We start from the raw sequence: 72,089 nt of genomic DNA, 5'->3' as shown, positions 1-72,089 counted from the left end.
TACATGATGTACTTGATGAGGAAAGGGCTGAAAATGAGCAGGCTAGAGGTATGCCAAAATGGCCGGTGTACACTTTGCGTTTTAGGCCGCAAAATGATCATACTTCTCTTGAATGTAGTAGCTGAAATTTCTCCATCCAAAATCAGCTCTACCTTTCCCTCAACCATTAGTGCCCTGATATCTCCCTCTTCCTAGCCCAGTACCGGTATGGATTCATCAATGCATCGAAGATAGATCTTTTCCCTTCTTGAAATGATGTATCCATATTTTGCAATTATTCTAGACATAGTCAAATGCCTTACAATATGGACATTGAGAGCACTCATTAGACCTATGATCTTTGAATATATATTTTTAACACAAGGTCTCTACCTTCTTGATTGAAGGTCTAATCTTGGACATTTTTGCGATATGCTTTGAATTCCCACAATTTTTCTTGCCCAAGACCCTTTCTTCTTCCCTTTGACCTAACCATTTGTAAGTGTCAAAATGGACTAGAGCTAGAGCTAGACTTTGAATCCTCAATTGACGTCTCACTCTCATTAAAGCCTCTTCATCACTTATGGCCCCTTTCTTTCTTTGACTAGTTCTCTAGCTTCAATGCTCTTTGGACCAGGTTGTTGAACTTCTTCATTGGTGCTAGAACCTCTCCTTCCCTAATTTTTTCACTTTTAAAACCACTAAGATCGTTGCTTTTGGTAATTGTGTTCATCTCATGCTTCTTTTCAATTTTTTGTGTGTTGATCTATGACTCCATCTGCTCCTATCACTTTCCTCATTATGATCCTTATCTTTTCCCTTATCTATCCTCTAAAATCCTATGAGACTGGCAGCCTCTCTTTGCTTGCTGTGAATTCCATCTCCTTGATTGCATTGAATGTTGGAACCCCACAAGTTCCTCAGACTGCCTTTGGTCAATGTGCACATTCGTGTCATTTTTTAGGTCAAGTTCGCTCCCAAAAACTTGCTCTAACTCCTCAACAATTGTGTTAACATGATCTTGCTTCTCCATGAACTTTGTACGTGATCTCTTCTATGTCAGACTCTTCTGGGTGGCGTTATTGAACTGCGCATAACCCCAAACTGCAGCTAGGAGATAGTTTCTTTTTCAAGAGTATTAGCTCACCATCATGATCACCAAAATGGAAGGAGGTGGTCACTTTTGGCATCTATTCTAGGTTAGATATTTGGAGTTAGTCGAATCAAGTTAGATGTTTAGACTTCAGGTTTAGACTTCAGATAGAAAACAAACCAATCAAAGATTAAAATAGAAATATGAAGACAAGAGACTAGAACTTATATATATTCAGATACTGAAAAGTGTACAAATGGCACTAGATAAAGCTATGAAAGAGCTAATTCATGCTTTAAGCAAATGCTTACAAGAGTAACCTTAGACTCTGGAATGACTAGCCCATAAAATCAAGTAATGGGTCCTATTTATAAGTACTCGAACTAGGCTCAAACTGATTGTACATTGTAAAATCACGATGGTAAATCTATCTAGAAATGATCGGTTCCAAATGACTATAGTGGCATCCAACTAAGGCATGTTCCCACCATCTACAAAGGCACATCCCTTGAGGGGTGCTAGTGACATCCCTTGGGGGGTGCTAGTGGTAGACACAACAAGTGATCTTACACCACGTCCTCAAGTTTGTGTCATTTTTGCTTTCTTGTGCTCCACTGCTTGTACTTTTGTCAAACCACAACAAAAACTACGATCCATGAAAATCATAATTGATGATAAACTTTATGTACTTCACATCCAAGACTCGAGCTTCAACAATTGTTGCTCTCATTATAGGGCTATTGCCAGATCAAAATTCAGACAGAACCCAATCTCGTTCAGCTTGACTCTTATCATCATGGATTGATAAAGCTCCATCCATCACTTGCTTCAACAAATCTATCAATTCTGATTATTTCTCATTCTCAAAAACAACTTCAACAATATTTAGAATTGAATGATTGGATTTCAAATCATGTGAGCCAATGACAACTTTGTAAGGATTTTGTAAAAATTGTATGGCTAAATCTTCAACTTCTTTAGGCCAAGTTGCACTTCATTACAAAGTCTATTTGTCATGCCGAATCTGTGGGAGATATTTTTTTCTAATTTGAGGTTCAAAACTCATGTCCAACATTCAATTCACTTTATCAAGGACAAGATATGTAGCCCTACGAAGGTTGGTTTGTCTACCACTTGTGTTTGATTTTCTTTGTTGGTGACTCCTTTGCTCCTGAATCAAGGTGATCAAGACATAGTTTGTTTTAAACATCTGACATAGTTTGGTTCTCTGGTTGAGAATCTTCTTCTTGCATTTCCTCTTGGTTGTAAATAGGCTTTGACCTTGCTAAGCCTCTATTCACAATGAACTGCTATGTCCTTTTTTCCATCTCATACCTTCTTTCTTCATGTCAAAATGCAGGAGGTGGATGTTGTAGAGGCTTCACCACTCCATGTGTTTCTCTCATCGTCCATCGCTTCGAAGGGCCGTACCCACTTTGGTTGTTATAACACATTGTAGTTGGTACTAGTGCTTGTTTGTTAGATTCTTCCATCATCAACGTGTATCTCATGTCTATAGGCATTCTATCACCTAGCAGTAGAGGTTGTTGTCCTAAGACAAACTATGGTCTTGAAACTCCTACTGGTCCTGGCGCATTCCCCGTATCTAGGTGGAGGAGGTGCTACTAGAATAGATTGTACTACATACCTCTCCTTAGCATATTACATGCCATAGTAACACTCTTCTTTCGTATGTTTTGTCCATTTTCCCTCAATTTTGCACCACTTAGGCTCCCTCGGATCATCATTTACAAGAGGAGTTAACCTCTTGACCATTTCGTCGATAAAATTTTCTTGATCGATAGGTTCCGTTGGGTTTGCAATGGACTCACTCGCCTTTGAATCACTATGTTGATGTGTCATCCTCTTGACTCTTACAATCCTTTTCTCTATATTCCTCAAAGTTATCCACCAGATAAAGAGCTTTTTTTATCAATTCAAACAGTGTCAGACTCCTTATCATATGCAGATCCTTTTGAAGACCCGCATGTCTCAGTACCTAGATAAAGATCAGCATTAATTGTGCTTGTGTAGGTAGTTCAGCTCTTGGATTGAACTTGACATATCTCTTGAGCAACAATGCCGCTTTGCGTGCTGATTTTTCCTCTTTTTGTTTGAATTTGTGGATTTGCAAGGCCATATTGTGAGCTATGCTTTTTTGTGAGGATTCTTCGATGAAATCTTCAAACAACTCATCTAGAGTCTCCAAATCCTGTCTTTACACTGAGTCGAACCATGTAGCCGCGTCATCTTCCGAAGTCATTCATGTTAGGAAATAAGACGTAGCTAAATAGATAATTGAGTAGATTACTTGATGGAGAGAGACAGATTTACATACACGAGATTATAGAGTAGAGAGAGAGAGAGAGAGAGAGAGTACACATGATATACATGGTTCACCCAATGTGGGTTACGTCCACGGGAAAGCAGCCACTCAATGGCTTTAGTACTTCAAAACAAGAAGTAGTTTACCAAGGGACTATACCCTTTTGGAGCTCCTGCCTTGCTTCACTCTCACCACCTCACACCCACCTTGTTGTATCAACTTCACACTATGAAATGTGTGTAGAAATGGCCACCTTCTATAGGCCAAAAGGCTGCCCTCTCTTATGAGAGGCAGCCATGTGTAGCCGCCCTTGTGTGAATAAGTCCAAATCGGACCCTCCAATCCGCCCATGTGTGGCCGCCCTTGTGTAGACAAATCCGCTTTTGAATTCGGCCACCAGCCATTGAATTCGGCCACCGGCCACTGGCCATTGACTACTAGCCACCGGCCAATCGATCGCCGTCCGGCCATAATATTCCGGTGAAAAGGAATAATCCGGCGAAGCGGAAAAAAAGTATCGGGGGATTCCGCCCTCGAGGCCCCTACAGTTGCCCCTGAATTTTGGCCGTGAAAATTTTGGTTTTCGGCGAGTGAATTTTCTTCACATACGATGGCTTCTCCTCATAATGGGGGCCTTACAAATGTGCGTTTTTACCACAGAAAATTACAAGGCGTAAATCAGGATCCATACTTAACAATTCACAATCCTACAAACTATATCACAAAGTCCAGAACTTCCTCTACTTTAATCACTCTTCTAAAATCCGCTACATGATCTCTTGGATATTTATCTCCGGGATGGTCTAACTCGTTGATTGTCTACAAGTCTACAGACATGCCTAGGCTCTTTCTCAAAGGGATTGGTCATTCTGTTGGAGATTGGTCTTTGAGAAGTTATGCCTTCCACCTCTCTGATCCTTTCATCTCTCGTTATAGCTGAATCCAGGTGGCTCCCTTTTTGGAACTCTTGTAAAATTCTCATGTTTGGTGGAGATATATGTGGTCCTTCATTGACCAAATGTTCACCTATTCCTAATGTAGTGTGTGGGTTTGTGAATTGTACATGTCTATATTCTTGTCCGTACTTGTCAACAACTATAGATTTCCATTGACAGTCGTTTTTGTATGTATAGATATATAAGAGCTTGCAATTCATTAGCTCTTTTGGGTATGGCTTTGAGAACCTATAAAGGTTGACCTCACCGTCGTCAACGTATCTATACACTCCTTCATCCTCATGACCTATCATCCAAACTCTCTCAACAAAATTGGTCTTTATCAACTGCAAGTTTGGAAGATCCATTATGGGTGGATGCTCCTCTATTGCTGGGATCTCGAGGCTTGTGTAAGCTGAGTTCGAATCTAAAGAGGACATGATCTCTGGTCTTACCAGCTCTAGGTTGATGCAAGAAGACTCATGACAATGTGTTCAAGTTCTTTGATTAGGAAAAAGTCAAAACTATATCCAAAACCGCAATCGTTTTCTCATAATTTTCTCAAATTGTCAGTTTTAGACACCCCTAACTTCCGGATGAATTTTGAGGCCTTAAACAATGATTTTTTGGGCATTGACCAACCATGAATGATCAAAGGGTCTTTTATTGTGGTTCAAGGGGCTGTATTGGATCTTGTAGAGCTACTCTAGAGCTTTGGTTTGATTAAAAAAAATTCTGAATCCGATATTGGTAGCTCAAGTTATTGCCAAAACAGTCAATCTATACCTGGAGACTTCATACGCGCATGATATCTCCTGACTCAAAATTGCTCCAAATTTCAACTGTAGACTCTCTTTAATATGCTGTAACCACTCCAAGTCTCAGTTTTTGATTTTGACACTTTTAGATAGGTCTATCACTCCTTTTTCTGTTTGGTTGATGCAACTTCCCTGGGAGGTTAACTAAGCCAAAAGTGATCCAAATTGAATGAAACTTGGTCTCTAGGCCTATTTTGTGATGGCAAACACTTTTGTGAGCTCATATGTAAGTTTTGACTTCTAATTTGACAGTTGAGACACCATACGTGTAAGATGTCTCAAGTGGCAAAATGAAGTGACATTTGTCCCAGTGACTCTTTATAACTCAAGCAACTCTCACTAACTTTCAGAATTCAATATGAACATTGGGTATACTCAGATGTTTTTTTTGACCAAGAACTAGTCTCTAAGATATCATATGCGTATGATGTCTTTTGGCTCAAAATTCACTTATATTTCTACCCAAGGTACTCTTTGATGCATAACAAGAATATGTGATCATAGCAAATTTTGGATGTCAAAATTGCTCAAAATAGCCACTTGTTTACCTTTACCTTCTTGTATCTGCAAAAATCTCTTTAAATGCAAAAGTATGTGTCCAAATGAGATGAAATTTTGCAAGCAAGCTTAAATCATCATTCCCAATCTCCCTTTGTGGTCAAAAGTGCAATTGGACCTTTATATCTTGCCTTGAGACATCATACACGTATGATGTCTATGTGTTCAAAATTAGCCCAAATTTGGTCTATAAGCTTATTTTGTGGTGTTAAACACCCTGGTAAGCTCACATGTCAATTTTGGTCCCTAAAAGTGCCCTTTAAACATCATACATGTATGATGTCTAACTGGTTCAACACTACAGAGGTTCCCACTACACTGGAAACTCACAGAGGCTTTCAGAATTCAATTTGAACACTTTTTAGCAAGTTACAATCACTTTTCCTAGATCTGTCTATGGTCTTTGCAAGCCCAAAAATGCGTCTAAGTTAATGAAATTTGGCCTATATGCTTCCTAAATGTTGTAGATGTTAGGAAATAAGACGTAGCTAAATAGATAATTGAGTAGATTACTTAATGGAGAGAGACAGATTTATATACACAAGATTATAGAGTAGAGAGAGAGAGAGAGAGAGAGAGAGAGTACACACGATATACGTGGTTCACCCAATGTGGGCTACGTCCACGGGAAAGCAGCCACTCAATGTACTTCAAAACAAGAAGTAGTTTACAAAGGGATTATACCCTTAATGGAGCTCCCGCCTTGGTTCACTCTCACCACCTCACACTCACCTTGTTGCATCAACTTCACACTATGAAATGTGTGTAGAAATGGCCTCCTTTTATAGGCCAAAAGGGCTGCCCTCTCTTATGAGAGACAGCCATGTGTAGCCGCCCTTGTGCGAATAAGTCCAAATCGGACCCTCCAATCCGCCCATGTGTGGCCGCCCTTGAGAAGACAAGTCCACTTTTGAATTCGGCCACCGGCCACCGGCCAATGACTTCCGACCACCGGCCATCGGCCAACCGACCGGTTGCTTTCCGACCACTTTCCGGCCGCCGTCCGGCCATAATATTCCGGCGAAAAAGAATATTCCGGCGAAAAAAAGTCTCGGGGGCCTTTAAAGTTGCCCCTGATTCTTGTTCATGAAAATTTTGGTTTCCGGTGAGTGATTTTCCTTCACGCACGATGGATTCTCCTCATAATGGGGGCCTTACAAATGTGCGCTTTTACCACAGAAAATTACAAGGGTAACTCAGGCTCCATACTTAACAATCTCCCACTTGGAGACTGATCTCCAAACCAAACCTGTGACTGATTTCCATTCTGGATTCTTATCCTTGAATGCCGATTGAAGATGAGCAAAAGCTCAACTTCTCCTTGTTGACCACCTTTGTAAACATGTCTGCAGGATTTTCACTTGTATGCACCTTTCCTAGCTTTAGTTGTCCCTCTTCCAAAAGAGTGCGTATGAAGTGATATCTCACCTCAATGTGCTTTGTCCTTGAATGAAAGGCTGAGTTCTTCGCAAGATGGATAGCGCTTTGGCTATCACTGTACAAGACACAATTGTCTTGTTTAAATCCAAGCTCTTCTAAGAATCTATGAAGCCACAGAATTTCTTTGCTTGCCTCCGTCATTGCTACATACTCTGCTTCCGTGGTAGAAAGTGAAACCACTTTCTGTAGCTTTGAAGCCCAGCTTACTGTTGTGCCTCCAACCGTGAACACATAGCCAGTAGTGCTCCTTCGAGTATCTTTGTCACCTGCCATATCTGCATCAGCATACCCTTCTAGAAAAATATCAGTTCCTCCAAAATACAAATCATTTGTTGTTGTCCCTTTTAGATACCTAAGTATCCACTTCACAGCTTGCCAATTCTCTTTACCTGGGTTGTCCATGAACCTACTCACAACTCCCACTGCATGTGCAATGTCTGGCCTTGTCCAGACCATAGCATGCATTAGAGAACCTACCGCTGCAGCATATGGAACTTTAGACATATAGGCTATCTCCTCTTGTGTCTTTGGACACATATCCTTCGTTAGTTTAAAATGACCAGCCAATGGTGTAGAAACTAGTTTTGCATTTTGCATTGCAAACCTTTCTAGTACCTTCTTGATGTAATCTTCTTGAGATAGCTTTATTGTCTTCTTCGTCCTGTCCCTTGATATTTTCATACCAAGTATCCTCTTTGCAGCACCTAAATCTTTCATTGAAAAAGATTTGGACAGCTCCTCTTTTAGGTCTTTGATGTCCTGCATGTTAGCACTTGCAATCAACATGTCATCAACATACAACATTAGGATGATGAATCTCCCATCTCCCAAATTCTCCGTGTAGACGCAGTGATCCGAGTTGCATCTTGTGAATCCATGATCCAACATCCATCGATCAAACTTCAAGTACCATTGTCTTGATGCTTGCTTTAAACCATACAAGCTCTTCTTTCTCCTTACCTTTTACTTCATACCCCTTTGGTTGAAGCATGTAGATTTCCTCCTCTAAGTCACCGTGAGGGAATGCCGTATTAACATCCATTTGCTCGAGATTTAGATCATGAGCAGCCACAAGGCTTAAGACAAGCCTAATTGAGTTCATTTTTAGAACAGGAGAAAATATTTCATTGAAGTCAATACTTTTCTTTTGAGAAAAACCTTTTACCACAAGCCTAGACTTGTACCTTTTCTTCCCACCTTCTTCTTCCTTTAGCTTGTGCACCCATTTGTTTTGAAGTGTCCGCTTACCTTTAGGCAACTCAACCAACTCCCATGTTTGGTTGCGATGTAGTGAGTCCATCTCCACTTGCATGCTCTTCGTCCATTCTTCTTTGGATTCATGTTGCATAGCTTCTTCATATGATTCCGGCTCTCCAGAATCTGAGATCAAGAGATGGTTGAAGGAAGGAACAAACCTTTCTGGAGGTCTACTTGCTCTTCTAGATCTTCTGGGAATAGGTTGAGGCTCCTCATTTGGTTGACGTTGTTGCACATTGTCACCATTTGCAGTCCTTGAGTCTTCACCGTCCTCAAGCTCCATGTACTCATCACCTGTTTCTTTTGTTTGTTTTCTTTCCAAGTAATCTTTGTACATATTTTGTTCGTTAAAAATTACATCCCTACTCCTTAAGATTTTACCATCTTCAGGATTCCATAGGCGATACTCAAAGTCTCCTTCTCCATAGCCAATGAAGAAACACTTTTTGGACTTTGCATCTAACTTTGATCTTAGGCTTCTATCTATGTGCATGAAAGCCTCACACCCAAACACTTTGAGAAATGCATAATTCACCGGTTTACCTGTCCATGCCTCTTCTGGAACTCCCCCATCCAATGCCGTTGAGGGTGACCGATTGATTAAGTACACAGAAGTACTTACAGCTTCCGCCCAAAGCTCAAGCAGTAGGCCTGCATGTAGCCGCATGCTTCGTACTCGTTCCATGATTGTCCTGTTCATCCTTTCCGAAATCCCATTTTGTTGAGGTGCCCTTGGGGTTGTCCTTTGCCTCCGAATGCCATTGCTAGCACAAAAGCTTTCAAAAGCTTGGCTGCAATATTCGCCTCCATTGTCGGATCTGAGGCATTTAACCTTGGTACCTGTTTCATTCTCCACAAAGGCTTTCCACCTTTGAAATATGGAAAATACATCGGATTTATTCTTCATGACATAAACCCATGTTTTTCTAGTCGCATCGTCTATGAATGTTACATAGTACAATGAGCCACCAAGTGATGGTGTACTTGCAGGACCCCAAACATCAGAATGAACCAACTCAAGTTTTTTATTTTTTCTTTCATTTCCTGATTTTTGAAATTTTACCCTCTTTTGTTTACCATAAACACAATCTTCACAGAACTCTAAGTCCACTTCTTTCAAACCTGGTAGAAGCTTCTTTGTTTGAAGGATTTGCATTCCTTTGGCACTCATATTCCCAAGTCGGTAGTGCCACACCGCACTGTCAACTTCTGTAGTTGCTGCACAAGCTGAAGGTTGCGTGCTAACAGTACACAAGTAAAGTGTACCGACTTTTTCACCCTTGGCAACCACCATGAGATCTTCCACCGTTTGTTTCCGAATGCAATGTGGTGACCTTCATCGTCCAATTGTCCTGTAGAGATCAAATTTTTGCGAAGAGAAGGAACATGCCTAACATCTTTAAGCTTCCATTCATTTCCGTTAGCAGTTTTGACAGAAACTGTACCTTTGCCGACAATCTCACAAGCTTCATCATCTCCCAAGTATACATACCTAAAATTACCTTTGGTGTAGTCTTGGAAATGTTGCTTGTGTGGTGTCGCGTGGAATGAAGCCCCGGAATCTACTATCCAGGAATTAGACACATTGTCTAATGAGAGAATTAGAGCATCTTGCTCTACTTTACCTACCACATTGGCCTCCGATGTTGGCTTGTTGTCTTGAGACTCTGTCTCCTTCTTCTTCTTGGACCATCAATCCTTCTTGACGTGGCCCTTCTTGCCACAGTTCCAACATTCAAGAACTGACTTTGTGCGTGACTTGCTCCGCCTTGAGCGATCACGACCCTTTTGGTTTTTGAACCTCTCCTTAAGCCTTCCTCTTGTTTCCACTGATAGTGCAGCACTTGATGATTCTCCTGTGCTTCTCCTTCGCATTTCCTCGCTTAGGAGAACACCCACAACATCATCAAACTTAAGAGTATTTGTGCCAGAGATAGAATTACTTACAGCCATCACAAGGCTGTCCCAACTATCCGGTAGAGATGATAGTATAAGGAGAGCTCGCACTTCGTCATCGAAATTGATTTTCACTGATCGAAGTTGACTTATGTTTGTGTTAAAGTCATTTAGGTGTTCTGCAACTGAACCATTCTCTGCCATCTTTAGATTGAACAAGTGCTTCATAAGAAATACCTTATTGGATGCCGATGGTTTCTTGTAGAAGTCGTCAAGTGACTTCATCAAGTCCTCCGTGGTCTTCATCTCCGAAACATTGAAGGCCACCGTTGACGCCAAGCTTAAATGGATTGTTCCCAGTGCCTTTCGATCAAGGACAATCCATGCTTCATCCGCCATTGTTGCGGGCTTCTTCGCAAGACCGCCTAGTGGCAAATAGAGGTCCTTCTGGTAGAGATAGTCTTCAATCTGCATCTTCCAATGTTGGTAGTTTTTGCCGTTGAACTTCTCAATCTTGAGCTTCCCTTCCTCCGCCATAACTCCCACTCAATTCAAGGAATCCTTTCCTTGAGATAATTTAGCTACGAGCAAACCTCGCTCTGATACCAGTTATTAGGAAATAAGACGTAGCTAAATAGATAATTGAGTAGATTACTTAATGGAGAGAGACAGATTTATATACACGAGATTATAGAGTAGAGAGAGAGAGAGAGAGAGAGAGTACACACGATATACGTGGTTCATCCAATGTGAGCTACGTCCACGGGAAAGCAGCCACTCAATGGCTTTAGTACTTCAAAACAAGAAGTAGTTTACAAAGGAATTACACCCTTAATGGAGCTCCCGCTTTGCTTCACTCTCACCACCTCACACTCACCTTGTTGCATCAACTTCACACTATGAAATGTGTGTAGAAATGGCCTCCTTTTATAGGCCAAAAGGGCTGCCCTCTCTTATGAGAGACAGCCATGTGTAGCCGCCCTTGTGCGAATAAGTCCAAATCGGACCCTCCAATCCGCCCATGTGTGGCCGCCCTTGAGAAGACAAGTCCGCTTTTGAATTCGGCCACCGGCCATTGAATTCGGACACCGGCCACCGGCCATTGACTTCCGACCACCGGCCATCGGCCAACCGACCAGTTGTTTTCCCACCACTTTTCGGCTGCCGTCCGGCCATAATATTTCGGCGAAAAAGAATATTCCGGCGAAAAAAAAAGTCTCGGGGGCCTCCGCCCCCGAGGCCTTTAAAGTTGCCCCTGATTCTTGTCCGTGAAAATTTTGGTTTCCGGTGAGTGATTTTCCCTCACGCACGATGGCTTCTCCTCATAATGGGGGCCTTACAAATGTGCGCTTTTACCACAGAAAATTACAAGGGTAAATCAGGCTCCATACTTAACAGCAGATCACAAGGGTGCACTCAATTGTAACTTTTGACCTCATATCTGGCCTCTAAAACATCATACGTGTATGATGTCTAGGTGGTCAGAATGGACGTCTGTTTCTATCCAAGGTGCCTCTTGATGTGTAGAACAAGAATATGTGCTCACAGTAAATTTTGGAACTCAAAAATGCACAAAATCATCACTTTTTGACAAGGAAATCCCCTAAAAGAGTAAAATCTCCTTATCTCTCAATCTATCAGCCCAAATGAAGTGAAATTTGGTGTATGTGCTCAACATTGGATATAATGTCAAAAGTTTATTTTTTGCCACCAGAATCACCCCTCAAGTCTGCTGATGAATTTTTTGACAAAATTCATTCAGAAGCATCGCCAAGTCTCTAGCACTAGTTTTCAAGCATGTCTACCAATTTTCATGCAAAAATGTGCTCATAATCACAAGTTTTTCTTTTTTCTTTTTCTGACACTCCGTCTTTTGTCTTTTGGGTGTCAAGAGTGGGTCAAACTCTAGTTTCAATGTGTACTCGGGGTAAAACCCCCTTTTGAACACTTTGGTGCAGTCAGATTTTTCAAATTTGGTCTCCAAATGCCCCTTGAGACATCATACGCATATGAAGTCCAAGTTTACAAAATTCCAGTTTTCCTTCACTAAACCCTTGCACATGCCCTCTTATATGCTCAACATCAATTAATCATGCAGAAGAATCAATAGAAATCTGTTTATTGTATTTTTTTCCTCAAAAGAAGACTTTTTAGAGATCCTAAATGCAAAAAAATCACTTTAGCAAATAAATTAGTGATGAATAGCTCTAGATCAGAATCGGATCACTTACCTAACGCTACTCCTACAAATTTTTGTATGGGGTTTTGCATTTATGAGTAGAAAAACGCTTCAATGCCACACACGGACTAGCAAACGCTTTCATCACCTCACACACAACTCAACCATGAACAACTACTTTAATCTACAACTATTAATACAAATTCTAATTAACTCTACCTAGTCGCAGACCCTTGGCAAGACATATGTTTCCTGGCTACCCACTTGATTTCGGAATAACCTCTTCCGGATCCACTTGAGAAATGCTCTCTTTAGCCAAAACTAAAGCAAGCAACTATCACATGAGTGTTAGTAGGATTACCTACTCAAGTCCTTGTGTCCCCAGCAGTGGCGCAATGTTATAGGAGCGAATCACAACACCTATAAAGTGCATGCAACACAACCTAGATCAACATAAGGTCAATCAAGGACACAGATGACATGATAGGCACACGGAGGCAATCTCTTTAGCTTGTCAGGCTGAGATCATCCCACGCATAAAACACTCTGGAAGGCTAACTAAACCACAATCTGAAATCTCACTGCTCTCAACTACATCACCAAACCTACATACACACAAATGGAAGGAAAATCACTAAATCATACCAGAACCATACGAAACTTGAGGAACACCATCCCCTCACTAGGATACACTTGCCTCAAAGCCTCTACATTCAAAATCCTCACTCCAAACCCATCTGCAAAAAATGATATAAAGAAAGAGCCAAATTGATGAAGTTTCCAAAATCAAAATCTATGAGTACCTATGCGTAGCTTACATCGCCACGATTCTACTTGCGAGAAGAAAATAGACATTGTTTGATACACTTATGATCACAAATGTCTTGTAGATGCGTCGGCGTGGGTGCTCTCTCTCGCATGGAATTCTTGGCGTTGTCGCACGTAGCTCTCGCCGAACCTATCACAACGGTGCAGTCGGTTCTCCAATGCGATGAACGAGTGGGGAGTAGCGCCAGGATGAAGCTCACTCACTCTCTCTCTCTCTCTCTCTCTCTCTCTCTCTCTCTCTCTCTCTCTCTCTCACAATGGCAGCATAAAACTTGATTATGTTAAAATTTCTCTTTACAAAATGACCTAGATACCTTATATACTAAGGCTACCATAGGTTAAACCTAAAATAGAGTTCCTTGGGTAAAATGGCTTTGTATGTACAATTTGGAAGTGCCATTCTGCAACTAGACTAACTACTCATTACAAATGATGTTTTTAACCATAATCGTCCGTAGCATTTCATAACTCTCAAAAAATAAGGCTTTGTTGAGTTATGTCGTGATGTTGACCCACGGGTTAACAATGAGATACACACCGATGATGAAAGCATCTAATAAACAAGCGATAATACCAACTACAATGTATAATAACAACCAAAGTGGGTACTACCCTTTGAAGCAACAAAAGATGAGCGAAACACATGGAGTGGTGAGGCCGGTTACAACCTCCACCTCCTACGTTTTGACCTAAAGAAAGAAGGTATGAGATGGACGAAAGGACATTGCGGTTCATTGTGAATAGCGTCTTAGCTAGGTCAGAGCCTAGTTACAGCCAAGAAGAAATGCAAAAAGAAGCTCCTTAACCAGAGATAGATTATCACAAAAGTTGTGAAAACCACTTGGTCAAACAATGTCCTCAGATACAGATCACTCAAGTAAATTCCTATTGTCTTGACTATGGCATCATTCACTTGATCCCTGACTGTCCAAAAAGTCCAAACCAAATCAAAAAGATCACAACAAATTTCTCAAGGATCGTTCAGCTACCCAATAGATTGGAAAACAAAAACGTCATGCCAGTTCAAGTAGTTATGAGAGTCCAAGCTCAAAAGGAAGCTGATGAGAACCCAAAGATAGAGAAAACAAAAATTGATGCAAGTCTAGAGACGGGTGAACCAAAGATCGATGCACCTAGTCCAAAAACAAAGAGCAAATGGAATAATGGGAAAGCTAGAAAGGCTAGGATGAAGGTACGTAGGGAACGAGAACAGAAATCCCTAGTTGAGGAGCTTACCTAAGCTAAAGAGAAGATAAGACAAGATGAGGAAAGGGTTGTACCTTCTCTTACGCAGACGTCTCAACCTCCAGAAGAACCATCCACGGAGGAGAAACCGAGAAGTGCTAGTTTAGGAGGATCAGTATTGGTCGAGAAGGTTAATGAGCCATTAGGTGTCGTCTTAAAAGCCTATGACGCACGGCTCAAAAACAACCAAACCCAAGAATAAGGAGGATGACATATCCATATGAGAAACTCGAAAAGCAAGGGCTTGAAATGTTCCAAAAAATGATTCAATTAGCCCAAGCTTTACTAGAACCACCAATTGAAAAACCTAAGGATGTGACCCTTGTCCCATGTACATCAGTAATCCCACCAAAACAGAAACAAATAGAGCCTGATTCCAGTCACAAGCACGGGGTAAAGCTCAAGGACCCAACATTAGAACCAAGGATAGTGTTGAATACTACAGATAACTCTTCTGAGAGATTTCACCTAGTTATACCAGAGAGTTGTAGAGAAATAGATGGTCTTGACAAAATACTGAAACAAGTCAGAGAGACCAATGAAGTCAATGAGCTAAGAAGACGAGTAAACCAGACTGATGATGAAAACGGAGTGTTTCTTCCATCAATAGAGGAAATTGAGACTGGATCTCAAATGAATCTAGAAGTGCAATCATATTGGGGAGACACATTGGGGAGCCAAAGGATTTATATAGTCTATGGACAGTCAATCCCATTCGCTAAGAACATTAACGTATTATACGAGAGAGCACGAGACCAAGTCAGATGTTATTGTAGCCCCATCACAGAGACTCTCTTCCAACAAGGTCATTGATTCAAAAGGCTAATAGATATTCTACCTACCCCAGTTACATATATGATAACGTTAGCCGAGTTGCTCAGAATAAGATCAACATGTGGACTACTATGAAAAAATGCCTAGAGAAATTCGGCGTAAAAAACCAATGACTCAAATCGAAAGGGATCAAAGAGCTCGAAATGCCTTAGCTAAACACTATGCCAGTTTCATTAAACATGGTTGGAGAGTATTATGAGGGAGAATATGGGAACACCACTCTTCCTGTGGAATTTCAAGGTGTAAAAACCATGGCAATCCTTGACAGCGGAGCTAGCGTTGACATTGCAACAAGAGATCTGGAAACAATGGAATAAACTAGCAGTGAAGCCTACTTGGATGAAACTGCAGATTGCAAATGGACACATGGAAAAGCCCGTAGGACTACTAGAAAAAGTAGTTGTTACTTCTTGTTGCATTGAATATGAGCATACCTTTGCTATTGTTGACTTTGGCAAGAAGAACAACTATGACATCATTATAGAAAGACCATTCATGCGACAACTGAAAATGGTCCAAGATTGGGGTTATTACCATATCTACCTAAGACGCATAGAAACCATGACAAGGATAAACTTGAAGGACCGTAGTTATAAGGACGTGAACCGAACCCCTGTGGAGGAGTTTGATTCTGCTACGATAAAGGATCAGAACTTCCAGCATGGTTGGGTAAGCCTAAAGAATTGTGGATGTGTGGAGCTTAGCAATGCGGAAGCTTAAAGCGAGAGGAATGTATCATAGAAAGGGTGATTGAAGATAAGGTTTATATACCAAAACCATTTTTTGAAAAAGCATTAGAGCCATTAGAATGGGAACACATACTCTAGATGTGTGCACTACATTCAAGACGATCCAACAATGAAATTTTGTGATGAAGGTGGCTTTGATGTAGTTCCTTACTTTACAGTGAGTGTGATCCAAGAAAACGAATAGAACCAGGCATCAACAAGTTTCCGAGATGAAGAGCAAACAAAGGAATGTAGCAAATCAGAAGACGAGTTCTATGACTTTGTAGAACACTTGGAGCTTCAAGAAGATGTCGATAATGGAAATTCAGACAACCTAGCAAGGGACACGAACAACACTTTAACTAATGCATGGTTTAATGATTATTCAGACCAAAGACCCAAGAACCAATGTCACCACAACAAGAATAAAGTTCATCAAAAATGGATTCCAAAATCCCCAATGGTGATGCAACCGCAACAAGCATCCTCATACATGGCTCCTATACAGGAAGAAAAGACTCAGTCAAAAAGAACACGGCCATGTCAACGAACTAACAACGCTCTAATCAATTTATCTAAAAAAAGTCATTTCAAAAACAACAATCCAAAAGTAAACAAATAGTGACTTTCCATAACCACAGTGATGATTCTTATGACATCTCCTACTAGGAACTTAGGTCATCACAATCACTAGCAACTTCTGTAACAACCTTGAAAGGTCAAAAGCAAAGAACAAGTCAAAGTCAAAAACTTCGATAAATCTAGATTAAAGAGCCAGACCAGTCAAAAGCAGGTATGGATAAACAAGATGAAGATCTCTGATGAAAAATCACAAGATCCAACACCAAAAGAAAAACAATCAAAGTCTGCAAGAGCAGCTAAGAAAATCACAAAGTCCCAAGCTTTTGCAACTCAGCTTTGGGTTCCAAAGAAGTTGATTCAAGCACAAAGAGGTCAGGAGTTTATTTGGATTCCAAAAGGATTAAAGTATCAACTCCCAAAGTCTGAAGCCCATCCCCAACCAAGCGTACAAGGGCTGAAGTAAAGACCGTTGCTGACTCACACAAAGATAAAATGGATCCCAAAGAAGTCTCTTCAAACACAAACAAACCAGGGACAAGTATGGATTCTCAAACGAGCATCATCAATGAAACAACCAATCATCACAAAGAAGTAGGTCCCAAAGGAAACCAATAAAACCACTGTCAACGCACTGCCGCTTGATTTCTTTCAATTCCTCCTACGATACAGTACAGTTAGAAGAGAGCAAGTCGCTTACTTCACCACTGCATGATGCACAAGGCTTATGGATCAGGAGATAAAGTGAATGCATAAGAAAAGCTTTGGAAGCCTTCAATCAAGTAAACGGCATAGGAGCTTCAAAGACCATCACATTGGTTAAAATAGGAAGCCTCCTCAGCAAATGTCAATAAGAAAATTGTTTATATCCACATCTTACACATCATAATTTTTTTTCATGCATTGATTGTGTGTGCATAATAGGGCTACATTACAAGTTCCGCATTTGCACAATTTTTAATTGCCCAAGCACAGCACATGCCCTTGACGATACCATGTCCTCCAAGAGGACTCCAAATCGAAGGGAGGGAGGTATTCTAAATGCAGGCCCAATAGTTTGAATATTAGAGGGCAATGTTTTGTGAGCTGCATTGAATTTTTGCATTTGATTGTGATAATTTCTTGATAAAAATCAGAGTATATGTCCTCATAATAGCGTTACAGGAGGAGTACGGGGATAAAAGACATATATGAGCCTCTAGGGACATGTATACAGTGTACATAGCGTTCAGAATTCTACTTGAATTATTTGGCTTTTTGTTGAGTTCAGTTTTTGTTTTATTTAGATATTTTTTGAGGTTTTCTTAGAAAAAAAAATGAAAAATTCCATAGTCTAGATGAAGAAAAGATTGAAGAGATGCCTGAGCAGTACAAAGAGAAGAAGACACAGGAAAATGACGAAACTTCACGAGGTATGTCTCAAAAGCCATATGCACAAAGCTATAATGTCACAGGTAAGAAAAGAATGCTGATCAGTTTTCAACAACAATATGAAGCCAAATATAAGTGAGAATGGTCATAAAACTCTGGAAGGTCCTGCAAGGACAAAGAAAGTTGGTGACGCGACTAAACGAAAGCATCCATCAAGTGTAAAGCTACCTATCAGACACTTCACACGACTACAAGGCCGTATACAGGAAGTTGATCATCTTCTATCTTGTATGTGACTTAATGAAGCCTAACAAACAAAAGGGACTACCAGTATTCACAAAAAACAAAAAACAACCGAGGCAAAAATGAGGGTTCAGTCATTTATCACAACCAAGGGTCAAGCAAAAATTCTAGTGATCAATAGTGGTTGTACATGTCTAGAGGATGCTCAATATATAATTCATCTCAAGGTTTGGCAGCCAGAAGGTGCTAGAGATGCCCATCAGTCATTTTCAGGACTGAAATCCAAAAAGTTAGCATAGAAAGCCAAATACAAGTCCAAATCATGCTAAACTTTGTCAGTAGGTTATGAATAGAGAATAAAAGCTACGGGTGAAGAAAATTTGAATGAATGTCATGAGACATAACACCTAGCCAAAGATGATTTTTTTCTCAAATCTGAAGCCATGATAGCCATCTACATACCCCGTATATCATGTATATGAGTTTTGGGGACAAATAAACAATGATAGCTCATAGATGGTTATCTGTCGCAAATGATGTCGGATAAGGCCATTTTGAAGCAACTTACTAACTTGGGAAATTAGTTCAGGTTTATCTGGCTTCAATTAATTCATGTATCAAACAGAAGCAATATAATGATTTACACAACACACAAAATCTAATAATGGCAATGCGACTTTGATCACTTTGATGTAGGAACAAAGGAGTCCCCAATGAAGAAGAGCAAACAAATGAAGACTCAAAGCCGTAAGTCATTCCTGAAGGACAAGCACTAGACATCAAAAGAGATTCTAGTAAGGAATTTATTGAGGCATCCAAAAGACAATGTACAAGTAGTGGAGCATACAAAACAACAATGACAACAAAGACCGCACCGACATTGATATTCAGATCATGTCAAGGACGACATGCACTCGAAGGGGAGGAATATTGACCCATGGGTCAACAGTACGTCATAACTCAATTTTCGTACCAAACTCTTATTTTTTGAGAGTTATGAAATGATGCGGATTGTGGTTAAAACCATCATTAATAATGAGTAGCTATTCTAATTGCAAGAGCCGAGGTACAATGGCACTTCCAGATTGTAAATACAAAGCCATTTGACCCTTTGGACTCTATTTTGGTTTAACCTATGGTAACCTTAGTATATAAGGTACCTAGGTCATTTTGTAAGGAGAACTTTATCTTTATTAAAGTTTTGAGCTGCTGTTGATTGTGTGAGACAGAAAGAGAGAGAGAGTGTCAACTTCAGCTTGACGCTACTTCCTACTCGCTCATCGCATTGGAGATTTGATTGCACCATTGCGATAGGCTCAGCGAGAGCTACACAACAACGCCAAGCATTCCACACGAAACGGAGCACACGGGCTAACGTGAGTTTCCTTCCATTTGTGTGTATGCAGGTTGGGTGGTGTAGTGAGAGCAATGAGATTCCTAATTTTGGTTTAGTTGGCCTTCCAAAGTGTTGTATGTGTGTGATGGTCTTAGTTTGACAAACTATAGAGATTGCCTCCCTCCGTGCACCTATCGTGTCATTTGTGTCCTCGATTAACATATGTTGATCTAAGTAGTGTTACATGCACTTTATAGGTGGTGTGATTCGCTTTTGCAACAGGTTCCATCTCACAAAGAAGAGCTCACACACCACACTCGAACACAATATGTACAACACACACACACACACACACCCCAAAGCTACCCAATGGCAAAGTCAAGATATGTAGAATACAGCAACCGGTTGTCACGCATAAAGGCTGGGCGCGCAGGAGAACAGCTTGCACCGAGGCTTTAGCGTGGCCTAATTCACGTAAAGGCACCTAGGTCTGCTCGCGTAGAGGCAAGCTAATACAGAGGCAAGAGATAGGGTTCGTAGAAGGGGCAGGGCTCGCACTCCACTCTCTCCACACACACACCTTTTTTTGGTGTAAATCTTGTTGATGTAAATGACAAGTGGGAAACCTCAAAGCAAGGAAAACCCACCAATCAGAAACGATACAAAAGGTCAAGCAACATAGGACTCCCAAGGGCTAGAAACAAACAGTCAAAATAAAACCTAAAGCATCAAGAGTAATGTCCCCAACATCATAGGCAAAATGCAACACTTGACCAGCGAATAAAGTAGGGAAACGGGTCAACAGCAATGCCCTGAAACATTAAGTAGCTGCGATCGTGTTAAATGGTACACAAATCCAAAATCTAACCAAACCAAAAAAGCTTGTCAATTGAGACTGTAGAGACTAAAGCTCCCCAAAAAGCCAAAACCGTCCATGAAAAGTGGTGGAAGGAAAACGCAATCGAAGAGCAGCTGACACCTCTATCGAATGAAGGATTGGGAGAAGTGACAGCCCCACAATAAGTGCGGCACAATCTCCTTCATCATGACATCTGAGACAACGAGAGGGCACAATATGCCAAGCACGCAACAAGCTGCCAAGTAAAACTCCCACCAGCATTGCCACAAGAAAATACATTCCTTCACAGGTAAATGATATTGCTAAATACTAGCCATGGTTTGCTTCCACCTCATGGCTGCCATGGAGAGGGGCCGTAGCTAATTACCATGCCGCACAATCCATACATCAGATTGCGATAGAGCATAAACATTGGCAGCAGAAATGCAACCAACCTCGCATCAACAAGCTTCTAATCAGGAAAACGTGAGTCCACATTCAAAGGAGGAACGAGAAAAATCAGCAAGCATCCTCTAAATCTCCCGCCCGAGAGGAGTAATGGTGCCCATTGGCATAGTTGCCTATACCTTCTTGGCAATTATCTTCGATTGGAGAGTTTGCATTGGAGCAAGGTTTTTTTCCTCAATTTTGACTCAACGGTCTCCTCGCCTCATGCGAAAACAAGATACCGCATCAAGGAATGAAAGAACATTTCCAGTATCATCCACCACCCATATGCAAGATGATAACCACCCAATCAACAATGACACACGCGCACACACACAATTAGAGAGAGAGAGAGAGAGAGATTACTTGCTTTGCACATCAACTTTATGTTTATACATTTTGCATTTTCATATCTTTTGGCATCAACTCCAGAAGTTTCATTTAATAGTTAAACAAAAGGCAACCCATTTTAAATCTTTAATCAACTCAACAATGCAGTGATCCACCAAACAATCTCCAAATGTACCCACCCCAAGTCGTGCATCCTCTAAATCGCTTTACCCGGGGGGGGGGGGGGGGGGGGGGGGGAGAGATTATTTGCTTCACACCAATATTACTTCAATATCTTTTGGCACCGGAGTTTTACTAAATAATTATGCAATGGGAACATATTCATGGAAAACTAAGCCTCAAGCATCCCAAGTCTAGACTAAGGGCAGCCAAGAGCAATTGAAGACTTTCTGTTTTTCTTTGCAATGGAAAGGAGTCTATTTTGGTATCTCACAAAACCAATCAGGCCTTAATATGAATACAAAACTCACTTTTAATAAAGAATGGCTCTTCATTTTCCATTTTCATCTCAAAAAATTCACCAACAATATCTGTGAGCATCAGGAATTGTACATAAGACATCTGTGGGACTTGCAGCTTATCAGAATACAAAAATTACCACAGATAAGCCCTAATAAGTGTATGGCAGCAAACCCCAGGGCATGGGGCACCCTCCTTCGAGTACCCTAGGACTCTTTGAAAATTTGGCCAGTATACTCCGGATTCAACTCCTCACACTCACAATTTCATACAAAGTGAAGGCTGCAAAAATGAGAAACAAAGAGCCTCCGATGTAGGCAGTAACCTGCGAGCAATATCAATCAATCAATCAATCAATCTCTCTCTCTCTATCTCTCTCTCTCTCTCTCTCTCTCTCTCTCTCACACACACACACACACACACACCTAGCAGTCCAGGATTCCATAGTATATTTGTTTTGTCATTTTGTTACTCTGACTCTGTATCAGATCCACCACATTGTAACTTTTTGGTCTCACAGGTCACTTTGGCCTTTTGAAGACGTTAATATAACATTTCATTTCATTTCATTTCTCTCTCTCTCTCTCTCTCTCTCTCTCTCTCTCTCTCTCTCTCTCTCTCTCTCTCTCTCTCTCTCTCTCTCTTTCATTTCATTTCATTTCATTTCATCCCCCCATTTGTACAGGATGGAGCTAGATAGCTTGATGCATTCTCATGATTGTACTACCTTGAGCATATAGACATGCATATACCCCTAGAGATAGAGCTCCATCCCTCCTCAGATACTCCATTACCTACATTCAATTCAGTTTTGTATCAGTTTTGTTTCATTTGTCTTTCCGATAGACGGATGACATACACACCATGTACATTTGATTTGTCTCATAGGCCGATTTCGGCCTGACATAGACGTTAAAAATCTTTCTTTCTTTCTTTCTCTCTCTCACACACACACACACAACTAAATAAGCAAAACATTATTTATATACTCATGAAGTTATTATAAATATATACAACATATAAATATGCATATTTCGATTTTCTTTGTGGGGGCATGGAGTGTTGGGTAGGGGATTAGGTGGTGAACAATTGCGTGGTGCATTCGCAACCTCTTCTTCAGCTTTGTCCTGCCCCTTGCTCATGCTTTTGCACATTGAAGTATGGCATAACCCTTTTGATTATTGCTAGGGATGGCTAGAGGCTCCCTCTCCTGAAATTTGATGCAAAGTGGATATGCGGTGGTGAGCAGATCTACTAGAGTGCGCCTTTTGGCCTTGGAGATCTGGAACCTGATACTGGAGATTCTTTGGTGGAGTTTTGGGCCTCTTCATTGCAAGTTTCAGATGGCCTGTTTCTGCTTCAGCTCTCTGCTACAGTTGCCATTAGTTGCCATTCCCTCCTTCGTCCCTAGCCTTTGATGTATCACCCATCAGCTTGAACTTTACATCACTGGTGGTTTTTGCCCTATGGTTTGTTGTAATTGTCATACTTCAGGGGTTTTTTCAGTACCGGTTCTGTTTATCTTGAATGGCCTACAAGCTTGGTTATGTAATACAAGAGGGTCAAGCCTCCTTTCTTGAAAGGAAAACGCACGCACACATACATATATGTGTGTGTGTGTGTGTGTGTGTGTGTGTGTGTGTGTGTGTGTGTGTGTGTGTGTGTGTGTGTGTGTGAGAGAGAGAGAGAGAGAGAGAGAGAGAGGGGGGGGGCGTGCCCATGCGGGGTGCGGGTGCACATGCGGATGAAACCAAGGTCACTTGATACCCTTAAGAGACCATAACCTGTCAATACATTCAGCAGCCCTTACCTTCTCGGAAATGTAGTTTGAGAGAAGAGAACCTCCTAGCACAGCTAGCTGCCAACCAGCACATTGTAAACAATTCAAATTGTATAATATAAGAATCAGAGTTAGGTGTTAACTAGATCAAAGAGCTCACCACTGTCGCGAGTCCATGCCCAGCTACAGCGCCCGAAACAACTCCCACAGGAGACGAAGCTGCTGAAAGTGCTGATGATTTGTACAAGCAATGTAACTTGTCAACATTCACTAAAGGCAACAGAGCTGAGTCTCTTGTATCTCAAACTATTGTCAAGAGCTTATAGCAAATCCATTGAAGTCATCAGCTTTGCAGTCATGTAGCATATGCTGAGTGAAACAAACAACAAAAACAAAAAAGTGCATGCCCAGAATGCCAAAACCGGAATAAGTCAATTGAGACAGGGGACGGGGGCTTGAGCATAGCTTCGATACCATTTTGTAAGAACATTAGTCTTGGGGTAAAAAACAGTACATTTCATGTTTCCATGCAAGAGTTCAAAGCCTATTAGATATATCCATGCATGACGCCATGGTGTCTGAAATTTGGAAAACAATAAGACCCTTACCTCCTACCACATAGGAACACTTCTCAAACACGCACAGAGAGAGAGAGAGAGAGAGAGAGAGAGAGAGAGAGAGAGAGAGAAGAAGAAGAAGGTTGTTTTAACATCATAGGAAACTATCCCAAGAAACCTTAAAGATCTATCCGACGAGGAGAGTTGAACTCAAGACCTGCTATTCAAAAGAGAGAGAGAGAGAGAGAGAGAGAGAGAGAGAGAGAGAGAGAGAGAGAGAGAGAGAGAAGAAGAGAATTTTAATGTCGTAGAATTCTATCCTGATAGAAAGAGAGAGAGAGAGAGAGAAAAGACGAAGAAGAAGAAGAAGAGAGTTTTAACGTCGTAGGAAACTATCCCAAGCAACCTTAAAGATCTAGCCGACGAGAGAGAGAGAGAGAGAGAGAGAGAGAGAGAGAGAGAGAGAGAGATGAAAGATATATTAACGTCTTCAAAAGGCCAAAATGACCTATGAGACCAATCTGTTACAAAATAGTGAATCTAATACCATGTCTGGGTACAAAAGAAAGAACTAGAACACAGATACTTCTACTAGAATCCATCCTCATCTGCACTCTGGTGTCGAGAGAGTATGGCTCCAATCCTCTGCTGTAGTCTCCGTCGATGCTGTGTAGCCCCTCTCCTCAATGGTGGCCGTCTGGATCTCCGTAGCTCCAGTGCTCAGTCGATGAGAGGGACGGTAGTGGTCGAATGAGTGTGGGCCAAGCTCTGCAGTGATGCTTGCTCCTCTCGCTATCCCATATCTAGTGAAAAGAAAAATGTAATCTATCTCTTGGACTGTCTCTCTCTCCCCCCAGTAAAGTGTCTATATATCTATGTAACTCAAATAGATATTGCCCAAGACATCTCTGATCCTCATAACTCATGACCCTAGAGAAAGGACCGAAACCCTCTCTGAATAAGCAGTGGAAACGGCCCCGTATCTCATAGTACACTATGCAGTGACATATGTAATGTAGCTCTGTCTCTGGCTCTAGCTGGCATAAGCGGCATATCCTGCTATCTGCCGCTATCCCTCTGAATCTACCAGTCTCAATCTCCAGCTGATGTGAGGATGTGCGTATCTGACCAATGGCACACCGCAAACCATGAGACATGTGTGTGTCCATGTAGCTGGGTCGAATCAAGATGCTCTCTATAGAAAGCCATCTTTGTGCCCAACTCCTGTGGTGGCTCTATCCACACCCTCTCGGTATCCAATTGGATCAGGTCCTGATGAATGAGTCTACTAATCTCCTCCTATATAAGAGACATCGAGGGTGCCTAAAGAGAGTACTAGAAAGGGGCAGCCCGTCCATGGTGAAGCCATGCGTCTGGAATCATGATGCCATCTGTGCATACCAGCATGAAGTGTCTCCCTGAAGAGCTAACTGTCTGGAAGACTCAAGGGTCAGTCTAGCATATATGTCTCTAGTAGTATCCCACAAGCTGTGCACAAATGAGACTCATCTGGTAAGCGCCTCAATCTTCATAGGAGGGGCAACTAGCTCTGCTCGAATGATAAGAGCGGGGTATGGAGACCTTGGCTCTAATCGATCGAGATATCATAGATACCAAGGGCCTCTCCATACGTCTCCAACCATCCTGGCCTTCAGAAGGTCCCCATATCTGCACCCCATACAACATAGCTGAGGCTACTAAAGTATCAAAGAGCCATCACTTTGTCCGAGGCTCCTGGAACTGACATCCTCTCCAAGCCTCCCAAGGCCGCAAACGCTCTAGTCACTCTAGTCTCTGCTGCTGTCCCCAAAGAAAACCTTGGCCCAGTGAAGACAACTCCAAGGTAAGTGTATGCATCTGTATACTCTACAATCTCCAGACCATATGTGAATCGGTGCTGATTCCTGATCCTCTGTGGGTGTTAAACAAAGAGAGAGAGAGAGAGAGAGAGAGAGAGAGAGAGAGAGAGAGAGAGAGAAATGAAATGAAATGTTATATTAACATCTTCAAAAGGCCAAAATGACCTATGAGACCAATCAGTTACAAAATAGTGAATCTAATACCATGTCTGGGTACAAAAGAACTAGAAAAGAACTAGAAGTGGAACAAAATACTACTACTACTACTACAATCTAAAACTACGTGGGTGTAGCAGCTGATACAATAGGTACCCGGTAAACTGGATGTAACAGTGTGTGAAACAAAGATGGAAGAAATGGTGAGGATCCATCCTCATCTGCACTCTGAATGTCGAGAGAGTATGGCTCGAATCTTCTGTTGTAGTCTCCGTCGATGCTGTGTAGCTCCTCTCCTCAGTCGCGGTCGTCTGTATCTCTGTAGCTCCAATGCTCGGTCGATGAGAGTGCCAGTAGTGGTCGAATGAGTGTGGGACGAGCTCTGCAGTGGTGGCTGCTCCTCTGGCTGTCCCATATCTAGTGAAAAGAAATCTGTAATGTGTCTCTGGGACTGCCTCTCTCTAGCTCTCCCCAGTAAAGTGTCTCTATACCTGTGTAACTCAAGTAGATATAGTCCAAGACATCTCTGATCCTCATAACTCATGACCCTAGATAGAGGACCAAAACCCTCTCTGAATAAGCAGTGGAAACGCCCCCGTATCTCATAGAACACTGTGCAATGACATATGTAGTGCAACTCTGTCTCTGGCTCTCTCTGGCATAATCGGCATATCCTGTTGTCTGCTGGTATCCCTCTGAATCTACCAGTCTCAATCTCGAGCTGATGTGAGGATGAGCGTATCTAACCAATGGCACAACGCAAACCATGAGACATATGTGTGTCCATGTAGCTGGGTCGAATCACAAACCCATCTCCTGTGAGGTGGAGAAGATGCTCTCTATAGAAAGCCATCTTCGTGCTCAACTCCTGAGGCGGCTCTATCCATGTCCTCCTGGTGTCGAGCTGGATCAGGTCCTGACGAATGAGTCTAGTGATCTCCACCCGTGTAAGAGACAGCGAGGGTGCCTGAAGAGAATACTGGAAAGGGGGCAACCTGTCCATGGTGAAGCCATGCGTCTGAAACCATGAAGTCATCTGTGCATACCAGCATGAAGTGTCCCCCTGTAGAGCTAACTGTCTGGAAGACTCAAGGGCCAGTCTAGCATATCTGTCTCTAGTAGTATCCCATAGGCTGTGCACAAAGGACACTGATCTGGTAAGCGCCTCAATCTCCATGCGGGGGGCAGCTAGCTCTGCTCGAATGATCGCGTGAGGTACGGAGGCCTTGGCTCTAATCAATCGGGAGATCATAGATACCAAGGGCCTCTCCATACGTCTCCAACCATCCTGGCCTACAGGAGGTCCCCATACCTGTACCCCATACATCATAGCTGAGGCTACTAAAGTATCAAAGAGCCATAACTTTGTCCGAGGTTCCTGGAACTGAACCTGCGAACACATCCTCTCCAAGCCTCCCAAGGCCGCATAAGCTCTGGTCAGTCTAGTCTCTGCTGCTCTCCCCAAAGAAAACCTCAGCCCAGTGAAGACTATCCCAAGGTAAGTGTATGCATCTGTATACTCCACAATCTCTTGACCATAAGTGAAGGTCGGTGCCGATCTCCTGATCCACTGCGGTGTGGTGTTAAACACCATGACCTTGGTTTTACCAAGGTTTACAGACAATCCACTATCCGCTGCAAAACTGTGTAATGCATCCAACTGTCGCTGCATACCCTCTGGTGAGTCAGAGATCAAGACAATATCATCAACATATAACAACAATGGGATCCACGTCCCTGCCAGCTGGGCACCTCTATCACCCTCTCTATCAATGTAATCAGACACCTCATCAACATACATACCAAATAGAGTAGGAGACAATGGGCAACCATGTTTCACCCCGATAGTGGAGTGAACTAAGTCAGATATCCCCTCTGGGGTGCGTACATGTCCCATCACTGATCTGTATAAAGCCATAATCCCCCAAATCAACACTGTGGGCACCCCCATCTCCTGCAGTCTGCGCATCAGTCGAGCTCTCGGTACCATGTCAAATGCTTTGCGGAAATCCACAAAGCTACAATAAATCCGTCTCCCATGTGACCTGCCCTCCTCAATGATAGCTCTGAGTGTCAGAATATGGTCAAGAGTGGAGAAACCCCTCCTGAAACCTGCCTGTCCCTTTGCCCGTACACCCTCACCCTCTGCCCAGTTACTCAACTGCTGCTCAATAATGGATGCATACAATCGTGCCAGTGTGTGTCCAACCATAATAGTGCGGTAATTTCCAGGCTCTGTAGGATCACCTGCCTTGAATATAGGCACAATAGTAGACAACCTCCAAGTCTCAGGTAATCCCTCACACATGGCACGATTGAACAACACTGCAAGAACCTCCATCAGCATATCCCTAGCATGTATAAAGTGCTCCGCTACTAGACCGTCATGATCGTAAGCCCTCCTGGTCCTCATCCTGTCAATGGCTCTCTTTACCATCTCAGTGGTAAAGAAGGTGCTCGTAGGTGGACATGGCTCTGTAGGATCTGGAAGGGGATCCTGCCCAGGAACCGTATATAACGATGTCGCATACTGGCCCCACACATCAGGAGAAGTAATCACTGGGGGAGGGGAGTGCTCATGGAAGAGTCGCCATGCCTCGCCTGAGTCTCTACTCAAGAACAACTGATACAAGTCTCGCTCCATCTGGGCCAGGTAAGCTCGTTTCTTCTTTCGCACAAGACGCCGGAAAGCAATCCGCGACTGTCTGTAGGTGATGACTCCTAAATGAAGATCCCTCTAAAGCTGGGCTCTCATCTCTCTGCACTCCTCATCATACCAACTATTCTGGGGCATGCTCCCAGAATGTCGCCTCCGATCCGGTTGAGTGTGTGGGTATGCCTCTGATGCTGCATCATGTAGTGTCTCAGTCAGTAAAGTAGTGCACTCCTCTACTGAGAGGCCTGGAGCAACTGTGCATAGACGATCCCAGATCGCCTCTGTATAAACCGAGTCAGTCTCTGGTGTAAATGTATAACGGGTGTGTGACCTGCCTCCTGATTTCTGGGCTGTACTAAACTGAAAAGATACTGACAGTGTCAAGAGAGCATGATCCACTGCTACGCCCACTGGTCTGGCTCCCACTGTGAAATCTTGAATACAAGGAATAAAGCTCGGCTGTGTCATAACATAGTCCACTGTACTGGCCCCATGTCTGTGTGGAAAGCATGTGAAGCCTGCTGCTCCAGGAAACCGCTGTAAGCCATTAAGTATGGCTAGCCCATGTGTAGTCGTCATCTCCGTGAGGTATCTCCCATACTCAGTCTGCTCTCTGTCATGTGAGCATCTGTCAAACCCCAGCTCACCCACATCCAACTCTCTAAGCATCTCATCTGAAGTGTCGTAGAAGACTGTCTGACAGTTGCCCGTTCGAGCATTGAAGTCTCCTAGGAGGATGATATCACCATCCCTAGAAAACTCCCATATATCATCATCTAGAATTGAGAAAGGCGACTGCCCTCTGGATACAGCATATACTGACGTACTGGGGGGGAAGTAACATATAGCAATATATAGAAATCGACCTGTGTCAGCTCTCAGCCTCACCCACATGTATCTAGCTTGATCATCTCTCCGTACAATATGTAGTAGTGGCTGTAGCTCCTCCCTAAACAACACCGCTACTCCTCCTGAACCTCTACTCCCATGCTCAGATCTCGTGACTGTTCTGTGGGCTGTCTCCCATTTGTATCCCACCACATGTGGCAACAGTTGGCCAGGGGCCTGGTGAGTCTCTGAAAAGAAAACAATGTCCTTGTCTCTGAAACTGTCCTCAAAGGCACCAACATCCAACCTCATAGACCCATTACAATTCCAAGTCGCCATCCTCAATGTGGTCCCATAGGTCTCGCACCGTCATGTAGAGCGCCGCTCTACAATCACCACCCGACCATCTCTGTAAAAGGCCATCTTCCCCTTCTCCCTTGCCGCTTGAATCTCGGGCATTACTTCTCTCATATGCGCAAGTTGTGAGAGAGTGAGGTCATCGCCTAAGAAAATACCTGTCTTCTTGAGAGTAGGTCTCTTCCTCAAGAATTCCTTCTTCTCTTCCAATGAAGGGAAGCGTAGTATGAGAGCTCTTTCCTTTGAAGATTCTCCGGGGCCCTCACTCTTCTTGCCCACTCTCCATGCCTTTGTGTGTGAAGGCTTCTCCACCCCCATCATTGATGTGAGGCTTGTGACCTCTTTTTCCACATTGTTTATGTCCTTGAGGCCGGTTACCCTCACATGTAGAGCCCGCACCCTCCTTCTTTGTTCCTCTTCGAGGGTCATGTTGATAAGAGTGGGTGTACAAGGAGCTTCCTTACCTTTCCCTTTCTTGGCAACCTCAATCCATTTTTCGGCCTCCTCTACTTTCTTTTGCGTTTCGGATATGACCGCGGCCCATGACTTCTTCTCCTCATTGATGTTGTCAATTTCTTCCCTCAAAGAGGGCTGAAATTCCCCCTCTTCAAGCCCAGTTTTTGACCGTGTTTCCAACACTTCTTTGTGGAGGTCCAAAATGCTATTCTCCAACGTGGCGATCTTGTTGAGAAGATGATCCTTCTCGTCCTTCCACCTCTTCTCCTTTTCTTCATTTTCTCGGAGGAAAACGGTCTTCGCGTTCCTCCAATCTTCCATCTCTTTTCTCCATGCTTTCATTTCCAATTCAATGATGGAAATTCGTTTGGAGTGAAGCATATATTTGAGTTTGCTTGTTGCCATAGGTGAGGTTGGGGATGACATGAGAGAGAGAGAGAGAGAGAGAGAGAGAGAGAGAGAGAGAGAGAAGAGAGGATTGATGTTTCTAAAGTGCAGAAAATGCAGCAAACCCTAAAACGCAGATCTGTCCAACAACCCCCCCAAAAAACCAAAAAAAAAACAAAAAAACAAAAAATCGCGAACCCTAAAATACAGCAGCGAACCCTAAACGAAAGCATGGTAAAGAGAGAGAGATGGCGTGATGTGAGAGAATGAGAGAGAGAGAGAGAGAGAGATGAAATAACATCTTCGAAAGGCCAAAATGACCCATGAGACCAAAAGTTACAACTGTATCAGATGTGATCATTTGCTGGGAAGGAAAGGTTATGAAGCTCATGGCAAGTAGGATACAATCTCATGTTAGAAATTGTAGAATGGGGTTATAGCAATGAGGAGGATACACTAATTGAGGGCCGTGCAAAAATGATGACTCATCCCATGAACTCTAGCACAAGCCATTGCATTGTCTTTTCATATGACAAACATACTGCATACGCATACGGGTATGAAATTATGAAAAGAGTACGATTCAGACCCATAGAAATACCATACAAATGATTTTATATGCCATAAAAAAAATAGTGGCAAAATTTTACCTTAAAGCTGAGTGATTACAATTTACTTCAAAATGAGCTTTAAAAGGCTTAGACTTGTGTGTTACAAAGTTAACTTACAACTTAGTACACCATCCAAAAACCAAAACCACAACTAGAGTGGAGTCTCAATTGAGAGTGAGTCGAGACTATATAATAGATTCATGAATCATAACCATAACTTGAAAGGATGGAGCTAGCTGGCTAAAATTTTGTGGATGCCCAAAATTTTAAGGCTGGAGTATGATATCCAATCATGCTCTAAATGGTAGTCCTACGTGTGCACATCCGGTGAGAGGCCTTTGCCTTCTTGGAGTGTGTTTTGCACGATGAGTTTAGAAAAGAGGAGAATTTTTTTTACATTCCTATATGTTGTTGGTCAGGTAAATTTGCAGTCCATGGAGATAACCTTATATCATTTTTAGCTGCTGGTGCACAGCGGGCTGGTTTGTACAGCTGATGTAGGCACTGTACACAACATGCGAAATTTGCTTACCCTGTTCAGCGGATGGCACCCTGCGCAGGTGTAGCAGCAAGCTGCCCATACAAGTACAGCATCTGCAGGCTCTGCATATGCAACTTCAGCATTGGCAAATTCTGCAGAGAGCTGGCAGGTACAGCATGCACTAGCAGGTATAACCTACACAAGTGCGCGAGGTAGCAGGTACAATGGGCTGGCAGGTACAGCCCGAGCAGGTACGCAAGGCCCCAGACATCAGCATGGGTATCTTAGCTATGCCCGGCCAAGTGTGAACATGGCACTATGGTTAGAGCGGTTAAGGAATCCTATAAATAGGACCCTAGGCTCATTTGTGAGCTATCTTGTGGTCGAGGGTTCTCCATCCTCTGGGATCACCAATTCTGATGTAAATCTTATTTCAGCGTCATGATCATAATGTCGAAGTCTCATTTTGTTTTGTCAAGGATTTCAATGTTGATTTTTCATTTCTTTATCACTCAGTAAGTTCAAATGTTAATGTGCTTTAGCTTGAGCATGACATTCTTGTGTGTATTCATGATCCTGTTGTTCAAGGATATTTGGATTCTGTTTTAGAAGAGTTTGGTAATGTGTTTTCGTCAGATTTACCTGATGGGCTTCCACCGTCTCGTAGACCCGACCGTGATCACAAGATAGAGATTTTGTCCGATAGCCATCTTGTCTCTCAACAACCTTATAGGTTTAGCCTGAAAGAGGAAGACGAGATTACTAGGCAGCTACAAGCCTATCTTGACAAGGGTTTTATTAAACCTGGTGAATCTCCACGGGACGCTCCTGTTCTTCTCGCTAAAAGAAAGACAGAGGGTTGCGTTTCTGCGTAGATTACAAGGGTCTCAATAAAGTCATTGTCAAGCACAAGTACCCATTGCCTAAGATGAATGACCTCATGGATCGACTCTCAAGTGCGAGATATTTCACCAAGATCGATCTTCGGTCAGCCACCACCAAATACGAATACACCCGAGTGATGTCCCGAAAACCGTGTTTCATAGACGGTATGGACATTACCAATTTTCTGTTAGAGTTCACCACTCTACTGCTTCACACAGGTCCAGGGCACTTCCTTGTACGGCTAGTGGTCTCCGGGCTGGCCACCCATAGTCTAGGTTGTACCTTGTCCGGCCACCCGAGTTTGGGGCGGGCCGCCCACTTGAGCTAGGCACCCACCATGGGACACTCATATATTTGTATGATGGGTCGTGGGGCATTCATCTGGACTACTCGACCCCCCTTGGGCACTCATATATAGAGGCCAGGGGGGTACCCACTACACACGTTTTTAGGTTTCATGCTCTGGTAGTCAGGAGGGCTGATCGCCCCTTCTTCCCTACACCAACGTTTTGTGTTCTCTGTCTCTCTCTCCCCCCCCTCTCTCACGCTTCCGCACACGCACACTCTCACATGGTATCAACAGCAAGATTTTCATGGTCTTAGACCAGGTGCATCAGGTTCTTCTCCCATGAGTCAAAACAGCCAGCCATCACAGCATGAAGGGTGAAGTCATCTTCTGGACAGCATCCATTGCGAAGGAATGCTCAGCCATCTGCGTTTTTGCTCCTCCCCTGTAGGTCTGCCTCCCCACACCTAGCACTAGCAACAGGAGTGCTTTTCATCGCCAGAATTGCCCTATCTACCACTTGCATTTTTTGATAGCACCTGCGTTTTCTGCTGTTCAAGATGGCGATCACCTGATTCCAACCAGCACTGGCCTCTACAAGCCTTTTCATCGCCAGAAAACCCCCGGGCCCCTCCCTCCACCTGTGTTTTCAGCAGCACCTGCGTTTTTTGGGGGGCTGCATTTTTTGGACAGCATGTCCTTCCATTTTCAGGCTGGGGCCTCAGCTTTTTCAGGTTGACAGTGGGAGCGCTGGGCTTCCCACCCACTTGGTCGTGCCTACACCAAACCGCTTGGCATCCAATGTCTTGCTGGGCCTGATCCTCTTCATTTCCCTCAGTTTTCAGCCATTACACACTGCTGTTTTCTCTGTCCCCAGCCCACCAAGGACCCTGCCGAGAGCGTACGAGCACGCTGAAAATCGCTGGAAAGCAGCGTTTTCATCACCTCGCAGTTGTGTTTTTGGGTGGACAGCAACCTCTTGACTTGTGTTTTTCACAGAGGATGAAGTTACCTCCTGCTAAGACACCATCCAATGGTGATCCATGCGGTCTCTCAGTGACTGTTGCAATACACAATAGTTTCGATATCTGCTTGATCATTAGAAGGACATACGGTCCTTGGGAGATCCATTCATCACGGTCATTCTTCGGCGGTTGCACACTCCAGAGGGAGTGGTGACTTGTGGTTTGCTATGGACACACCTATGCACTCATCAGAGGAGTTCACACGAGATATGGCCATGCTCATGGCATATGGGATTTTGACATTCCCAGGGAGGACACCACCATCTTGGGTGGACAGACACTTGCCATTGACCTCAACACGTCGCATCACTTGCTTACACAAGAGCATCTACATGGACATAGGGAGAGAATCTTCGATCTCTTCTTGGACAGGTTCATTGCTTGGATCTACAGACTGGAGTGTGACTTCAGTGCTTTGGACTCTCTTGGAGAGTTTACCCGCAAGCTGCAGGAGATCAGGCATCATTACACGACTACATCTGTAGTCACCTGAAGCTTGGCTTGGATGGTAAAGGAGCTTACACATAGTGTGAGAAGAAGCCCCACCACAAACTCTCTCTCTCCCCTCTCTCGAAACCCTAATCTCTCAACCCTCATATCCCTTCCATGCTGTGCACTCATCAACAACTGGTATTAGAGCTCATGGCGATTGCGAGGGCACAGCGACATAGTGGCGGAGATTGCGGTGAAGGTGTGAAATTTTCAACACTGTTTTGCAACAAAATTTTGCCCGAGTAAAAGGTCGATTTTCAGCTTCATTCCTGCTACCCTTGCCGGAAACGTCGTGGTCTACAACTTTCCAATTGAAACTTTTTTCAAACTCAGCACTCATTTTGCTGTATGTTTAGCAAACTACCTGCACGTCTATGATACACCGTTGCAGATATTTACAAATCACTCTTGACCTGTAAAAACAGCCCATTTCAAGTCCATTCCTGCGATTCCTTATCGTTTTTACAAGATCCACAATTTTGCAAAAGGAAGTTTCTGCAAATTCTGAACTTTTGGGAGATATGGGTTGACAGGCTGCAGAGTGTTCATAAAGGTACAAATGCTTTTCTTGTGAAGAGTTGTTGGAAGCGGGATGCGTATTGCATATGTCGTTTGTTCAATGCGTTGATGATTTGCTCGGGGATTTTCAGCATACATAACAAAATGTTATGCATGGCTTTTGAAGGAAACAAATGCGTTCGGAAACTTATTGAGCTCATCTATGGTTGATAGTGCATCTTGCGGTTTTGTACTTGATTAAGCGCAATGTTGGTTACTCTGATACTCCCTATGTACGCATTTGTGGAGCCATCTTGGCTAAATATGGCAGTCCCGACCATTTCTAGACTTGGTTCGGAAGATACTTATTTCTGAGACTTGACTATAGTCGTGCCATTGCTTAGCCTTTTGTGAGGGTCATGCGTGAGGTTTTTTGAAGCCGAACACTGGGGTCGGGTTACCCAATGCAAGGTGGATCAGGTTGTTGGAGCTCCCCCTTATCGTGACCTCGCCATAGGACATGTATGATAGTGGACATAGGTGCTCAACATAAGTATTCATGATATGTATGCATTGAGAGATGCGTTGATTCTCGACTCTTCTTGTTGAGATGCTAGAAGATACTACTTATTCTGGTGATTTATGACATTTAGGATTTGAGATTTTGTTCCTCTTACAAGGAAAATTCAGCCAAAATTTTTTCGCAAATTTCTTGGCTGTGATTTCTTAAATATCTCTTTATCTTGCCATTCATTCTCTTGTGCTTCTATTGGGTTTGTTGGTTGAGATTTTACTCAATCTACAGTTGAAATTCTGTAGAATTTTTGTCAAATTTGTTCTTTCCATTGAGTGGCATTATGGCTTCTTCTTCTTCGAATAGTGCTTTGCTTAACATTGAAAAGTTTGATGGAAACAACTTTTCTTATTGGAAGAAGCAAATCATAAATGTCTTGGTTCAAAAGAAGCAGGTTAAAACCATGAAGTTTCAAGGTGTCAAACCTGAGAACATGGATACGGAAGAATGGGAAGAGCTAGATGAGCTACCTAAGTCTACCATTTAGTTATCATTGTCTACAATGTGGAAGATGTAGAAGGAGGTGCTTATGCGTTATGGCAGCGTTTGTGCAATCTTTATGATCAAACAAGGAATATGTAGATAAGAGGAAAATCAAGAAGCAAATCTCGTTTTCGTCATGACATAAAGTGTTACCATTGCAATAAGCCAAGTCATATACAGAAGGATTGTTTTAGATGGAAGAGAGAGCAAGGAAAGCTAAAGGTAAGCAAGTTCAAGACAAAGGTGAACAGAAAGCTTCGTTTGTGAAGATTGCAGAAGCAAACACAATGGAATCTATCACAAAATAGTGACATGGCAGCAGACCCGGACACACCCCGACTAGCGGGCAGTACACATTACAGACAGTACGGCAGTCCCGGATATTCCGCCGCAAAATGCACTGACAGGCTAACGTGCCATCCGTACGGAATCCCTGCTTTTGCGTAGCCTACTGATGACATGCTAGCGTACGGATTTCCCAGATTTACGATGGCTGTTTTTAGCAAAGCTTTTGGGCCAGTTGCTTTATTTTTAAAACTTTTAAAGTTGACAGCTTTTGAGGCTCTGCTTTTGGGCATCCCTTGTAACCAATAAATAAGTGGGTAGGGCCTCACTTCTCAGGGCATCTGGACGGAGAGTCTGAGAATGAGCACCTACCCACTCTCTTGTACTTTGAACACAGATTAATACAAAAAGAAATACTGAAAGGGACGCCAGTATTTGGGGCCAATATCTCTAGGCACGGAACTACGCCAAGCCGTGTCGACTCAAGTGTGAATTGTGAACTGTTTTGAAGTGAATCTCTGCTGTGTCGCGGTAGAATCTTGACTTGGAATGTCCAAGCTTGTTACAGTGGTATCAGAGCACGGCCGATTTCTCTTCTACCGAGAAATGCGACCCTTTTCTTGCGAGACTTATGGATTCCAACAGAGATCAGTCGACTTCTTCTGCATCTGGGAATGCGGGAGGAGATCACGAAGAAGATTCGCATGAAGAGTACGGCCTACTCAGGCTGAGATTAAAGAGATGGAACGTCGACAATTGGTCGAAGGATCCAAAATTTGCAAAATTTTTAACTCAGCAATCCTTCAAAGAAGTGCACAACCAATGGCCGAAGGTCACAGAGCCACCCATCAAACCGGCGATAAAGAAACCTCCTACTCTCCGAGAATGTTTACAGAGCAAGAATTGGAAGAGGTGGTCGATAGAGCGATCAATCGGCTTTTGGACGCGAACAATAAAGCCAAAAAGCACGACAAAAAGCAGAAGAAAGGAACTGACTTCCCGGGTTATTTGAGTCGTCCAACTACTTTTTCCTCGGCAAGAAAGCAGAAGAAGCGTGTACGATTTGAAGGACTACCCAGTTCTTCTTCTTCTTCTTCTTCTTCTTCTTCTTCTGACACTTCTTCTAGCTCTTCCGACTCGAGCAAAGAAGACTGAAAACGGAAAAAAGCGAAGCAAAAAGCAAAGCTTCGGAAAAGGCAAGAAAAAGGCAAAGAAGCCTAAGTTTGGCCCAGTTTTTGACAGTTCTACAAAGGACTCATCCTCAGAAATTTCAGACTCCGACGATCACAGGTTTTACGCAAAGAAGAAGCATTTCTATAAAGCCAACCAGTATGACTTCCTCGAAGATAAAAGCAAGAAAGTTAAAGAATTTAAAGAAGGTGGACAGTCAATTAAGTTTGACACTTTTTCTGGATTTCGATGCTTGGAGGGCTTTGGCCTTCCTACAACAGTTTGACATAGCTTTCTCTGGAGGGCATTACTCAGAGCACTCCAAGATTCGGAGGGCTACCTCTTTCTTCAAGGGAAATGCTTGAACATGGTGGTCCACCCCTATACTGAACAAGGAAGCTCCGGTTAAATGGTTGAAATTCAAAAGGCTTTTTATTTCTTCTTGGCTGACTCATGAGTACGAACGAGATATACGAACCGCTTGGAATCATCTTCGGATGACCAAGGAAGATTCTTTGGACGCTTATTGCAAGAAATTTTGGAACTCTTTTCTACCAACCTCTTCATTTAAGAAGGTCTCGTTTAAAGAACAGATTGAGTGGTTTTGCTACGGACTTCCTATAGAAATCCGAGATTACTGCTTGGAACAAAAGTCAAATTCTATTCAAGAATTGATGGGTCATGTGAAACGGGGTTTTGCGATACATTCAGGAAATTTGTCTTACCCCACTGATAAATCTATGTTTCAAGATTGTGATTATAAAGTAACACTTCATCTAGTTTTTCCTTGTGCCAAGAGTCACTTGGACTTTAGTTTTTAGGACATCATAACCAAGTACCCGCAGGGGCATCCCAATGCCCACAGCACCTCAACACCTAGCATTTCAACATCCATACCTAGTACCATCCGTTCTGAAGGCTTTTGTCACGAAGAACCTTTAGTACTTATTATTCTATCACCAAGAGGTGTATTTTTCATGTTGCCTTCAATAAATAAGTACTAGATATTTTTATTTATTTTTATTTTTACTTGTTTCCCCGGGACCCTTGAAAAGGTGCAAGTGGACATTGCATGGCCAGTGTGAAACGGCTACGGCCGAATAGGTCTCTCACATCGGGAGTCTGGGTCGGTCAGTGAGGGACTGGTCGCGCCAGTTAGCACTGAATTCTGATGAGTATGGAAGCATGTGCCCGCCAAACGAAATCTAGGCCACTCGAAAAGTCACTTACAACTTTATAAGTGAGTGGGAACTAGGGAATTAACTCAAAGGGGAAAAATGGACACTTGGCACGAGGAGGTTAATCTGCAAGACACCTCAGCAAGAGGAGGCGCCCAATTTGAGAGAGGGGCTGAATTTTACACACTAAGTGACCTACAGTGTGCGTGTGAGTAGTGGGTGCACGTCTACATCTTTAATGGAAAGCTTGCCTTCTCCTCTGTCTCATGTAGCGCGATGATTTGCTCTCGTGCATCTCTCTCTCCCCTTTGGCACATATGGTAATGCCCCACTAGTTGGGCTACTCAGATGAACATGTACAGTTACGAGGGTTTATGCGCGTTTGCCAAGGCAAGAGCCTTCTGAACAGGAACCGGATTAGCTAATTGCTAATCCCCCACAGGTATGCACAGTTCCATCGCAAAAGATTGCGAGTTTGGAGAGTTTTCTCGCGTGAAAACTCATCCAATTCACAGGGGAACTGTCCCATTGTGTGCGGGAGCCCTTGGGACACGCGTAGGCGTTGTCGCCCCGCTAAAAACGATCCGAAACCGCGAATTACAGCCTGCTGTGTTTTTCTGCAGGTTTAGGGTTTCGCACCTAAACTACAAGGGAACCTCAGGGCCCTTGATTCTTCTAGACAGTTAGCTCTTCAAGGGGACACTTCATGCTGGTATGCACAGATGACATCATGGTTTCAGATGCATTGCTTCACCATGGACAGGCTGCCCCCTTTCCAGTACTCTCTTCAGACACCCTCGATGTCTCTTACACGGGTGGAGATTACTAGACTCATTCGTCAGGGCTTGATCCAGCTGGATAACAAGAGTACATGGATAGAGCCGCCACTAGAGTTGGGCACAAAGATGGCTTTCTGTAGAGAGCATCTTCTCCACCTCACAAGAGATGGGTTTTTTATTCGACCCAGCTACATGGACACACATATGTCTCATGGTTTGCCATGTGCCATTGGTCAGATACGCACATCCTCACATCAGCTGGAGATTGAGACTGGTAGTTTCAGAGGGTTACCAACAGACAACAGGATATGCCGCTTATGCCAACTAGAGCAAGAGACAGAGCTACATTACATATGTCATTGTATAGTGTACTATGAGATTCGAGTCCGTTTCCACTCCTTATTCAGAGAGGGCTTCGGTCCTTTCTCTAGGGTCATGAGTTATGAGGATCAGAGCTGTCTTGGGCTATATCTACTTGAGTTACACAGGTACAGAGACACTTTACTAGGGAGAGCTAGAGAGAGACAGTCCCAGAGACAGATTACAGATTTCTTTTCACTAGATATGGGACAGCCAGAGGAGCAGCCATCACTGCAGAGCTCGGCCCAAATTCATTCGACCACTACCGGCACTCTCATCGACCCAGCGCTGGAGCTACGGAGATCCAGACGGCCACGATTGAGGAGAGGGGCTACACAGCATCAACGGAGACTGCAGCGGAGGATTCCGGCTATAAGCTCTCAACATCCAGACTGCATATGAGGATGGATTCTAGTAGTAGTAGTATTTTTGTTCTAGTTCTTTTGTACCCAGACATGGTATCAAATTCACTATTTTGTAATGGATTGGTCTCATAGGTCATTTTGGCCTTTTGAAGACGTTAATATAACATTTCATTTCATTTCATCTCTCTCTCTCTCTCTCTCTCTCTCTCTCTCTCTCTCTCTCTCTCTCTCTCTCTCTCTCTCTCTCTCTCTCTCTCTCTGTGTGTGTGCACCCCCTCGCGCCTGCTGTGCTCTGAAGCCCCCGGGCGCTGCTCTGCTCTGAAGCTCCCGCACGCTGCCGTGCCCGCCTGCCCTTACTCGCTACCCTCCCGCTCCCGCTCGCGCTACCCCTGCGCTGCCGCCTCCCCCCCCCCCCCCCCCCCCCCCCTCTTTTACGCGTAGGATGTCCCCCCCCTTCTTCTGCGCATAGGAAGTCAAATTTTTTTCAATTTTTTTTAATTTTTTTTTCGCTATGTTGTATCGGCTTGGTCCCATAGGTCAATTTGGCCTTTTGAACACGTTAATATATCATTTTATTTCTTTTTCCTTTTGATACTCCCCCCCCCCCGTTTTTTTCTTCCCCCTCTCTCTCTCTCTCTCGTCTGCACTCTATCGCTCCCCCTCCCTTGCCATACGGCCCCACGCTCTCCCACTCGCCCACCTACCGCGCTCGCTGCTAGTGTGGGTGCACACGCACGTTTAGCGACTCCTTGGCGTACGACGATCAAGCATGAGGAAGTTGAACGATAAAGCCGACCCCCTAGAGGATGCCATTCAAAAGTGCAAAGAGGAAATGACGGAGATCATTACCAAGATGAACCGCAATCTCTTGGGCACAATAAACATGCTCGTAGGACGTGTGCTGATCCAAGAGAGCAAGATAAGTACGCTGGAAGACCGAGTAACGACTCAAGAGGAAGAGATTGCGTCGCTCAAGAAAGATCTCGTCGAAGCACGATCAAGAAACACACTGGAAGAGGGCGAACTGCAACCCTCAGTAATCGAAGAAATCAACACAATCAAGGAGCAAGTACGGGCCATCAAAGAGGGAGAAGAGCAACACAAAGAAATGACGACTTCTTGGGTGGACGTTCTTACCAAAACTCAACAAAAGGCGGATGAAGCCGAGAAATGGATCAAGGTGGCCAAGAAAGGAAAAGGCAAGGAGATAACGCCCACGTCCACACCAGCTATCATTAATCAGACACTAGAGGAGGAGCAAAGGAGACGGGTGGACGCTTTACATGTGAGAATTTGCGTTCTTAAAGACAAAGGCAATGTAGACGAGGAAGTAAAAGAACTCACAGCCTTGATGGGGGTTCATGAGCCGACGCACACAAGGGCATGGAGAGTGGGCAACATAAAGAAAAACGGAAGCAGTGGAGAAATGTCACAAAAATACGGAAGCGTAAACTGACGTTTAATTGCACTTCAAATACTCAAGAGAATTAGAGGGAGTGAGAAAACTTGACACTTCATTGGGGACCAGAAGATGGGCTGGTCCCCCCCCATAAAGAGAATATCTTTATTACTAAGGGAGAATCTTTACAAGCACAGGAACGGGGCATACGCCCGTCCTCTATTCTTTCTGCTGTTCTGTTCTATTCTGACTACTGACTGAGAAAGTGTTTCCACTTTCTTACTGCTTAGGGGATTTCCCCTCTTCTGCGAGACTGGTTGGAAGCTCTCGAACTGGTTGGAAGCTCTCGAAAAGAGAGTCTATCTTCCGAAACAGCTCATCGGAAGCTCTCACAAAGGAGAGTCCATCTTCCGTTATGTGCTGCCTTCATGCTCATTCATTCATTCATGCATCGAACACAAAAGAGAAACAAGCAAAATGCACACGCACATGCTTGCTGTAATTTTCTGCACATAACCTGAAATTCTTACCAGTGCACACCCCTATGCCGAAACAGAGGTCTTCTTCGCGATGGAATCGCGCCAAACTTAATGTAGACTTAGGATAAGGAGAGAGAAGACAATTTCTATGGCTGATCTGCTGAAAACAGCCCTAATCGAGGTGATTAGGGGCTGAAAACAGAGAATTCAAGCAGCCGCACTCTGCTAAGAGAGCGTCTACGGCAGCTTCTCGCGATGAAACTTCACCAGAAGGTGTCTATGACTGTGAGATCCCTTGTTCTTGACAATGGGAGCACAAGGCTACCACATATGTCGCAAGGGGCTGCTCTCAAGCTTCAATGGAGCGCTCCACCGCGTAGAGCACGCTCACATTAGGGGGGGTAGGTGCACTGCCAGCCCTGAAAATGGGGGAGGGGGGGCTCCTAAATAGCCATCAGGGAGAGGGGGCGCTAGGAAGAGAGAGGGTGAGAGTGAGAGTGAGAGAGAGTTAGTTTGCATTGGTAAGTGTGCCACTTGGCACACTTACTTTAAAAACTTAAAAACCATTCAACTTTTGACTTTAAAAACTTCTAACTCATTAATTAAAAATGTGCAACTAACTAACAAATGCTACCAATGATTCTTTTATGAGAACACCAAAGCATAGTAACAGGGGACGCCCTTTTTTGGGCTTCCCGTCCCCACTTTTCCGTCCCCACTTGCCGTCCCGCCCACTTTTTTATACTAAAAATCAATTTGAGCCCCGTCCCCCGTCCCCCGTTTCCCGTCCCGGAATGCGTCCCTTGTGACTATGCACCAAAGGTCTGCCGGCGCAATGCCGCACGGGCACTGCACCGCCTTTACCTGTTCACACTTGTCCGGCCGCCCGCCCGGGCACAAACCGTTAAATTTAATTTCACGAAACTTACCATAAGGCTTTATTAGCTTTATTAGCCTTAGGGTCACTGTTCTAAGGACCCCATCTCATTCATGTGCTTGTACTGACGCGCGTATTTTTCCTGAGCCTAAAATCTGAGGCTACTGCTTACCCCTTTCTGAAGACCCGATTTCCCAATCACTAGGGCTTCAGGGTAATTTCTGCTAAGGTTCCTCTGAGGTGTTCTAGCCCGCATTTAGGTTCACCTGAGGCCTTAGAACTGCTAGGTCTATTCTGGTGTGCACACAACTAATTAGATAATTCTTTTCTCGTAAATAAATTAATTATTTACAAAGTCTGACTTAGTTACATCCCTCTTGGTTCTAAACAGTTGACCTCAACTGTAGAGCGTCAACATAACTGTGCAAGGTGTCAGGGTAGTCCTTGAGATCGGACTCAGTCATCCACTTTGCATCTAAAGGAGTGTAATTCTTGAACTTGACTAAATACTTTCGATGTAGACTCCCCGACTTGAGTTGTCTCTCCGAGTGGTGTATTATCTGTTCAGGTTGAAGGATTTCCTCAGTCTCTTCGACTTCTGGAGAATCTTCTTGTACAGGCACCACTGGAGGAGGTCCAACATAAGGTCGGAGGAGACTGACATGAAAAGCATTATGGATTCGCCAATTATAAGGTAAATCCAATCTGAAAGTCACATCATTGACTTTATCTGTAATTTTGAAAGGGCCGTAGAATCTATGGGAAAGTTTGACAACTTTCCCTTTGCCGACCCGCTTTTTCAATCTAGCTTTCTCAAACCGAAGCAGGACGTATTAACCTTTTTCAAGATTGAGATTCCTTCTGTGCTTGTCTGCTTTTCTCTTCTGTTGCTCTTGAGTACGAAGAATCGCTTGCTTTACTTGTTGATGGGCAATATCAATATTGCGCACAAATTCATCTGCGGCGAAGATGTTTTCTTTGGTCACCATAATAGGAAGTAAGAGTGGCTTCCCATAAATAATTTCGAAAGGGGCTTTACCAGTTGAGGAATGTATGGTATTATTATACGCAAACTCAACTATTGGTAAGTACTGTTCCCATTCGGATTGTCGTTCCGAAACATAGCACTTGAGGAGATCTAAAACAGTGGCATTAGCGATTTCGCTTTGACCATCTGTTTGAGGATGATAAGCTGATGAAAAATCAAGCTTAGTTCCCAAGTTTTCGAACAATGCCTGCCAAAATAGACTAGTCATGCGGGGATCTCTATCGCTGACAATAGTCTTTGGCAATCCATGGTGTTTAAAAATCTGAGCTAGAAATATTCTAGCCATGTGATCAGCTTTGATCGTCTTCTTTACTGGAAGGAAATGGGCTTGCTTACTGAATCTGTCTACTATAGTCCAGATTGCATCATTTCCATTCTTGGATCGAGGAAGATCCGTAATAAAATCCATGGCAATACTTTCCCATGGCGTGTTAGGCACAGGGAGCGGCTGAAGCTTGCCATAAACTTTATGTCTGTCATATTTTACCTTTTGGCAGACTAAACACTCACGTACATGTTTTTCAATGTCCGCACGGAGTGTTGGCCAAAAGAAATACCTTTCGAGGGCACTAGTGGTGGAAGCAATTCCCCGATGCCCGGCATAAGGAGAATTATGTGCTTCATCCATCACCTTTTGTCGTAAGGGCTGAGCTATGCATATTGCTTGTTGACGATAGAGTGTATTATCCCTGATACAATAAGGTGGCTTTGAATGACCAGCTTGAAGATCGGCCCAAATTGTGGCGAAGTCTGGATCTTGAGGATACATCTCGCTGAGAGATTCTAGTTCCTCATGATAAATTGTTGTTAGTGCATTGATCTTTGGACGCCTGGAGAGAGCATCTGCAACGGCATTCTTTGTTCCAGAAGTGTGTAAAATCTGAAAATGAAACATTGAAAGAAAGTTGGCCCATCTCATCTGCTTTTCTGATAACTTTCTCTGTGTGAGAAAGTAGCGAAGACTTTGATGATCTGTCTTGATAATAAAATCAGCTCCTAATAGATAGTGTTTCCAAATGGAAAGAGCATGAATTACTGCCATTAGCTCTTTTTCGTATATGGAGACATGCAACTCTGCATCTTTAAGGCGCCGACTTTCATAGGCTATCGCGTGACCCTCTTGGTTCAAAACTGCTCCTACACAATCTCCAGATGCATCGCAGTATACCTCGAAAGGTTTGCGAAGATTAGGGACGGTGAGAACAGGTCCGTGACTGAGTAGATACTTAAGCTTTTCGAAAGCTTGTTTTTGTCCAAACCCCCAATGAAATGGAATCCGCTTCTTTGTCAGGTCATGGAGGGGACCTGCTATCGCGGCAAAAGCTCGAATGAAACGCCGATAATAGGAACAGAGGCCAAGGAAACTTCGTACATCATGTACTGTAGTTGGCGTTGGCCATTCTACAACTGCTTGAATCTTAGCAGGGTCCATCCTCACCTGATTGTGAGATACTATATGGCCCAAATAGTGGATTTCTTTTAGAAAGAACTCACTCTTCTTAGCATTCACAAATAATTTGTGTTTGCGTAATTCTTCAAACACTAAGGCAAGATGCTTATAGTGTTCGTCTTCCGTCTCTGAGAAGATTAAGACGTCATCAAAGAAAACGCCTGTAAAGCTTCTGTATGAGTGGAAGATTCTATCCATCATTCTGTTGAATGTAGCTGGTGCATTAGTGAGCCCAAAAGGCATCACTAGAAATTCATACAACCCGAAGGTTATTCTAAATGAAGTCTTATGCACATCCTGAGGAGCTATGCGGATTTGATGATAACCGCTCTTCAAGTCTATACGACTAAAGACACTGGCTCCTTGTAACTTATCAAGAATGTCGTCAATCCGAGGGATTGGAAATCGATTCTTGATTGTGATCTTGTTTAGAGATCTATAGTCTATGCACATGCGGAATGTGCCATCCTTTTTCTGTACTAGCAAGACAGGTGAACAATATGGAGAAGTACTAGGCCTTATTAAGCCCTTCTCCAAAAGTTCGTTAACCTGCTTGAGAATTTCCTCTTGCTGCATTAGACTAACTCGATAAGGGGGCTGATTTGGAGGAGAACTTCTTGGGATCAAATCAATTGCATGATCCTCAGGTCGCGAAGGTGGGAGTTCATTTGGAAGTTCATCTGCAAAACAATCTTTATATCTTTCTATTAACTTAAGTCTTTTTTGCTCTAAAGAGGAAGAAAGTTGTGAAACAGACACATCTCTCTCTCTTGCAAAAATCAAGTACGCTGAAACACACTTTTTCATTTCTTTCTTGATGGCAATGTGATTGGCGATAGGAATACGCCAATCACCTGCATCTGCAAGTACAAGATACTCCTTTCCTTTATGAGCAAAAGATAAGGTTTTCTGAACATAGTCAGGAATGGGATGCATCTTGTAGTGCCAAGGCATTCCCAAGATAACATCGCATCCTTCAAGTGAAGCTAGTAAGAAAGACTCTTGATCCTTGTAGTCGTCGACCTTTAGATTCAACTTCCCTATGATTGGAGTAGAGGTTGAGTTCTGCCCTTTGAAAGCAGATTGCGCTTGAATAGAGACTCCGAAACGATTGGGCTGCAAGTTCAGGTCGTCAGCTAGCTTGGTAGAGATGAAGTTGTCTATGCTACCAGGGTCAAACAAAATAAGAGCCCGCTGGTTGTTGATACTACCCCATGCTTTGAGAAGAGCTCTTTCTTTTCCATCCTTGGTTGTATTTCCCTGTACATCTGGGACTGCATTGGAAGAGGGTGGTTGTGGAGGTTTGGTAGGACAGTCACCCTTCATATGACCAACTTGTCCGCACTTGAAGCATCTTCCTTCACTAATATATGTTCGCAACTCAGCAGGAGAGAGATATCTCCCTTTCTTGGGCTGATTTGGCTTTGCTTCTGCTTCGGAGGCGGTTCTTTTCTTCTTTTGAGAAGAAGTAGCAGAGGTAGGCTGCTCATGGAGAGCCTTCTGCTTAGCATGGTAAGTGCTTTGCTCCATCTTCCTGGGAGTACCCATGTCATGTATTCCATCAGCTATGCGGGCTGATTCCATAAGTATCTGCAAGTTACCTCGAGCATAAAGCTTCATAGCCTTTTGCAAGGCTTCATGCAAACCTGCTTCAAACTTGCGCATCTTCTCCGAATCGTCAATCTTCTTGAATGGAGTGACTTTCAAGAGAACGTCCCAAAACCTATCCACATAGCGTGGAACAGTTTCGTTCTCTGACTGTGAAAGTCGATCCCATTCTTTCTTTACCTCTTCCTCATAGTCTGGAGGAAGGAACTGTGCGTAGAACTCCTTCTTGAAAGCGGTCCAATCTTGGGGTTTGCGATCTTCCAGGATAAGGGTTAACCACCAATTGTTGGCGGTGCCTTTCAGGTACAAACTAACATGGCGAAGCTTGGATCTTTCTTTAAAATTCCCTTCAGCAAATGCAACTTCAAATTGGCGGATGAAAGCCAAAGCTTTGTCATTATCACGCCGTTCATTGTAGGTGTCGAATTTCACATCTTTATCTCCCGACTTGAATGTTTTCTGCCTGTGGTGCTTCTTCTTATGGTGCTCCTTCTTTCTATGCTTAGACTCCTTGGGGACAGGAGTCCTTTTCCTTGAATGTACTTCTTGCTGCGACGGATCGTCGAGAAACATGTCTTCCGGAGAAACTATGTCTTCCAAATCCTTCATGAAAGAGAACTGAGGGGAATCAGGGGGATCCTGCTCTTGAACTTTTGGATTAAACCGCACATGACGTTCTGGAGATTTCTTCTGCCTCTCGTGCATGCGGGAAGTTCCAGTCAAAGGATCTTTTCTTGGTTGTGGCGCCTTTGGGTTCTACGGGATTTCTCCCGACCCCATCGGCATTTTCTCCTTCCCTTTTTCAAGAGTATGGAGAATCTTTTGGACTTCTGGATGAAAGAGAGCTTTTTGCAACTCTTCCACCTGCTGTTGAAGGAGAGAGAACTCTATCTCGCGTCCTCCCATTTCTGCAGTCTGCCAAGAGTCGTCAATCCCTTCAGGAAGGAGAGAGGACCTTGCTCTGATACCACTGTCACAAAAATACGGAAGCGTAAACTGACGTTTAATTGCACTTCAAATACTCAAGAGAATTAGAGGGAGCGAGAAAACTTGACACTTCATTGGGGACCAGAAGATGGGCTGGTCCCCCCCCATAAAGAGAATATCTTTATTACTAAGGGAGAATCTTTACAAGCACAGGAACGGGGCATACGCCCGTCCTCTATTCTTTCTTCTGTTCTGTTCTGTTCTGACTACTGACTGAGAAAGTGTTTCCACTTTCTTACTGCTTAGGGGATTTTCCCTCTTCTGCGAGACTGGTTGGAAGCTCTCGAAAAGAGAGTCTATCTTCCGAAACAGCTCATCGGAAACTCTCACAGAGGAGAGTCCATCTTCCGTTATGTGCTGCCTTCATGCTCATTCATTCATGCATCGAACACAAAAGAGAAACAAGCAAAATGCACACGCACATGCTTGCTGTAATTTTCTGCACATAACCTGAAATTCTTACCTGTGCACACCCCTATGCCGAAACAGAGGTCTTCTTCGCGATGGAATCGCGCCAAACTTGATGTAGACTTAGGATAAGGAGAGAGAGGAGAATTTCTATGGCTGATCTGCTGAAAACAGCCCTAATCGAGGTGATTAGGGGCTGAAAACAAAGAATTCAAGCAGCCGCACTCTGCTAAGAGAGCGTCTACGGCAGCTTCTCGCGATGAAACTTCACCAGAAGGTGTCTATGACTGTGAGATCCCTTGTTCTTGACAATGGGAGCACAAGGCTACCACATATGTCGCAAGGGGCTGCTCTCAAGCTTCAATGGAGGGCTCCACCGCGTAGAGCACGCTCACATTAGGGGGGGTAGGTGCACTGCCAACCCTGAAAATGGGGGAGGAGGGGCTCCTAAATAGCCATCAGGGAGAGGGGGCGCTAGGAAGAGAGAGGGTGAGAGTGAGAGTGAGAGAGAGTTAGTTTGCATTGGTAAGTTTGCATTGAAGAAGTCTTTCTTGAAGAAAAGACCAACTCTTAAAGAGACCGGCATCTTTCTCGGGGATGATCTCACCCTCTCGCAGATCGCTCATATGCAGGAAGTAATGCCGGAGATTAGAGCGGCAAGGGAAAAAGGCAAGATTGCTTTTTACCGAGATGGAAAAGTGGTAATACTAGAGCGACGCTCCACATGACGGTGCGAGATTTATGGGACCACACTCAAAGTGGCTGCCTGGAACTGTAATGGATCTATGCGTCTTGATGTAGGTGCTTTTGAGGATAGCTTTACTGGAAGAGACATCATCTTTTACTCTGAGACACACCAGGCCCCTCGGCAATCCATGCCTCACATCAGTGGATACAGGTGGGAGACAGCTTACAAATAGGAGACATGCTCAGAACACAGAGGGCGGGGCTCGGGGGGAGTGGCAGTGTTATTTAGAGAGGATCTGCAGCCACTGATACATATAGCCCACAGGGATGAGCAGGCTAGATACATGTGGGTGAGGATTGAAAGCAGAGATTGGCAGATATCTCTACCTAGCTATTTGCTACTTTCCCCCGAGCACATCAGTTTATGCACCACCTAAGGGACAATCCCCTTTCTCTATTTTAGATGACGACATATGGGAGTTCTCTAGAGACGGTGACATTATCATCCTCGGGGACTTCAATGCTAGGATTGCCCATCACCAGGCAGTGTTTTATGATACTTCAGAGGAGATGCTAAGAGAGATAGATGTGGAAGATACGGGCCTTTCCAGACTATCACACGATAAGGAATATACTGAGTATGGGAGACACCTAATAGATATGGGCACTGCACATGGATTGGCCATCTTGAACGGCCTACAAAGATTTCCTGCTGCGGGAAGTTTTACATGCTTCCCACACAGACATGGAGCCAGCACGGTGGACTATGTCATGGCACAACCGAATCTCATCTCTAGTATCCAGGATCTCACAGTTGGGCCCACACCGACCGGGGTGGCAGTGGATCATGCTCTGGTGTCAATGACCATCTCTTTCCAATTCAGTGTAGCACACAGGCCACGAGTAGCAGCCCCTACTCGCTATACATTCACACGACAGACGGATTCTGTATACATGGATGGGATTTACAGACGCCTATGCACTGAGGAGCCAGGGCGACCTCTGGAGGAGCTAACTACTATACTGACACAGACATTACATGAGGGAGCAGTAGAAGCATACCCACACACCCAGCATGAGCAGAGCCGCCGATCAAGGAGCATGCCTCAGAACAGCTGGTACGATGAAGAGTGCCCCCAAACTAGAGCCAGACTTCAGAGGGAGGTGCTTTTGGGGGACGTCACTCACAGACAGTCACAGATTGACTTCCGACGCCTGGTATGGCGGAAGAAGAGGGCTTTTTTGGCTCGACTCGAACAGGATCTATATCAGCTATTCTTGAGTCAGGACTCACGTGAGGCGTGGCGGATCTTCCATGAGCAGTCCCCCCCCCCCCCGCTATTTCCTCCATAGACACCTGGGGTCATTACACATCATCTTTGTACACAGTACCTGGACAGACGCCTCTCCCTAACCCCCCCGACCAATGCCCACACACATGTGCTTTTTTCACCGCTGAGATGGTGAAGAAAGCTATTCACAGGATGAGGACTGGGAGAGCATATGATCATGATGGCCTACTAGCAGAGCTTCTAGCAGTTATGTTTAACCGTGCCATGTGTGAGGGCCTACCGGACACTTGGAGCCTATCTTCGATCGTACCTATCTTCAAGTCAGGAGACCCCATGGATCCTGGGAATTATCGCACTATTATGATTGGGCACACACTGGCACGGTTGTATGCATCCATTCTTGAGCAACAGCTGAGTAAATGGGCAGAGAGGGAAGGAATGCCTGCAACTGAGCAGGCAGGGTTCAGGAGAGGCTTCTCTACTCTTGACCATATCTTGACACTCACGGCCATCATCGAGGAAGGTAGATCTCATGGGAGACGGATCTATTGTAGCTTTGTGGACTTCCGCAAAGCTTTTGACACAGTACCCAGAGCTAGATTGATGCGCAGATTACACGAAATGGGGGTACACACAGAGCTCATTTGGGAGTTCATGGCATTGTAAAGATCAGTAGTAGGGCATGTACGCACCCCGGAGGGACTCTCTACACCGGTTCACTCCACTATTGGGGTGAAGCAGGGTTGCCCACTCTCTCCTACTCCTTTCGGTATGTATGTGGATGAGGTTTCTGACTACATTGACAAGGACGGGGATAAAGGTGCACAGTTGGCAGGGACATCGATTCCACTTTTGTTATATGCGGACGATATTGTGTTGATCTCCGAATCCCCAGAGGGAATGCAACGCCAACTGGATGCTCTGCATACGTTTGCCCACGAAAGTGGCTTGTCTGTCAACCTTGGTAAAACCAAGGTTATGGTGTTTAATACCACCCCACAATGGATCAGGAGATCAGCACCTACATTCACATACGGCCAGGAGACTGTGGAGTACACAGACGCTTACACTTACCTTGGAGTGGTTTTTACTGGACCCACATTCTCACTCAGAAGAGCAGCAGAGACCAGACTGACTAGAGCCCACGCAGCATTGGGTAGACTGGAGAGGATGTGTTCGCAGGTTCAGTTTCTGGAGCCCCGAACGAAGCTCTGGCTCTTTGACACCTTGGTGGCTTCAGCATTGCTCTATGGGGCTGAGATATGGGGACCTTCATTGGATCACCACGGGAGGCCGGGTCGCACAGACGGATGGGGGAACATGGAGAAACCTCTCGTCTCTATGATCTCGCGGCTCATTAGAGCCAACGCATCAGCACAACAGGCCATTATCCGAGCAGAGCTAGCGCCCCCCCCCCCCCCCCCCACTAGTGGTGGAGGCGCTCACCAGATCAGTCTCCTTCATAAACCGCACATGGGAACTCCCCAGAGACAGATATGCTCGCATGGCACTTGAGTCCTCTCGACAGTTAGCCATACAAGGAGATACAACATGCTGGTATGGGGAGATGACATCATTGTTTCAGGCGCATGGGTTCAGCATAGACAGGCTGCCACCATTCCAGTACTCATTGGATGCACCATCTCTCATTCTTACACAGTCGGAGATCACCAAGCTCATCCGCCAAAACCTGACCCAGCTAGACACCACGAGGACATGGATACAACCAGCACAAGAACTGGGCACGAAGATGGCTTTCTACAGAGACCACCTTCTCCAGCTTACGGAAGATGGTTTTGTGACGAGACCCAGATACATGGATACCCATTTGTCTCATGGGATACGATGTGCTATTGGCCACTTACGCACATCGTCTCACCGGCTGCAGATTGAAACTGGGAGATACAACGGAGTACCAGCAGAGGCCAGGACATGCCCCTTGTGTGACATGGAACCTGAGACAGAGCTGCATTATACATGCCGCTGCCACGTCTACTACGAGATATGAGGCCGCTTCCATTGCTTGTTCAGAGAGGGTTTTGGACCACTCTCAAGAGTAATGGGATACGAAGATCAAAGATGCCTCGGTTTGTTCTTGCTCGAGCTGCGCAGACACAGAGAGAGCCTGATGAATGGCGAGGCTAGCCAGCCTCAAAGACGGATCACAGACTTCTTTAGAGTAGATACGGGACAGCCGCAAGAGCCACTCCCAAAGCAGAGCTCCCCCTCGTCTCACACCAGAGGCACACTGATCGACCGAGCGATTGAACTATGGAAATCCAGGCGCCCACAACTGCGAAGACTACACAGCATCGACGGAGGCTACGTCAAAAGATTCGGAGCACGCTGGCCAGGCATGCACAGCGCCCGGTCAGACTACTAACCATGGAGGAAATTGATGAGATCCGCCAACGACCGATGCTATATCTTTTGTGATTCAGCTATCCCAACTAGCCGCCCACTCTTGCTTGGTTTTTCGGCTTAGCTCACATCGACCTATCTAGAATCCCATAATATATATCTTTGTTCTGTACTGTTGATTAGGTTATTTTGTTACTCTGACTTTGTATCAGATCCACCACCTTGTAACTTTCTGGTCTCATAGGTCACTATGGCCTTTTGAAGACGTTAATATAACATTTCATTTCTCTCTCTCTCTCTCTCTCTCTCTCTCTCTCTCTCTCTCTCTCTCTCTCTCTCTCTCTCTCTCTAATAACAAGTCTTGAGTTCAACTCTCCTCGTCGGATAGATCTTTAAGGTCTCTTGGGATAGTTTCCTACGTTAAAATCCTCTTCTTCTTCTTCTTCTTCTTCTTCTTCTTCTTCTTCTTCTTCTCTCTCAGTTCAGTTCACTCAATTGAAGTAACGTAACCTTGTGTTTGTGCAAAGTACTAGATCCAAGTTAAAATCCTTAAACCCTTCCACTGCACCTCACACTTTGGATACGCTCGATCTGCATACTACATGGATTACAAAAGAAGATATTTAGGACTGATGTGATTACAAGGTTACTATGCGCATTTCCTCACACTTTGGCTAGGCACTTAAAGGCTGAAAACCACCCCAATCTGAAGGGTGAACTGTTGCTTCCAAAATTGCATGTCTAAATAACTATTTGGGGTCGCCCAAAGGATGGAAACATGGCTAAAACTGCCCCAGCAAGGATGGCTCTGCTGAAAGCAAATACACAAGCAATAGAGACCCTAATGGGCCTGATCTGGCACCGCAATAGGCAGGTTGTTCTAAGGCTGAACAAAAAATTATGCTCTATATGTTGGCTTTTTTGGTGACAAAGTATCCCCAAATCTAGTCGACCAAGGCTGCTGCTTGGAATCTCGTTGCACGGGAAAGATCATCCAAAAAGGTGATGGCTGCAGCTTGCTACAAAAACGCCCATATGGATGATCCTGAGGGTGCCTACTTGTCAAGAAAGTGACCCTCTAGGATCTCTTATATACTAAACAGGATGGACGTCTAACAATGCGTAAATAAATTGATGTCCTCACTTTTTTACCTTGATTAGTGGGTAACAATCTTCCTATGTGGGATGTGATAGCTCAAAAAGCTCTTATTGCAGCTATGTTCAGCATTGGCAACATGCTCTAGAGGTGGAGTTCTTCTCAGAAAGCCGTTGGGCCTCGAATAGCCACCCTTGGTGGTATTTCCTAATTATATGCTGTTTTCATAAGACCAGGAGAGGACCAAGGGGTGCACGTGAGCACAGTGGCACTGTCTTATTCTCCAAAGAAAACAGAAACAATTCTATGAAAACAAGTTGCTTGGTTGATAAACACGGGCAGCGTCAGAGAAGTACGTTGTTCATCCATATCAGTCCTTTCTTTGACATGAGGAAGCCACATCATGTTCTGTTACCCCTATTCTCTACCAGAGCTATTTTTGGTTCCTTGAGACAACCTTCTCCCACAAAGAGAGGGGGGAGGTTGATGCTGAAGTAATCCTGATTGTACTATTCCTTGATTTTGGTAAAGGGTAGATCTCTTGTAAGTGTCAACAAGGCTCATTGAACTAAGCCAACCCGTTTTGTGATTCTTTGGGCTTATATTGTGCAGATGGAGCACCTACATAACTTCAGGGTAATGGATTCCTCCCCATGCACCACAAATCCAAAAAGCAAGTGACCCTCTTAACTTTAACTTTGGAGGAGAATCATGCCAGCGAAACACTTGAGAAGAAGCATACCATGACCCTTCAACACCAGAGGAGAAACACATATACAAGGAAGGGCAAGCTCCTTAAGGTTTATAATAATTGTGTGAGAGTGGTGCCACCTTCCCGCCATACATAAGAATGGTTTTCCCATTTTATTGCACGCAGATGTGAGCACATAATCATCTTTAGCAATAGATGAAGTAATAATTATGCAAATCTAATTCTTGTCACTAATAGCTAATGTTTTCCTTTTGTCGTGAGTGTGAAAGAGGTTTGGCGACTAGTGCGTAACATCAGGAGATGTGAGCTATGCCAAATATGAAAAATATTGAACTGATATGCTTTGGCATTAATTCGAGGTGAGTCTAAATCCAGCCCTATTGCATGTGTGTGTTTATTTCTCTTGCCTTCCACCATCACCAATAGAACATGGAGTGCAAACACAAGAAATATTATGCTGATGTCAAGGCCAAGTAGGTTTGGGCTTGTAGAATCTTAAATTGTTATTCAGAAATGAAATAGAAGCGATCTTTCCTGCAAAGTGTAATTGAAATTTTCAGGTTGCAAAAGAAAGCATAGTATTACCAAAAGAATCAGTTCAATAATATTTTATCAAAGCATTTATAGCTCATTCATGTTCACCCTAACCCGAGTCAAGAAAACTGCAAAATCCAAGCACCAAAGAAGAGTACAGCATTCAATGGGAACAATAACAGTTTCTTGTGTCTCTTACCAATGGTTGAGAAGAATGATTTATCTCCCCATTCAGCTACAAAAACGAGACCAAAAGTGGCAAATGCTGTATTTGTGATTGCTGATCCTTTTCCATTGCCTCCTAATCCAGCAATGGCGAGTTCTGCCTAAGTAATTACATGAATGCCTCTCATCAGTGACTTGTTAGCGACATAAGCAACCATATCAGAACAAAAATGGAATTACCTAAGCGTACAAACTTCAAGGTTTAGAACAAATTGTGATTGAACTGATAAAACTGACACCCTTTATACCTCTTGTTGTTCTTCTTGAGCTTTAGAACCTTCCATCGAAGCAGCTTCTAGAAGGGTTGTTGCACCAAAGTAAACCTAAGAAATTACTGACTAAAGTTGGTCAGATTCTGCATTTAGCAATGGCATCTGAAATTTGAAAAATAATGTTGCAAGAGAAGCTAAGAAATATTTTCTTCAACTACTCATACAATCCAAAGATGAACTGCCAGCTCATGCCACTTTCTTAAGCATCCCCAAACAGCACACTTCAGAGAAGATGATTCTTTCTTTTCTTACCAAAAGAACAACAGCAGCCAAATCATCAAGTGGTAGATCATTCTCTCCTAAGCTGCAAATAAACCCCAAGGGCTCAAAGTGTTAAGAACCTCTCTTGAAAGTTTCTTAAGCCTTGAGGCAATAGGCTTGAGGCACTTGCCTGCTTTCCTACACTAAGTCTCATAGTGGAAAACACATGCAAGCAATCTTCATGCTGAAAACCTTGCATTGATTCTCTGGAAACAACCATTTACCTAAAAGGCAGTACCCCATCGATGTAATGGAATGCCCGACCTAGAAACACGGAAATAAATGTCATCGCCCTGCAAAAAGACAATTGAGACTCTCAAGGAGCAGAAAAGATATGGTTTTTGAAAGAAAGGAGTCACAAAATTTCATCTAAGATATACACAAGGGCCCCAAATGTGCCAGTAAAAACTGCTGCATTGGACTTCCGTGATGCAAGAACAGCCTGTATTGAAGGAGCCAGAGAAGGCAAAAATAATCAGCTCACAACCATGATGAGGCTATGGAAGTAAATGCAAAAATAAAGAAGACATTAAACAGTTTCTTCTTGCAATAGGAAAAGGAAAAAAGATGTATTTGCAGGGCTCACAAATCTACACAATGTACGTTACCGGCTCCTGTGTGTGTGTGCATAAAGCATGCAAATATGAAGTCCACAAAACATGTCATGCAGTAAACAAGCCATCTCAGAGCATATACATTGGTTTCTATTCTATATGCACTGCACAGCTCAGGCCCTTCCATGGTTTATTTCTTTGGCCCTTTCGACCCCAACAGCAGCACTCCTCAATTGTAGCTACGAGGGCTGCTTTGTGGGTCAGGCCACCAGTCAGCCAACCAAGTGACTGATCCCACTCCCCCATTTTAGGGGTGCTTATTTATTCTAAGGTAAAACCACATCTTCCTGCATACAATTGGCCTTTGGGATGACCCATTTCTTCCCATCCCTGCTTGCATTGAGGATGATGAAAAGCAAGTGCCCCCCCCCTCCCCCCCCCAAAAAAAAATTTACTCTCCCAGGAAAGCTGTCATGGGCCAACTATCTGGTAAACTCAGAATCCCTAGTACCGAAGGGTAAAATTTGATTATTCACTAGTTCATCTCAGAGGATGAGAAATCCATGACTTGCTGAGCAACTCTAATGTAGGTACCTTCTAAGGCCACCTATTAAAAATTTAGGCTCACACTCTTTCACTTAGCCCATCACACTAAGGTTGATCTTACTGCTAATGCAAAACATCACATTCACTTCAGTAAAAGTTGCCATCAAAAATGATCTGTCAACCTTTCATCTCCATCAAATGTGATAAACGAAAGAAGATCCATGTAATATGAATATGTAAATCATCCAGTTATGGAGCATCTGCAATCTCAATTGCAAGTATCAAACAAACCACCTTGCTCAAGCAATCTACCACACCAAAAATATAATCCTTTGCTCTATGTGTTCAGTGATAGAACTGTGAAAAAATCCACTAAAATGCTTTACCAATTTGTTAAGGACGAAAATAACAAGCCATCGTAATTCCCTTAGCTTGAGTGGCATACTTGTGGACCTCAATGTAGATTGGGCCACCAAAATCTCTGTCTGACTATTGCAACGTCCTATTTATGCCAGGACAACCCACAAAAGGGCTGTCATGGCAATCACTGATAACTTTTCTCTTAGTTCCTATGCACAAGGAGCATATATCTTTCCACGTGGAACCCATCCTCAACTAAGAAACTCACAAACAAAATTGAAGTTGTTAATGTAGTCTAGGCTGAGTAGTCAACATTTATGCATTGTGCAAGCCTAGACCTTCGTAAATAATTTCGAACCGTCCTCCTTGGAGCAACGATATTTTCCACATTATAAAGCTCATGTTGTCCATAGTAAATGATAAAGTGCTCACAACCGCATTATCAAGACCTTTCTCATAAAGGATTTCCAATTTCCATGTAAAATTCATACATAATCTCAGCCTATCCAGCTTGACAACAACATACGTCTAGTTGAGTACACATTTAGAAATTACGAGCACGATTATCAGAACACACTTTAAATTCAGCACCATAAAATTAATGGCACCAAATCTTGACAGCATGAACAATAGCATACAATCCTTGCTCATAAATCCACCATTTCTGGTTGCACTAGCTACGAGTTTCTTTACCCTCAAAGGCTATTCGTCATCCTTCTTTGGATTGCTCAACAACAATGCTACTAGCATCTGTAAGTAGGTCAAATGGTTTTTTTACACCCACAATTTTCTAATTGTCAGTGTTACAAAGCTATCTTGTTGCACACTAGTCCACATCATAGGGTGCAAAAGAGTAATATTTTGTCATGTGGACCAAGCTAATATCATTGCAAACTTCTTGGGATCCACCTTGATCCCCTCAGCAGAGAATAAGCCTAAATACCCGATCTCCAAAAACCTAGAAAAGGCTTCTCTTCATTTGCTAGCTCAGTTCTCTCTCTTAAACCTTGAAATACAGCAAGCATAGGTGGTTTGTGCTCTCACAAAGATTTGTTATATATCTACACATCATGAATGAAATCAATCATAAAATGCCCGATAAATGGTTTTAAAACATCATGCATAAACATTATAGAAGCATACATAAACATCATAGAAGCAGCTTGATCGTTTATTAAATCAGAAGGCATCACAAGATACTCATACTAACCAATCCTCACTCTTAAAGCAGTTCAATAGAAATCTTCTCCTTTGCAGTCTAATATGACGATAGGCTATAGCCACTCTTTAATTTTAGTCTATCGTCAACAAGATAGTAGCTCGATAGAGCATATCAAGAAATTGTATATCCTTCTTCTACCATTTAGCCTCCTAGAGATTTCTTCTTGGGCATGTATATTGTAACAGAGAGATAATCTTCTATTATAACCATTTCAAAAGTGAATCCTAAGGGATACGGTTTCCCCAATAACCCAATCACAATCACACACCACATGCATTAACTTTTCAATTGAACCCTATTCTTGGAAATGATTTTTTCTGGAAAAAAGTCATTAGTTTAAAGCAGATTTGTATCAAACTTAATTCCAGAAATTCTGAAACAAATGAAAGTTAAAAAAGAAAACCATACTGCAATGAAGAAGGTCTTGTCACCTATCTCGGAGAAGAATATGAGTAAGAAAGCCTGATGATCACATAATCCAATAAAAGAGAGTCAAAAATTAATGTGAGAAGGTGCCTGTGAGCACAGAAAGCCTTAAGAAATACTTACAGACACAAAACCACTCTTTATGTCATCAAGGTCACCCCACCAGCTTGTCGCATCTTGTACAGTCGCTATTTCTGGCCCAGCCCATGCTTGAGAGCATGCGAGGAATGCAAGTGCTACAGCAGCAGATGCAACCCCCAATTGAAAATTCGCATTCATTTCATCTGGTATTTCTATTTGTGAAAAGGTTGTCTGTTCAGTAACATCAGTTGCAAGCTGAATATCCTCTTGAACTACTAATCTTTGGTGCTCAGCTTCACTTGTAGAGAAAAAGCTTTTGTTATGTATATCATCTTTCTGAAAGGAAGTAGTTAGAGCTTTAACAACAAATCTCAATGTCACAAAATGTGATGACAAATAGACAAGATGAGACAAACATCAACCATAGACAAATGGCATAGCCCAGGTGTGTGTAGCACAAGAAGCTTTTCAACTCTGGTGTGATGCTCCTATAGTAAGAAAAACAGTGTAGAAAGGAGAATCTAGTCCATAAACATGAGGCTACCTGAATTTTACATTGATGGTAGCTGTGAGATTCACAATGCTGGTTAAATTTCATACTCAAGCAATAGAGCGTCCTCTCAACGTACGTGTAGGACCATCTAATTGCACGCTATCTGTTGCCTCTTGTGCTTTATGTTTAAAACATTGCAATATTCCTCAGGTTTGATTCTGTTTGGACAGCCTGGCAGCATTTTGGTATTATCATACCTAAATCCAGCACTACTGATGTTAGTGGGGATGTATTACTTAGTCAATCCTATGCATGTAACATGTAGGAGATGATGATTATATTGTCTCGTAGATGGCTGCCATGAGTCCATGCAGTCCATGCCTTGCATTTCCCTTTCAAGATGTATCTTGGCTTATCATGGATTCATCTAGGGTATGGATACTACCAGTGGCTTCTTCCATTCTCAGATACTTGAAATCTACCAGTCTATATACACTTTTGCATACTACTGCTCTAGTGCAGACTGCAGTTTTTGATTTGCTAGTCAGCATGAACTAGAAGATCACAAGTATACTCAATGCCCCATAGGGAATTTGATTCTCACGCCTTTAAAATCTGGAAGAGCAAGTTCAGTTATAGGTGACAAGGCTTTGTCAGAGAGAGCTATGTTCGTTACATGAACACATGCTCTGTGCCATACGACTACTTTAGAGCCACTTTAATGAGAGCTTTGTCCAGCAACCTGGGTCTCCTGCAAATAAGATCGGTGCCATGTGGACATACTCCTACAACCGCCAAGCCTCAGAAAGTTTAGAAAGCCTAGGACTCTTACTCTAGCACCCTTGTGAACCCATTCACAGGATCTACATGTCAGAGATAGCTTACTCAATACTTCCCATAACCCCCAATCTAGTTATTTTTATTATTAAGAAAATCTAGATATTTTTATTATTAAGAAAATCAACAATCACAAACTAGTGTTTTCGACTCAAGAAGAAGGATCGTCACCCTTCAATTTCACATCCAAAGTATTAGTCTGCCTTCTCTGCAGCAAAGTGATGGTTTTTTTGCGTGAATCCAAAACAGCAGAGTTGTTGTAAAACGCCCCACCCAAAAGGACATCAAAGTGGGGCACCTTCAGCATGTGGAAATCAACCAAGCCGGAAGAGTCCTGAATCTTCACTGGAAAAAATCCAATCAAAGGTGAGACTGAGATAATGTCTCCGGTAGCTAATTCTGCTTGAATAGAAATGTCAAGTTGAGCATTATCAATTAATGTGCACCCCAAGGGCCAACAGGGATTCTTGCATGTGCAATCATCCACAAACAGAAAGATATCACGCGGCCGACTCTGAGGCTCCAGATGCATGACCGAAACTGTAGGCAAAAAGGAAGATAATCGTTGCCTAAACTAGTGCCACGACTGGCGCAGATGGTGAGGGGGATGTTGCTTCCTCAAACTGATCAGTTGCCCGACGCGACAATGTACTCAAAGGAGACTCTCTCCCCATCAGTCTTCTCAGAGGGCCACTCCAACTCACCAAGATTCCATATCAACTGTGCCAAGGGGACTCCATCCGAGGACACCATCTGAGCCACCCCTAAGAAAAGCCACAATCGTGCACCGATCATCCGAGCCAAAAAAATTTACACGGAGGATGTGAGAGTAATTGGCCTCCACCGACGAAAGTAGAATCCTCACCTTTCTGTATAAGAGAAATCATCCTAGTAGACATAATATGAGGCATAGCTCTTGTATCAAATATGTGCTGCAAACTCTATATTAATCCATGGAAAAGCATATCTGCAAGGATACCTGATGAGTCACCAGGACAAAAGGCACCATCAACAGCAAGTATTACATCATGCATCTCCTGTATATAGAACGGAGTCGTCAACATCCAACACTTACCCACAGTAACCACAGGCCGAACATGAGGACAAACCTCCTCTCTACCCTATGAAGTAGCATGAGTCACCCGCTCAGCAGTAATAAGGAATGAATGATCCCAAAAAGTAACTTTAAAAATCAAAGTTCTTTTTCGCAAGTGCAATAGCACCAAAATCAACTGTTATCACAAAGTAGTGCTCAAAAGCACTAAAAGTCAATGCTTTCAGTAATTGCGCCCAAAAACCTCTCTAACATCCACAGCCACGTCACCTACGTCCAGACATGCCACGCCAAGATTCCATACAGTCCACATGAATCATGCCACGTTTTGCCTCGTAGATCACACAACGTTCCACAAGCACCTTCGGTCAGCTCTAGTTCTTCCAGTTCATCTCCCACTCAACTCTCTCTCTCCACTTCAAGTCCGTCAAGTAAATCCACATCATCATGATATGAAGGATCAATCAATAGGCGGGGATGTAAAAACTATCGGACGATGCACCAACTCACTTAAAACAACACTCAAAACCACTACCAACCTGAGTAATATGTGGCTGAAACTCTGGCACTAGTCCTGGAAATTTGTCTGTAGCAGCGGAAATTTGTCTCTAGCAGCGAGACCCTCATCAAGACTAGCTAGACCCATCCCCTGCCTCCATCTATATAAGTAACAATAAGCTCTCGTCAAGCCAAGGTGACTCCATGCCACTGCTAGACTAGCCTCATCGGATGCCTCAAAATTCAAACTGACCCCGATCGCAACCTCTCCCCAAAAGAAAAACTATCACAAATCTCAAAATAAGTCGCACGAAAAAGGTACCCCTTAGGAATCCAAAACCTGCTACATTGATAGACTTTCTCCCACCACTTTGCATACCAAACATGCCTCTAGTGTGGCCACTGAACAACGAATGGAGGTAAGCGTATCTATTGAGAGCTTAATCCAAATAATTATCTCATCAGTATCCATGATGAAGAACAACTCACCTCCAACGAGCAACTTCTTTTTATTATGTGGTTTTTTGTTCTTTGAGCAACCAAGAGCTATCCAATAGTTGGTGATGGTGACTCCATGGGATCCCCCGATAGAGCGGCTTACAAAAGTGTGGAACCTAAAAGGCTCGTGAGTCACTAGCACTAGACTTTTGTTAATGATGTCACTTGCACATTGCACTTAAACCACATGGACAAGCTATTGCTACAGGTCGATGTCAGTCTTAGTTAAGGATCTAGCCTAGCACCTTTTGAGCCTCTAGAAGGACGTGCATAATCAGGCAAGTCGTAGTTGCATACGCTCACTTTCATAGTCCAATCACTTAATCATAACGGCATATGAACATTCACTTAAGTTATTTATTAATAAGTGACTTTGACATGACGTCTATAAAGTAGGTAGGGCAAATACATAAAAACTATAAAAGAGTCATTTGGCCTTTAGTTTTAAGAACATCAGAACCCAATATCCGCAGTAGCATCCAACGCTCGCAGCACCTCAGCACCTAGAGTTTCCATTGCCAGCACCCCAACATCATCAGCAGTTTTGCATCAATTTAGCCGAGCATTTTTGAATCAGTTCAGCCCATCGTTTTTTCCACCAAATCAGCCTTAGCGTTTGCATCCTATCAGCATTGGCATGAAGCATTTAGTTGTCACATGCACAACTAACGCTATGTGCATGTAAACAAGCGACTTCAGGTCTAGGGTTCAGGTCATCTTAGGAAGTGTTCCGGCACCTTTGTGAGCCTCTGCGCACGCCATACATGTCCAGGCACTTGTAGTAGTTGCATATCCTCTGGTTTCACACAACATGATCATCAGCATGACAGTCAGTACCCATCATGAGCATTTTACAGTGCACAAAACCCATTTCCCCTATTTTATCCATTTTTCACTTATTATTAATAAGTGACTTTGTTGAGAAACTGGGTAGGGCAACTTTGCTAAGTTAATATATAAGAAACCTAGCGCTAACACTTTCTGGCAGAAGAGCAGCAGAAGTTCCTACAACTAGTAGTGCACCTTCTCAGCAACACTGGCAGGTTTCCCTAGTGTTTTCAGCCAACAGACCCTCTGGTGTTTTTCATCACCAGATCAGCCCTGACATTTTGCAGATCCCAGATCCAGCCTGGCGTTTTTGCAGATAGCATCAGCGTTTGCAGTTTCCCAACGAGACAGATCAGCCCCTAGCATCAGCGTTTTCAGTTTTCAGCACTTAGACACAGCAAATCCCGCCCCTACCCTCGCAGATCTCACCTACCGGCATCAGATCATCGCTGCACGGTCAGATCAACAGTTTCAGCCCGCTGTCCGCAGATTTCAGCACCTCGGTTTTTCAGCGCATCGTCGTCGCCATCACCGTCCTCGCCGACACAGTGTCAAAATTCAGCAAGCAAATTGCAGCCCCTAGCGTTTTCAGATTTCAGTCCGTCCTCATCGTCGACATCGTCGACAAGTCCATTGCATCTAGACCATTGTACCAGATTTGTGCAATCAATAGCATAGACCTCTCTCGCCATAGAGAGGGGGGCCCTTGGAGGAGGGTTTGTGAGAACCGTCTGGTGTCGTATTCTTTTCGAGAGAGAGAGAGAGAGAGAGAGATTGAGACTGGTAGATTCAGAGGGATACCAGCAGACAACAGGATATGCCGATTATGCCAGAGAGAGCCAGAGACAGAGTTGCACTACATATGTCATTGCACAGTGTTCTATGAGATACGGGGGCGTTTCCACTGCTTATTCAGAGAGGGTTTTGGTCCTCTATCTAGGGTCATGAGTTATGAGGATCAGAGATGTCTTGGACTATATCTACTTGAGTTACACAGGTATAGAGACACTTTACTGGGGAGAGCTAGAGAGAGGCAGTCCCAGAGACACATTACAGATTTCTCTTCACTAGATATGGGACAGCCAGAGGAGCAGCCACCACTGCAGAGCTCGTCCCACACTCATTCGACCACTACTGGCACTCTCATCGACCGAGCATTGGAGCTACAGAGATACAGACGACCGCGACTGAGGAGAGGAGCTACACAGCATCGACGGAGACTACAACAGAAGATTCGAGCCATACTCTCTCGACATTCAGAGTGCAGATGAGGATGGATCCTCACCATTTCTTCCATCTTTGTTTCACACACTGTTACATCCAGTTTACCGGGTACCTATTGTATCAGCTGCTACACCCACGTAGTTTTAGATTGTAGTAGTAGTAGTAGTATTTTGTTCCACTTCTAGTTCTTTTCTAGTTCTTTTGTACCCAGACATGGTATTAGATTCACTATTTTGTAACTGATTGGTCTCATAGGTCATTTTGGCCTTTTGAAGACGTTAATATAACATTTCATTTCATTTCATTTTCTCTCTCTCTCTCTCTCTCTCTCTCTCTCTCTCTCTCTCTCTCTCTCTCTCTCTCTCTCTCTCTCTCTCTTTTCAAGTCAGGGGATCCTATGATACCCGGGAACTACCGTACCATTATGGTGGGTCACACACTGACCCGACTGTACGCATCCATTCTGGAACAAAAATTGAGTAGATGGGCAAAGAATGAGGGCATAAGGGCAACAGGACAAGCTGGATTCAGGAGGGGTTATTCCACTTTAAATCATATTCTTACGCTCAGAGCCATTATTGAGGAAGGAAGAGCAAGCGGGAAAAGGGTGTATTGTTAACAGCTTTCAGGATTTTCGGAAAGCTTTGATACAGTACCAAGGGCCATATTGATGCGCAGAATGCAAGAGTTAGGGGTCCCCAAAGAGATTATCTGGGGGATCATGGCATTATACGGGTCAGTAACTGGTTATGTACGTACTCCAGAAGGGGATTCCGACATTGTTCATTCCACCGTTGGAGTAAAGCAGGGATGCCCACTGTCCCCTACTTTATTTGGTATGTATATAGATGAGGTATCAGATTACATTGATAGAGAGGGTGACAAAGGTGCTCAACTTGTAGGGTCATGGATCCCTTTGTTGTTGTATGCAGATGATATTGTATTGATAGCAGAATCACCAGATGATATTGTTGTTGTATGCAGATGATATTGTATTGATAGCAGAATCACCAGATGGAATGCAGAGGCAGTTAGATGCATTACATAAATTCGCGGAGGACAGCGAACTGTCGGTAAATTTGGGTAAAACCAAAGTTATGGTGTTTAACACCACACCGCAGTGGGTTAGGAGATCGGCACCTACATTTGCATATGGCCAGGATACAGTAGGGTACACAGATGCATACACATACCTTGGTGTGGTATTTACAGGACCGAAGTTTACTCTTAAGAAAGCAGTCGATGCTAGATTGTCGAGAGCCTCTGCGGCCTTGGGAGGGTTGGAGAGGATGTGTTCACAAGTGCAGTTTCAGAACCACGAACAAAACTTTGGCTCTTTGATACTGTGGTGGCTTCGGCTATGCTTTATGGGGTCCAGATTTGGGGACCATCTGTGGATCAGGATAATTGGAAGTCAATGGAGAGACCTTTGGTATCTATGATTTCCCGCATGATTAGAGCTAAGGCCTCCGTACCACACACGATTACCCGAGCAGAACTAGCTGCCCCTCAGATAGAAATTGAAGCTCTTACCAGATCAATGTCCTTTCTACATGGTTTGTGGGATACAAATAATTGCCGATATACTAGATTGGCCCTCGAATCCTCTCGACAATTAGCAATGAAACGAGATACATCATGCTGGTATGCGCAACTGTCCTCGTGGTTTCAGAGACACGAGTTCAGTATGGAAAGATTACCCCCCTTCCAATACTCTCTTGAGGATCCATCACTGGCAATCACACGAACGGAGATTAATAAAATCATCCACCAGGATCTTATACAGTTGGACACTAAGAGGACATGGGTAGACCCTACACAAGAATTGGGCACGAAGATGGCCGACTACAAAGCAAACTTCCTACAGCTATCTGAAGATGGTTTTGTGATTCGCCCGAGCTACATGGATACCCACCTGTCTCATGGTTTGAGATGTGCTAATGGTCAGATTCGTACATCCTCACACCAGCTAGAAATTGAATTTGGCAGATTTAGGGGAATCCCACCTGAGAGCAGAATTTGCAAGTTATGCGGAATGGAGCCGGAGACAAAATTACACTACATATGCCATTGCACCGTATACTATGAGATACGTGGGCGTTTCCATTGCCTATTTAAAGAAGGCTTTGGACCTCTAGATAGTCATGCAATACCAGGATCAAAGATGCTTAGGCCTGTACCTACCGGAACTACATCGGCACAGGGATAATCTAATGAGAAGACAAAGAGCACTACAGCCTCAGAGGCAGATCACAGATTTCTCCGGATCGAGAGAAGCGGGAATGGAAGGAGGAGCAAGAGGCCAACAGCGAGCACAAAGGAGTACCCACATTCATACCAAAGGCACCCTCATTGACAGGGCAATTGAGCTTAGGAAATCGAGACGACCACGACCGAGATGCAAAAGCACACTTCACCGGAGGAGACTACAACAAAGGATTAGAAGCATTTTAGCCAGACACCCAGAATGCTTCTAAGAAGTTTATCTACTAAATACTTTGTATTTAGTTTTTCGCATTTATTTTCACACTTTTCACACTTAGTACTTTAGTACTAAGATACCCAGACATTGTAACAGATTCACCACTTTTGTATCAGTTTGGTCTCATAGGTCACTCTGGCCTTTTGAAGACGTTAATATAACATTTCATTTCATTTCATTTCTCTCTCAGTCTCAGCACCTTCATTCACAGTGTCATTCACTTTGTTTGTGATCATTTACTCTCTCTCACTAAAGGAATGGAAGGCTCTTCCTTCCATAAGTAAAAGGAACCCTTGAGCACATTTCGGAGCACTCGTCTTGAGCAAAGTTTAACATTCACTTCCGCTGCACCTTACATTGGTATCAGAGCTTTGGCAGTGTTCTGTATCACTCAAGAAAAGAACCACAATAAAATTTTTGCTTGTTGCAGTCGCACGTAACCCAAGTCCACTTGGGCGTGTCAATTCCTAATCGTGTTTTTAAAGAGTGACAAGTAACCCAAGAAAGAAGGGCTTGTCCGACCTCCCCTTGTTCCTCTTTTCACTCATTGAGAGCGGACCGTGCACTTAGCGGCCGGCCAATCGACGTGAGGTGGGAAAAAGCAACCTTGGTATGAGCACAAGGCCGCCAAGGGCTGATGAGAAGGCAAAGTTGTCTGACCTCCAATCATGACATGCCAATCAACAAGAATAGCGACATCAATCTCTATCATGCGTGTAGCTACCCCATGTCAGATCCCATACGTACAGCAAACGAAATCCACATCTAGTAAGGAGGCCTCAACCAACAACGTGGAGATGTTTCCGGACTACTATCCCATCTAGCCCAATCACTATGATTCCAGTCACCAACTTGTCGGCCCTTCCGGTCAATGACATATACATTCCAAATTTAGGGTTGCGTCTCAAGCTCCTCCAAGCATTGAGCTCTCTATTGAATCAATGTACAACGTATAGTCAACCATATCCTCAACAAGCATCACATAAAAGATGGCATCTAAGATATATCCAAGGGAGCATCAATAAAGATGAAACGACTTGTAGAGCACCAAGAGCCATCACTGTTCATCAATCCAAAATGAGAAATGCACGGTTTCTGAGTGGATCAAATATAAGAAACTAAGGGAGCAAGAGGCACCATAACAACTAGCAAATTCAATGATCTGGTACAAAGAGCCTTGAAGTTGCAGCAGTACACACACCTTGGGCAGTGGAAGCAGTTAGTCAGTTGATAGTTATTCCAAGTTTAGAACTTCAGAGTGAGATGTTAGATATTAGATCAGTAGGATGAACAGAAATCAGACTTCAGATTACTAAACAAGAACGTCGTAGAAACAACGGAACTAAACTGAAAGAATAGATTCAGATGATAAAAAGTGAGACAACTAGAATTTAGATATATAGATGTATGAATTCGGAAGTACAAGTAATGTTGCATTGAGTGCTCAATTACAATATAGTACAAGAAGCACGAAGATAAATCATGGTACAGAAATTGCTACTAACTAAGGCTTAGTCCCAAAAAATAAACCTCGAACTAAGAGCTTGGCAAGCAATGCACCACTCTACATCTCCGAATCAATAATGCCCAAACCTCCCTCCCTCGAGGCATGATAACAATGCAACAAAGAACTTTAGGTCGCATGTCTCTGGAGTCATCTGAGCCACTCCACAAAAAATTGTGCACCGAGCACCGCAACCGTGACATAACTCTAGGGTGTAGAGTCCAGTAAGAGGTAGCAAACGAGATTGTTGCACAAAGATTTTGATTTACAATCAAAGCTCTGCTAGGCCAAGAGGTCATATATGCCAAACCACAGACGGCTAGCCATACACAAGAGAAAGTACATGGTAGCAAGGCTAGAGGGAGGAGGACCGAGAGGAGATTGAGAATAGAAATTTCTCCAACATGCATTCACCAACTAACAAGATGGTCAAAATTCCAAAAGATCTTATGACCAAACAGCCTCGTAACAGAGGAGGACATATCTCCCCAAATACTACACCATCTCACTAGATAAAGCATCACAAGAAGCTTCCATTTCATTATTTCCATAAAAATTTGCCAGTTCTTTCATATACCATCACTGCAATAATAATTTCCTTAGCAGGCCTGATCAAACATAATGGCTTTCAAAAGCAAGGTTATGTGACGGAAAACTACAAGTACAGCTACAGGTTCAAAAGACGAAAGTACATGTGTTAAGAGTTCATGATAAGATTAGAGGAGTCAAACAGGAATGAATGCCATCTTTATGCTGTAATGCTTCACCATTGCTCACCACAATTGTATTCCCTGTGCAAAAAGAAACCTCTAAACTTAGCAGCTTTAACCTGCTATTACAAGGTAGTCATATTGGCCATGCGACAAAAGCCTTCACTTCATTCTTGATGTCATTATCCCATTGCTTCAGCCAGAAATGAATGATCATTTGAGGAGCGTCAGAGAGTGTGCATCAAGTATAGACACAAGGATGAGTTTTTCAATCTGAACTAAAACCTTTGAGCCTCAGTAATTATAGCTGAAAAATCTCCATTTTTTGTCGAGAATAATGTAGACAATGCTAGAGACACAAGCCTCGATGTCAGACCACTTATAGAAAAAAACATTTGGGCCCTCAAAATCTGCATTGCTAAAGAATTTAACCCCCGCTGCCACAACCCACATTATCACTTGCTCCATTCAAGTTGAAAATTTGCAGCATTCTTCCTTCACATTGGCATTGTGTTTGGCACATACAAACACAAAAACAGAAATTAAAAAATAGTCACTCACAGATGTAGCCTAGGGAAGAATTATTACCTTGAGGACATGAGGAGAAAGACAAGACGACGGGCTGCTCCTAACAGCAAATGGGTGAAGGCCCAACGAGTATTTTTTAAGAGGATTTCCATAGAATCTGAGCTGCAGAGAGGAGGGTAAGGAGCTAGCTTCGAGGTGAGAGCGAAGGAGATCACCAAGCCTTGCAGAGAGTGCCGGCATGGTGCCCACCTCGCTAACCGCAGCGCGCAACTACAAGTGTTCACATGCTGGAGGAAAAAGTGTAAGTAAACGTGTCCTTTTTCTGTGAATCAAATTTGAAGCCTTATCGTCTAGCTCCGTAAAACATCAAGTAAAGAAGTTTAATTTCATGGTTTTTTTTTGGCCCCCATAAGGCCTTAGGCTGCCCAAGCATGAGTTGGTAGATGCTGATGGATGAAGCTATCGTCTAGCTCAGTAAAGGAGTTTAATTTCATGGTTTTTTGGCCCCCATAAGACCTTAGGCTGCCCAAGCATGAGTTGGTAGATGCTGATGGATGAAGCAAGCCAGTTGGGACCCATTGTCTATCGCTACATATATTTCATAGGACACAAAAAAACGGTGGCATGAACATCAACAGTTCGCCTTCAACTAACGAGGTCTCGCTACATGACAGTTTTCCAAATGGGCTTGTTTCATTGGTGCACGTGGTCAAAATTCTTTTGATTCAATTTGTCCACCCAAATGTGACATACTAAGCACCCATCCACCCCTTTATGAGGCTTTCTCGAGTGTCACGTATGAAACATGCCGTGGTAGGCTGTGGAAACACTTGGGGGCAATTGTGGACCATTTGATTAAGCTTGTTGTGAGCAATTATAGACCGTTGACTTAAGCTCATTGAATAGGGTCATTTGAATGGAATGTTTAAGAGAGGGATTAACTAGGGGGACACGTATCCCTCTCTCAAAACCCTATCTTCTTTAGGGTTTCAATACACCAATGTGCCTATTCTCCTTGTTTTGGCATGTTGAAACATGTCTTCGAACCCCCAGACAAACCCTTTCAGGGGCCTCACCATCGCAAGGCCCTTCATCAACGCAAAAATTCTATGTGAACCTAGTTGTTGAGTATTGCTTACAACAAAAGGTAAAGACAATTTGCTATTATGGAGGATGGTGAGGCACCCCCCCGCAAATGTGTAGCAATCATCTTGTTTTTTCTAACAAGTGGGTGTTGTACTTTATGGGGCACACAAATTAGTTTGGAGGGCCCTCCAAATGCACCTTTAGAAGGCCTATACCACGTGATGCACTAGAGTGTGGGGGGAGATAATTTCACCCGGCCATAATAACTTGTGTCATTCATAAGCATTCAGAAGGAGTAACTTGAATTTGCAAAATTTAAATTTCAACCTAGTTGCAATTGCAAAGAGGTGGAGAGTGTTTAATTTGTTGTGCATCATCATAATGATTTTGTGGTGTAATCAAAGAGTCATTTGCATAGGCTTGACCAATGAATTCCTTCCCAAATGGTAATTTCAAACCATGCAGTGCATCAGTGAAAGTCAAAAAGTCTAGATACATAAACAAAGGATGAGAAGCTCAAGCATAAAGCAAAGCACTGAGAGGACATCCTTGTATGCAGATCGACCGAGAGACCAAGGATCAATAAGAAAGACATCCAGTAAACATGTGGAAGTGTTGTGATATAGAGCAAATAAATGACCTGTGCAATTTTAGGTCCAAATCCAAGTCTTTGCATTACCTCGGAAATCTCATAAGACCGTATCAAAGTCCTTTTCTATGTCTACCTGCATAATCAATACGTTTTGTTGAGTCTACTTTGCATATTTTCATTCCAAGAATGACATTTTCTAGGTTATCAGTAATTTGGCAATGTGGAATAGAATGTAAATAATCTTTTATACTATTAACAAGCATCTTAGCCATTAATTTATAGACTATAGGCATGAGAGTCATTGGCCGTTGGTGTCGGAACTCCTCGCATAGAATTTGTTTCGATAATAATTGGAGAAGGCCTTCTTTCCAACATGAAGGCAGTTCCCTCGATTCCCATGCCATATTCATCATGAAAAGCAATGGCTCTTTGAGATGATCCCAGAAGGACACAAAAAACTCTGCCACTTGATGAATTTCCTATTATCATCAAGACTCAATATGTTGTGAGTTGAAAACAATTCCGCTAGCTGAGCCCTAGAGAGCGAAGATATATTAGCCAAGTTCATTATTCTTTGACAAGTATCCTTAGCATGTTGTATCTGCCATCTCATTCGAGACAT

At 43.4% G+C, this 72,089-nt stretch overlaps 1 protein-coding gene across 2 annotated transcripts; it reads right to left on the bottom strand.

Annotated features, from left to right (window-relative positions):
* Positions 1-21,751: 21,751 nt before the first annotated feature.
* Positions 21,752-70,091, bottom strand: LOC147452052 (GDT1-like protein 1, chloroplastic). 2 transcript variants are annotated; one of them, XM_086517875.1, is made up of 12 exons: positions 69,850-70,091; positions 59,176-59,469; positions 59,035-59,088; positions 56,325-56,386; positions 56,169-56,237; positions 55,936-55,987; positions 55,660-55,734; positions 55,386-55,512; positions 23,681-23,751; positions 23,551-23,598; positions 22,468-22,534; positions 21,752-22,065 (listed from the first exon to the last, which is right to left on the bottom strand). In XM_086517875.1, exons 1-12 carry the CDS (start codon positions 70,027-70,029, stop codon positions 22,007-22,009), a joined length of 1,158 nt encoding a protein of 385 aa, XP_086374001.1. In that variant the 5' UTR covers positions 70,030-70,091; the 3' UTR covers positions 21,752-22,006. The 2 variants fall into 2 exon arrangements, with proteins under 2 accessions (XP_086374001.1, XP_086374002.1); XM_086517876.1 differs by lacking the exon at positions 22,468-22,534 and having other exon boundaries at positions 69,850-70,087.
* Positions 70,092-72,089: the final 1,998 nt, after the last annotated feature.

Source organism: Adiantum capillus-veneris, chromosome 8 (genome assembly GCF_014529385.1).
Source record: "Adiantum capillus-veneris isolate H3 chromosome 8, ASM1452938v2, whole genome shotgun sequence".
NCBI classification, from domain to species: Eukaryota; Viridiplantae; Streptophyta; class Polypodiopsida; order Polypodiales; family Pteridaceae; genus Adiantum; species Adiantum capillus-veneris.
Note: the sequence above shows the minus strand (reverse complement) of the source record. Positions and strands in the feature narration are given on the sequence as shown.

Bases quoted from the DNA above. Each gene is read 5' to 3' on its own strand.
- LOC147452052 (XM_086517875.1), bottom strand. From the start codon at position 70,029: ATGCCGGCACTCTCTGCAAGGCTTGGTGATCTCCTTCGCTCTCACCTC. The intron at 56,387-59,034 runs GTATGGTTTTCT...CCTTCAATACAG, and splicing joins ACAAGACCTTCTTCATTGCA to GCTGTTCTTGCATCACGGAA. The intron at 22,066-22,467 runs GTAGTACAATCA...TATTGCTCGCAG, and splicing joins TGCATGTCTATATGCTCAAG to GTTACTGCCTACATCGGAGG.